Source organism: Fundulus heteroclitus, chromosome 12, assembly GCF_011125445.2.
Source record: "Fundulus heteroclitus isolate FHET01 chromosome 12, MU-UCD_Fhet_4.1, whole genome shotgun sequence".
In the NCBI taxonomy this organism is placed as follows: domain Eukaryota; kingdom Metazoa; phylum Chordata; class Actinopteri; order Cyprinodontiformes; family Fundulidae; genus Fundulus; species Fundulus heteroclitus.
In genome coordinates this window covers 5411289-5483377 of record NC_046372.1, presented here as the reverse complement: position 1 = coordinate 5483377, position 72089 = coordinate 5411289, and the positions used below count along the sequence as shown (strand labels likewise).

The 72089-nt window shown below is 38.6% G+C and overlaps 2 protein-coding genes across 4 annotated transcripts; one reads left to right on the top strand and one right to left on the bottom strand.

Annotated features, from left to right (window-relative positions):
- Positions 1-10802: 10802 nt before the first annotated feature.
- On the bottom strand, positions 10803-16455 carry LOC105939941 (glial cell line-derived neurotrophic factor). The gene is made up of 2 exons (XM_012882317.3): positions 15695-16455; positions 10803-12300 (listed from the first exon to the last, which is right to left on the bottom strand). The coding sequence occupies exons 1-2, from the start codon at positions 16119-16121 to the stop codon at positions 11744-11746; spliced, it is 984 nt and encodes a 327-aa protein (XP_012737771.3). The 5' UTR covers positions 16122-16455; the 3' UTR covers positions 10803-11743.
- An 11820-nt stretch (positions 16456-28275) lies between these two features.
- Positions 28276-65682, top strand: LOC105939951 (pikachurin). 3 transcript variants are annotated; one of them, XM_036143791.1, is made up of 25 exons: positions 28277-28840; positions 37383-37492; positions 38515-38601; positions 41128-41154; positions 41278-41395; positions 41506-41641; positions 47479-47645; positions 51003-51115; positions 51246-51493; positions 52074-52123; positions 53336-53436; positions 53521-53621; positions 54329-54473; positions 56832-57021; positions 57601-57726; positions 58129-58372; positions 58463-58574; positions 59142-59258; positions 59564-59744; positions 60240-60263; positions 60463-60541; positions 60646-60789; positions 61925-62008; positions 62108-62211; positions 62307-65682. In XM_036143791.1, the coding sequence occupies exons 1-25, from the start codon at positions 28735-28737 to the stop codon at positions 62456-62458; spliced, it is 3066 nt and encodes a 1021-aa protein (XP_035999684.1). In that variant the 5' UTR covers positions 28277-28734; the 3' UTR covers positions 62459-65682. The 3 variants fall into 3 exon arrangements, with proteins under 3 accessions (XP_021164178.2, XP_035999684.1, XP_035999683.1); XM_036143790.1 differs by having other exon boundaries at positions 52074-52261; XM_021308503.2 differs by lacking the exon at positions 60240-60263 and having other exon boundaries at positions 28276-28840; positions 52074-52261.
- Positions 65683-72089: the final 6407 nt, after the last annotated feature.

Below are 72089 nucleotides of genomic sequence, written 5' to 3'. Positions count from 1 at the left end.
TGAACTCAATCTAAAGGTCTTAATGTTTGAATTTAAATTAGTATTTTGGAAAAGGTGTTCCGTATTTGTGCTTTCGCTTTATGTAGCAGGGCTCTATGATTTTACAAGCATAGCATATACTGAACGCCTTCTGCTAGAGGTAAGGTGCTGATAATCCAGAAGTACTCCGCAGAATCCCCGTTTTAAAACGAAAAGTCTGTTCCTTTACTCTATGTTTTAATTAATGTTTAATTGTCAGTTCCCTTATACCCAGAATTACTTGGAAAGACTGACTGATTACCTTATAAGTATTTCAGTTCAGGTGGCATAATGTTAGTATTAATGTTGACACACTAAACATGTATTAATTATCAGAGTGAAAACACCCATCACCACGACAAGAGCTTCAACCAAAAATTTAAACTGCTCTCACACTGTCCTTTATCGTGCCACGCATGTTGTGTATTATTACAGTTCTTGCTAGGGGCTAAATGTGAAGAAATGAAGCATATTTTCCAGGACATCAATTCCTGTTACGTCTAGGAAGTATGCGTCGTTTTTTTTTTTGTTGGACCCCTTTTTTGTTTACAGCATATGCAGGTGTAGGAGGTGAAGGTTGTAAATTTAATAGTGTTCCGCTTTGTCAGGATAGGGCAAGTTGCTATGTCACAATCTCAGGATGTTTTGGTTTTGAATCTCTTTTGTGTAGTTATAAATTTCTTTGCTATATATATATATATATATATATATATATATATATATATATATATATATATATATATATATATATATATATATATATATAATGCTTATTTCCTTATGATTAATTTTGTTCATCCTAAATTTCTTGGCATCAAGTTAGTCTAGTGCAATATTCTAATCTTAAATTAGAATCTTAAATTTTTATTAGCTGGATGTGAAATAAATCAAACATAAATCACCCCCCCCCCCCCATCCTCACCACTTTCTACAGCAGCTGTCAGTCTTCTACAGAGGAACAATAAAGACCATATCGACCAGCTGCATCGCTGGCTGGTCTGGAGCCTGCAATTCCTCAGACTGGAAATGTGTAGAGAGAGTGGTGAGGACAGCGGGGAGACTCAACGGGACTGCATTTCCGTCTGTTCATGACACTGCTCATAGATGCTGCATGGCCAGGGCTCAGCCAACCGTAAAAGACCCTTCCCACCACCATCATGGACCTCTGGCAAAAGGTTCAGCAGAACAACCAGATTCCACAACAGCTTCATTCCACATGTCATAAGACTACTAAACTCCCAATAATCTCCCTCCCATACATACACAACAAGTCACTATAAATGGACACGATGAACTCTATTGCAATCAGTCTGCAATATCATATGGTCCAGTCATTGCTGCAATCCATCCTGCTGGTACATTAACTTGCGCTATTCTTATTGTCTTACACATAACTTTTCTATATATGTAAAAGTGTTTTTTATATATTTTTTGGATATACGCTCTTTCTCTTTTGTCCTCTGTTTTTTACTTGGAGCCTTGCAACAAAATTTCACTCAAGTGTACATTGTGTATGTGCAGTTGAATGACAATAAAGTGTGTCTATGTATATGCCTATGTCTACAGCTAACAGAAATAAAGTGTAATGCCAGAACAAACGGAGAAGCCGATATCTGAGCCAGACATTGTTGCGTATTTGAAAGGTTTATTCATAGGACAAAGCAAGCACTGGTGCAGGCAAGGCGCTGACGGCTATGGGCAGGGGCACACAGGCAACTGTGGGCAGATGTTCTGTGGTGACTCTGGGCAGGAGTGGTAGCTGACAGATTCCAAGGGCGAGACAAAAATCGTAGTTGTATTGTGTTTAGAAAGTTTCCTTATCAGCTCAGGAACCCAACTTGAGCTCCCTTTTTCTATCATTTACAGCAATGTGTGTTCAGTAGCTGACATAAAATCGAGTTGGACAGTGGACATTGTATGTACACACATGGTCTAACTATCTGAGTTGCATTTAGCTCAGTTCAGTCCTGATTAGAGAACCTCTGGCCAACCTCTGCACTGTGCAATTACCACCTTTTTGTAATATATGGAAAAAGATATACAAAACATGTATGGAAAAGATATCTTAGCATATGATTTACTTATATAGAACATAAATAGTTTTCTCATTTCTTGTAAAATTCAGTGTATAATATTGTATGAAATAAATGCAAAAGTGGCCACATTCAAGAGTAAATCATATAGGCCTTATATGCTGTGCAATATATGAAACATAAACTGGAGATGATTGAATTCATTGTTTTTTTTTCTATTTCTTTTCCATATGGAAAAGAAGGAACCTTTAAGAAAAATCTTAAGATTTTTGGATTAAAACCAAATAATAAAAATCAAACAAACTAAGGATTTAAGCCAACGTCTCATCCGTGCATATGTGCGTATACATTTAAATTAGTACGTAAGCTTGTTTCAATAAACACACAACATGATGCAGCACAGGTGTGAGGTAGTGGCACAGGGTTGGAAAGCATTTTCTCAAGTTTCACATGAATATTTTAACCATCTGACACCTCTCACTGGACAACACGCAGCCGATACTTTTCATTCACGGCAACAAAGTGGGTCAAAATATTATCTCCCCCCTATCCTGTAACTTCAGAATGAATGATCCAATCACATCAGAAAAAAACTCCAACAATCTAACGTTGCTTTAGCTGTTAAAAACCCACATGGCCTTTTTCTTTTGATCTTTCTCGGTTGTATTTCACCGCTACGACTTTACTTTCTGTACAGCAAAATTTAAAATCCGTGCAAAATTCAAAACATTCTTTGGGGAATGTTTTTTTGCTCAATGGACCAGATGCTAAAAGACGGTGCCGACTGTTCCTCGTGGTCTTTCACGTACCACAGCCAAAACCCATGTATTCTCCATCTCAAGCGTGTGTGAGAGGGAGAAGTGGGGGGGCTACTGATAAGTGGGGGATCTGCAGCTGATGGTCCAGACTGGAGGTTTGGCGATAGTACCAGTTGATGATCAGTGCTGCAGTGCTCTGTTTTGTGTTGCAGAGACAGCGCCGCAGTGTTTTTTTTTTTTTTCACAGCAGTGAACTCTGTCAAGGGGCCAAACCTCTGTTTTCAGGATCAAAATCCTTTTATGATGTTTTTGATCGGAAAACAACTTTCAAACAGCTTGGATTGCAAGACGACATCGGATCTTTGAGCTCTTTTGTGCGTTCCACAAACAGATAAGATTATCGTTGCCTTGTAATGTCATCAAATGGCTCAGCTGGGTTCCTTCTAGATGATTTTCCTTTCACCCTCTGTGACTTATGCAGAAATCACGTAGCTTGAGTCACACTGGCAGACACTGTGCTTCAGCAGAGCCTCACAGAGCCTCTTATGAACAGGCATGTTATATGACATTTGGTTATCATCAATGACTTAACTCAACCAATACATGGAAACTCAGGCATACAGACAATTTTCTTTCTCTTGTAAAAAAGCTTCTCAAGAAATCTGAGTACCAGTGCTGCTTTTGAATATCATCAACATGGAATTACTTTTCATCACTAAACAAAGTGTGCCACAATTTAACTTCTTCTATTCTTGCTTTTTTAGTCACTTATAAAGGTTTGAGACATTTTTATGACCTGAATAACATATTTTTTGTTTTTGAAGGGGGGGGGGGGGGGGAAGCTATTCAAATCAACCAGGCACATGTGAAAAAGCTGTGGGGGCATTTCTGGCCTACTCTTCTTTGCAGGATTGTTTTATTCAGCTACAGTCGAAGGTTTTCAAGCCACAGGTCAAAGTCTGGAATTAATTCGGCTTTGACCAAACCACTTCAAAGTCTTTAATTAATTAATTTATTTTTTCTGTATTTGACCCTTTCAGAGGTGGACTTGCTTATGTGCTTTGGATCATTGTCTTGCTGCAGAACCCAACTGCAATTGGGCCTAAGGTCCCAAATTGATGGCTGGACATCTTCCTTCAGGATCTTTTGAACCAGCAAAGCAACCCCAGACCATCACACTACCACCACCATGTTTGGCTATTATTACTTCATATTCATCAGGACGTGAACCTTATAAATGTTCCACTTTTGTCTCATCAGTGAACATAACATTTCTCTTCACAACCACTATTGAGCATTTTCCCCAAGAATAAACCTCACATACACAAGCGCACGATCATAAACACCTACAGGTGCTTGGATCCGGTTACTTACATACTCACCAATTTTTATCTTCAGCTACCACTTTATACATTTCATATTGATTAAATACTGTATATAATTTAGTGATCGTATCAAGGTGTTGCTGTATTGTTTCTGTAGTTCTATATCAGTTGGTTGTGCTGTTCTTTTTTTTACATCTTTCTTTGCAGGTAATGAAGCAGACTGATGAAGTTTTGTCAATCTCTCTCTTCTGTCTCCTCTTTCTTTCACCTTTTCTCCTTTTTTTTCTTCTGATTTTCTCTCTTCTAACTTTTCAATGTAGTGTCCACATGACATTAATTATTCCCTACATAAGTCATAATAAAACTATTTACATATATAAATCAAGCAGAGCACTATGGCGAAAGCGATAATGCTCCACTTGTGAGAATAAAATCTGTTGGGCTCTTTCTGGCATTAAGACAACAATTGTTATTGCCACATTGCCAGACAGGACACTATTTAAAAAAAAAAGAAGAAAAAAAGAAGATTTATGATTGAACAAATGTAGTGATTACTTTTTAACATAGCGCCAGGTTGGTCTGGATTGTTTATTTTCCTTAGGCTCTTCCAGCACTGTACATTCAATTTCATTCGATAAATATTCACCCATCTTTCTCAAACAATCAATTTATAGATGAAGAAACCAAATAGAGAACTGAGGCAGCTAGTAATGAAGACTGAAAGGTTTTATTTCCTAAACCAAGGGGGATACAGAGAGTAGATAACGGTGAGGCACATTCTAACTCGGCTAAAGCAACAAAACTTGACAAATATGAACTTGTAAAGAGCAGCCAAGACAGCTGAGGAAGATGACAGATGGTGAAAGAGTAAACAGGCCAAGAGACAGATGACAAAGGAGGTAATGAGTCCATGTGAGACAGGTGTGCTGATTAGTAACCATGATCAGGTGAGATAGGAAAGGAGAACAACACATCCATCCATCCGTTTTTTCTATACCTGCTTATTCCTTGCAGGTGTTGCCTATCTCCAGTAAATAAGGAGAAAGGCAGTCCATCAATACCAACACAGGGACACACAGGACATACACACTCTCACCTGAGGGCAATTTAGATTGGCCGTTCAACTGAACATGCATGCTTTTCTTTTTTTTTTACTGTAGGTGGATGATGGAGTAGCTCACAAAAACAAACACAAACCAAGTCATGCACAGGTGGAGTGTCCAAAACAAAAACAAAAAAACTACCTGCCTGATTCAAGCTTCGAGCCCCTAGGTCATAACAGATTTCCACAAAAAAAAAGGAATGTAACAAATTTGAAAAAAAATAAATAAATAAATACATTGAAATAACTAATTTACAAACCAACAGCTTCTGCAGCGCGCCATTTTCCGCATTCATGAATCTAATTTCACCAAACCAAAAAACAAAGCTAATCAAATAATACCGAGAACACGGTGGTAACTTTGACAAAACTCAATGTCGGGTGAATTTTGAGCAAGACAAAAACAAAACAAACATATCGTTCACATGAAGCTGAGGGGTGTATTTCGTAACATTTACCTCGGGTCTGCAAAATTTGCTCAGCGAGGACCTAATTGCTGTGACTACCAATTAACAGTTCTCTATCAAACGAAACAGCTGATTAGTCGATGCCTCGTTTGTTGTTTTACCACGGGCTTGTGAGCCTAAAAACAAACACCAAGCAGTTTAAACTGTACGGGAGACTTAGTGCTTGTCTCCAAAGTTTTCCATATATCAACAACGTGTCAACTAATCCAGTTCCCTCGGTATTTAGCACCTGTCTGGAACACCACCCCTTCACAGTCCAACAGAGAAACTCTATCCGTTCATTACAAGCTCGTCTGTCGCCAGGAACAAAGCAACAGACGACTCATCTGAAACCGACACTACGCTTTGACTGCTGCTCGGCTCTTGTGGTTTCCTCCGTTGTCTGGAGCAATAGGTGACAGTATTGTGATTTATCCTTTCTGTCCTGGGCCCGGTAACAGTTGACACTTGGGATTGGGTTTTACGCTGCTCATTGGCTGTGAGTTTGTCGTTGACACTCTAGCCTCTCTTTCTCTTCAGCCCCTTCGCATGGAAGATGTCAGAAAAACAGCCTGTAAGCAGCTAGAGATTTTGTAACACCAGTGCGTCCTCGTCATGGCCTCCGACAGCAGGGTACCTCAAGGCTGTATACTTAGCTCTATTTTATAGACCTGTTTCTGATTTTCATCCTGAATCAGAAATGCAATGTCAGTCCAAAGGGAAATTACATGTTTTAAGGAACTACGGAAGGAGACTCTAATTGGAGGCACTGTGTTGTTAAATTGATGTTGTTAAGAGGACTCTCAGGGTGTCCTGTATGTTTTTTCTATTTTCATAAAAATCTTTCTTTGTAGGAACAGCTATAGAGGGATCAGAAAACAACAGACCTATGAAAAAAAGGCAACACCTCGCAACACACAGACCGCTCTGCACCTTCTTGTAGACAGCATCACCGTTGTGTACCCAGTCAACTCATTTGTCCAGAGGATTACAAAGCATTTGTACTTCTTGTTTAATTGTGTTAATTTTAAATACACAAGACTTCGGCTCGAGATAGGCACCGGCCTCAATATAAAATCTGGTGTTGGGCCCGAATTAAATCCCTGATAGCTTCTTTCAAGAACTGCTCTTCATAAAAATAATGTCTGCTTAAACTGAGATGTCGAGGGGGAAAAACACACACACACAAAAAGTTAATTGAGTCCAGCTAGTATCATCTAAAACAGTGTTTTTTTTTTTCCTGTTCCTCGTGTCCAACTGTCCTACATAGTCTCAATACGTCTCTGCTTCACGCCTGAATCAAAAGATTGCTTTACCTTCTAAGCAGCCATCAGGGGGCTGCAGAAGCCTCTTCATCACCAATTTATTTAAGAAAGACGTGTGGAGCCTGGGCAAAAGCCTAAAACATGAAGGACGTTGTGTCACGAAGACCAATACTGAAAACCACTGATCTAAAGAACATAATAGATACATCCTCTGTTATCATTTCAGCAGGAAGAAATCGTAATTTATGCATCCTTGAAAAATCTCACTTTTGTTTTTCTGCTTCAGCCAAGACTCTGTTTCTCATTTACAGGTGGCTCAAAACCCCCCTGCTGCCAGACTCTGCACCAAAACCCCATTTTACTCTTATATCACTGGTCTGCTCGCTTCTCGTCTTGTCTGCAAAGCCATAAACAATCAGACTCCCACGTCCTACTCCTTCTACTCCTTCGAAACCCTTAAGCTCTTCTGATCAAGACCTCCTTGTTGTTCCTCGCTCCAAACCGAAAACATCAGGATGTTGTGAATTGGCTGCTTTAGCTCTGGATGCACAGGCCTCCTGAGTGTTTTAAATCAGACATAAAAATCCACTTCTTTTCAAAGTGCGTCTTACTCATCTCATTCAGGTTTTTTCCTCCCCCCCTAGGTTTAAATCTGGGGTGAGAGTGTTGGCCAAGTGGTTAGGGAGCCAAGTGTTTGTGTCTTGGACAGACAGCAAAAATTGCCGGTTTGAAACTCAATCTGACAGTCCGGTTCCCCCTGAGCAAGACCCTTGACCACAGATTTCTCCCTGTGCACCTCCCAGTGTGGCAGCACTGCTCCCTAAGGGACGGCTTAATCACAGAGGCAAATTTCTTCCCTGTATAAAGGGAAATATGTATTTTATTATTTATTTTCAAGCTAAGGTTGTTTTACTCAATTTTCAACATATTTTCAGAAAAGTATGATATTAAGGGATATTTACTCAGGAATTTGTGGCTGTAGTAATTTTTTTAAATCTTTTAAACTCTTGTTTTTGTTGCACTTCTTGTGTATTTTAGCGTCTGTCAATTTCTAACCAAAGATCAAAGAAGCATACTTACTATTCACTTTTGCAGTACAGTCTAAAAATGATAAAAGGATATCACAGGGGGATGGCGTGCGGATATCTGCAGCGTTCGTTCCCCACAACTGAATGTGCACAATGCTATGATTTGATTCATCAAACCCTGATATGCTGTGGTGAATAAATTCAAAAATGCATTTGGTGTTATTTAAACACAAAACACGTCAATGAGAAGTCTAATCCCTCGTTTTTGATGTGCTGTAATAAAAGCAGGTTTTCTTTATGTCCTGCTTGCCCTTTATTTCATGCAGCACAACTCTTGCGTGTATTCTCTTTCTGTATGAACAATAAGAGCAGAAAAAAGAAAAAGAAATCAGCTCTTTCACTTGAACATCATAAGCACTCATTGGTTTAGATAGGGGGTAACTTGGTTTAAGCTTTTTCTGACATAGTCACAGATATTACAGACTGGTATCTTTTCAAAGATTTAAGCTACACATTTTTCCCCATTACAATCTATGATCCAATATTACTACAGCATGTTTAAATTTCATAGATCAAAGTGTCTTGACATTACGAGTTTAAATTTTTACAAAGCTGGTGGAGCAGAATCCCAACCATACCTGAAATCCTGAATGCATCCGTGCTCTGACCGTACTGCTTCGTTTTTGGGTAAGTTCGGCCAAAACGTACGGGACAGAATAGATGCTGCGATTAAACAGATGGAAGATTACTTGTTGGGCTGAGCTGTTCAGTGAGGCTGCGGTGACTCAAAGCTATAAAGGGGAAACGTGAGAGAGCAGAAGCAGATCAAATATCGACCACACTCGTTATTGAAGTGAGACACAGCTTCTGCTCCTGAGTTCTCCAGTTCCAGCATCTTTGTCTTCATTGTCGTCTCTTGATGTTTTTCCACCTTTTAATCACACTGCCTCTAAATATTCCCTCCTTTCTCTCTTAACATCTGCTCCAAACCTCTCGGTTCTCTTTATGCTGTAAGATCTTCCGGCACTTAAAGTCATCGTCTTGCCTGCTTTATGTTCATTTAGTGGAAGTGCTAAGCTATAGATCATATTCTCTTTGTGAAGTACTACTTCCTGTCATCCCATCTGAAAAAAATTAAGTCTTCTCTTTTCTCGTGATTTTTTTTCTTCTCCTACGTCATCAGGACACAGGCTGACAGCAGCATTGCTTGTTTTTGATTATTCTAAAGGCTTTATTGTAAATCGAGTTCCAATTTTTTTTTTTAGTTTATGAGAAAATGTATAGACATTTTCTTTCCTGAGGATAAAGTTATTTGAGAAATATTTTACAAGAACCATGTGTTGTTATCAATGTTCACTTATCACAAACATCTAATCATGTCAAGGACTTATGAGTTACACTTAATATGTTGGAATAAAAATACCAATCAAAACAAAAAATTTCAGGTAGAGGTTAAAAGAACAGAAAATGAACTGCAGTTCTGTTTTTTTTGCAAGGATTTATAATCATTTTATTCTTTTTACACACCGGTCCTTTAATCACAAGAAGAAAAATATTTATTGATGGTTTTAGTCACCCGGCTCTAAAACAAACTGGAAAATCGGCATAAGCCAATTTGTCTAATACTGTAAATATAATAAAAATGCCATCTACAAAGGACTAAATGATATTTCGTTGTTTTGTTTGTTTTATTAGTTCTTTATTTGGCATTTAAGACAAAACTGGTCATTTAGTGTCATGTATTACCTGCCATCATGGTGTTGGCAAGCAAGGTGAACAAAGAGGCAGCCAAACCACAGAAACACGGAAACGTTCATGTTTGTAATCAGGGATGTAAAGCTTAGTCTACCTGCTGAGAAGATGTTGATTTTCTCCCCTTTTCAGTCTTCGTCATTTGGAAATGGGGTCTTAGACATACTTATTGCAGTGAGAACCATGATAAATCTGTTTTTGAAAACTTAGCCGTTAAGCCATAGGTCAATTTTGTTATTGTTCTTTCAACCGCTGGGTTAAATCCAGTCATCTTTCATGTTTATTTTCACACCTATCAAATGAAAAACCCAACCTGCAATGTGATGACTTTTATTCTGTGGGAAAACAAATGGCAGCAAAAAGCCTGCTCTGCTGTACCACCGCAAACTTATGTTTGGAGTTTGTTATAAACACTGCTGGGACTTTTACTGGAACCGCATGTGCTGCGGTTGGACAAAAAGTTTTTTATTTTTTAAACAAATACTGAAGCTGAGCTTGACAGAAAACAAAGGAAAGAATATGTAAAACAGCATCTCTACCACCCTGGAGGAAAGTGCATGTGAACCAGGGCATTTCAGAGGAGAATACCACAGTCTCTAAAAGCAAATCATCCTTCAGCAGGACAGCCAGATAAGAGATTATCAGAATGGACCATATTTTTTGTTTTGCTGCTCAAACAAAACATTTTAAGGCTTTCTACACATCTTTACATGGGATGCCAGTGGGGAGTTATAACTTGTTTTTAAGCCAACAACACTTCAGACAGCAGATTAATCAGTTATTGTTTGGTTTCAATGTTTCCTAAATGTTCTAATTAACATTGTCACTGTTTTTGTAAGTTATTTAGGATGACGTTAACCTCTGGGGGAACTCTGCATAGCAAGCAGTTAGTCAACACTGGAATGTCACAATTGATAAAAAGACTCATTTATCATTTATTCAGGCTGCTCTTATACAAGCATCAGACAGATTAAACTTAACATTACGCAGAAGACATGTGAAACATCTGAGATATTAGCGATGCATTTAGTTTATGGCAAGGGCATCCAAAGAGTTCATGAAGAGAAAGACCACAAACATGCAACAGCTTTTATTCAAAAGCAGACTTGGGAGGACCCATTTGCTAAACTTGGGTGAAAAAGCAAACTTGTCCAAAGGAAGAGTGGCCCACGTCCTGTTCCAGTTGCTAGATACAATTTTCTTTGAAGACAATTAACCCCAACGATTGCATGTCTTTCTTTTAAAAATATCTCTTTTATTAATCTACAATTTAGGGATTCCTGTTTAACAGAAATGAGACTTTGTTTTATTTAAACATTGTGTAGTACTTTAATGTTGAACATGTAAAAGTAAAGATCACATTTTATGTTCTTTTTGACTTGACGAGTCAGCGTTCTATTTAACTACAACTGAACGACTGATACGCAAATGGTGCAAAGGGAAAAACCGCATCCTTACTTGACTTTGCAGGAAGTCTACAAAGAACCTTAAACATCCCCTCCTAATGCCTAAACTCTCATCGTAATCGGTTTGATGTAAACAATTATCAGATCCTGACATAGCCCTTCACGGCAATAAATAACATTTATTCCTTTATAAAAGTGTAATAAATATCAATAAGTTAAAACATTGTGATCTTCATAAGTTAAATATCATACGCGACTAACATATTCCAGAGGGAAGAGTCTTTATTGCAAGAGAGCTCTTTCTTTCAGGATCGATATCAAGAATCAAGAGTCTTTATTGTCATTATGTAACCATAATGACATTTTGTGAATGTTTGTAGTTTGAAAACTGTAAAGAGAAATGATGCATGTTGCTGGAGATGAGGCGTAAAAAAAAGAAGTGAATCATGAAAAAGGAACACTTGAATACCGCCACCTGTTGAATTTCATTCACAATCCCTCCGTGAAGTACAGCTTTCACATAAAAATGTAAGGACAAAAGAAAAACAACAACAAAAAAAACAATTCAACATCTTATTTCAAATGAAACATATTCAGTCGGCAGATCCTTCTAAACACAGCCACATTTTCTGGCAGAGTGTTTCCTCACGGTGTGGTAAATGAGGTTGTCGTCCAGAAACGAGAGGTCGTCGTCAAACGCGATTGGACGACAGCAAGCCTGCAGGGGCGTCTCTTTGGCGGGGAGCTTCCTTTTGTTGACCAGGTTAAAGAGGATTTTGTCATAGTTGGTTTCGGACTTTCTGCAGGGTCCTGAGCAGTATCTGAAAATCATTTCCTCGCTGGATTTGTAGCCCAGGCCCAGGTCCGTGACGTTCAGCTGAATCTGTCTCAGCACGCAGCCCTGTCCCCGTCCAACGCCACCTCTTCTTCCGCTCTTCCTGCTCATTTCTCCTTTATTTTCCCTTCTCCTCTCTTTGCTCCTCCTCAGCTTTGCTCCCTTCCTCCTCTCCCTTCTGTGCCGAGTTCTGCTGCTCCAGTTTTCGCTGAGGTGGGAGGAGAAGGAGGTAGATGGAGGCTCTGCAGAGGAGGAGCGACGCACTCTTCTGATCACTACTTTGATAAAGTCCATAACATTTCTGTCACTTTGGATGAGCTCCTCAATCGTGTCTGAAACACATTAATAAAAAAAATTTCAGTATCGCAAAAACATGCCTGATGTCAGTCAGATGTCTTTCCTGGCTGGTTATTAAAACTATATGTTGTACCGATATGTAGTTTCTTTTATTCCCATCAATCCTACTCAAACTAATTAATATTTACTTTACAAATGAAGTCCATTTATAATTATCAATAAGACAGTTGATAATGTGCTATAATTAAGATATATCAGCCATTTATGGTCATCATAAGAGAGCAGTTGTGTAATTTATTTAGAAATTGATTTTATAAGGTTTTTGCAGGAGGATAAGGGAACTTGGATCCTTTAACAAAAAGGTAAACAATCTTACAGGCTAATGCTACAAGCTAACGCTACGACAATGATGTTTGAGGGCATAGGACAGAACGCAAATTCACATTTACTTCAGGAGTCTATGGCTAAAGCGTTGACAGATCAACAGTTTTCATCTTAAGTCCCATTTACTTGTGGACTTTATCAATAAACCACACTTGGTTCCATCCCCTTTTAGTCTATTTGTTAAACTGATAGATACATATTTGTTTAATTTTTTTTCACATTTTATTGCACTAAAATTTAGAATGGAGGATGGAGACACTGTCATGGTGCAGAGGACTGCAGTAAGTACATTTTGTATAAATGTATTTTTTACACATTTGTTAAAACTGTCACTACATCCTGACAGTGAACTATGAGACAGATAATCTGTGAAAAAAAATCAAGCTCTTCTGGCTTCTCCCAGTGGTCCTACTGCCATTTGCAGAATTACACCACTCCCGGTCAGAAGCAACCAATCAGAGCCAGCGGTAATGTCCGGTTGTGATTGGTCAGTCACCCTTGTTCAGTCACACTGAACGCTGTGCAGATCCGGTCGCGGCGCGGCAAGGAACCCAAATAATTACAAATCAATAAGTCAACTCACATGAGTTGCGGGTCTGGTTACCAAAGCCATGCGGCGCTGCAAAAATATTCTGCAAAAAGTGAAGTTTGACCAGATCAACTGGATCAAGGTTCTGAATTTCACAGAATTTCACAAGCTAAACAGGAAATGTCCGGCGCTATACTATATAAAGTTCAGGTGAATTTCAGAATAAAATCCTCACACCAACTTAGGTAGCTTGACAGGGTGTAAACAAAACGGCGATACAGAAACACGAGGAAACAAAGGGGCTTTGAGGGGATGAAATGGGATATTTAAGCGCACAGATAACGAGTTTTGCCTTAAAAAAATTAAAACCATGGCCGTTATTTAATAATTTATAAGGGATAGCAACAGAAAGGACCACATGAGCTGCTGTTCTCGCCACTGATGTTTCCGCAACCGGAGACCAGCTGACCTAGGTGCAGTGTGAGTCGGGGTTTGTGGAAAACCGGTGCTGGATCAGGACCGCAACCCACAACGCATTCAATGTGAGCAAGGCGTTAGTCCATGCTTTTCTAAAAATTCCCTACTGCAGCTTTAAATTGTCATGTCTCACTGTTGTTGTTGTTGTTTTTTTTTCAAGTATTCCAATAATTTTAGCTTTCAGCAACTGTAATTTTTCTTATGGCTTGGTTTCACATTTTAAAGTAGGTTCTAGGGTTCATAGCTGAGTTTACGTTGATCTGTTTTTCTTTATTCATTTGATCTTCTGCTTCTTTTAGTCCTCTCAGTTGCTTCGGGCCTCCTTCAGTGGTTGTCAGCTCCTCCTGTTACTCCCTCCTCCACTCCGTGCTGGCTAGTCTCCAGGGATTCCCTCCTGTTATCATCCCATAGCTCCGAGTTTCTTTGGAGTTTTGTCTGATGATTTTGGTGCCTTCGGCTGTTAGTTTTGGACTACTCCTAAAGTAATTACTTGGTTTCACACCATCCCACCTGCATTTTAAGCCCTTCAACACATCTTATCATAACAGATGAGTAAGAGCCTTGCTAAAGAAGCAGGTAAACTCAATATTATCTGATGGACAGCTGGGGTGACCTCAAGAATGTTTCTGGTTCCAATCTGTACAGGGCCTTTCTTTATGCACTTCACATGTTTCCCTGTGCATGCCAGGGTTTTCTCTGGGGACTCCAGCTTCCTCATACAATCCAAAACATTCACGTTAGGCGAACTGGTGATTCTAGATAGATTTTTGGACGTGAGTGTTTGTGGAGATGGTTATGTGTCTCTCTGTAGACCCGTCGATGGATTTAGGAGCTGTCTACAGTGTATCCTGTCAGCGATAGTTGGGAGAGACTGAGAAACATACAACAACTGTGTATTTTAGGTTTTAAATTGGACCTAAATAGCAGATGAAAACACAGTTAACATTGAAAACATAATTAAGCTTAAACGGCTCCTCTGAATGCCTGCTGCATATGCCATTCAATAGATTCAACAAACATTTAATACTGTGTGATGTAAAACTCTTGTTTTAGTTTCACAGAAGTTGGTGAGACTTCTCACCTTCAGTGGGCTTTGAGTAATTTCCCTCTGGGATTATTAAAGTATGTCTGATTCTGATTCTGGCTTTATGTTTAACCTTAGTCAGTGATGAGAGCACACGTTAAAGTGATTACTTCAGTCTGCATGTTTCGGTCAAAAATATACATATTTAAATTATCTTCAAAAAGTGGACAGATTTTTGGTCATTTCATTAAAGCCTGGAAAAAAAGTTACTAAGTATTTCCACTTAAACATTTAAAAACACAAATTTAAACAGAACTGCAAAGGAGGGAGACATAAAAAAGTTTGGACTTGATCCAGGATCACTTCCCTGTCAGCAAGCCTTTTAACCTACTGACCTATTGGAATATGCTCCACAGTCCACTATAGAGGATGTTTTGCTTTAGTAGAGGTCAACACTTCCCTCATGTCAGCTAATTGATCATATCCATTAATTTATTTATTAAACAGATATGTTAAAATACATTTTGAACTGCATTCACTGTGCATTAAGCTTAATTAAGAATAGAAAAAAGTGGTTCTTTTTGTAATATCTCACGTTGAACAAATAGCCAGAAGCCTCTTCTATTTCTAACCCTGGACATATTTTAAAAAGTTCAACAAGATACTGTTTTGTGAAACGATTACTGTAATAAATGGATGCATATAAGCATAAAGAAACCAGGTTGGGAGACTGGCTCCTCATTGCTGGAATATGACTGGAATTAAATTTAGTCACCAAATCCATTTTGAAGAAAACTTCAAAAAAAGTGGGAATGGTTGTGTTTTTAAAGTTACAATAAAGTGCGTTTCAGTAAAATGTTTCTCAAGTAACTTCTTTCACAAAACATTAAACGCAAACAAAAACGTGATTTATGGTTTAAGACAATCAGAAACGTGATAGTCGAAATGCATATTTTTCAATCGAGTTTTTTTTTTTTTTTTAATAAAGCATTTTTGCATAACTATAAGCGCTTACATTTCCCGCCTGTATCCCGTCTGCCAGCTGTCTCCGCAGGGGTTATGTCCGGGGAGATGACGGACAGGCGGATCTGAACCGGCGGGACCTCCAGGGGACTCTCCGGCGCTCCCTCTCTCCTCTCCGCGGGCGCAGGCTGCTGCTGTCGGCTCCGGAGCAGCGAGCTGGACCCCACTGCACTGAGCAGAATCAAACAAGTGGTCAGGCTATCCCATAACTTCATGGTCCACTTCAGTCCGACAGAGGGACATGGCGCGACACGCAGTCCGAGACGTGTCGTTTGACGGAAACCAACGAAAACGGATGCAGCAGAGGAGGCGCACGCAGCGTCCAGAACTCCAGGACCCCTCAGGATCTCTCTGCAACATGGATCAGGAAGACGACCCGCTGCTTGGGCTCGTTTGCAGCCTCTCGCACAGGTTGTCATTGAGCAGGCGGATCTTCTTCAGAGAGCAGCCCAGCTGACTCGAGTCCAACCCATCGAGCATCCGTCCGTCCAGCCCGGACTGGCCGCGAACAGCGCGGCTGGGTCGACGTGGAGAGATGCTGACGTCTAGCGGTCCTTCGCCCGCTTTGCTTCCGTCCCCTCCCCAGGCGGACTGCCCAGGGAGGGGCTGGCGCGCAGATCCAAGGCTCGCCCTGGGACCCAGAGCTGCTCCTGGTAGTGGAAGTTATGTTTTTGGGAAAGTTTTGTAGATGGCCGGAAGGGAAAGCGTGGTGGTTTTTTCACGCTTTCACCCGTCCAGGTTCTGGCGCCTGTGCTGAAACGTGTTTCTAAAGTGGCCGCTAGAAGCTGAAGGGGCCGATTAGTTTTAGTGCTGCAGCGTGTTGTGATTCACGCTGTCTCTAGATGACACACCTGGATACAGTAAACACCTTTACAAACACACACCAGGTATAAAAGTGTTTTTTAAAATGTCTTTTCAAAACTCCGAGACTTCTTATTTAATGTTTTAGCTTTATAGATAACTAATAATTGATGAATTTTTTCCTTTTTATTTTAAGTAAATCTCCTTAATGCACTCAGTATGGAAGGCCATTGCTGTCACTGCAATGTGGAAAAAAAGTGATTTCATGCACAATATGTCAAATCACAATCATCATAGCAACATCCATGTGTGCAATATTCATGTCGGCTGTGCACCGGCTGAATGGACCGCAGAATTTATTAGGCTTTCATATTTTAAGAGCTGTGCGTTACACCTCTGCTTTCTGATGTATACTATTGAATTAAGTAACCGTGATCAGAAAGCTTCGGGAGAGTGGTGGAGAGATTGTAATGATGGCTAAAAAGAATGCAATATTAATTAACACAGAATATTTTTATATACATATTATTATTTGTTTATGAATAGATATAGTATCTCTTAATAATGAGTAGTTATGTGAATATGGATAACGTTTCAAACGTTTAAGATGAAATGCACTAAACACCATGACGGAAAAAAGGGATTCGTATTTCATAATTATATGCGACATTTCAATTAATCTTTAGTAGTCTGAATGGGATTCTATAGAATAAAATAAAAGAGAAAAATCAGAACAAAACCAAATCGTTTTTCCTTAACTTTCACTACATCTCTTTGAAGAAAATAAGGAAATAAAAGTCAGTGACAGTTTAATGAAACTTAAAAAATAAGAAAAAACTGTTGCTTATTTATCCATGTTAATAATATTCGTCAGATTTTTCCCCATTCATTTAAAAAACAAAGCAAACTACATTTAGCTCTATGGCTACAACATTTTAGACCTATTCAGGTAATATGATTATCTGTGCTGAAAGTAAAGGGAATAACATCTGTGTAAAGGATTCAGGTTATTGCATCAATGTAATTCAAGTAATTAAAATGCATGCATGCATTCTTGCACTTTAATTAAGTCTAGACAGAATTCATCAGGGGATTTTTTTTAAAGAGAAATAAATATGGATGTGTTTCACAGGTGCAATATGTTTCCATCTTTGTGTCTCTGCAACCTTGTTTATGTAATGTTTTTATGGATCAAATTTAGCACATAAAAAATACACACCTTTTCATATTCTGCAGTTTAAATTAGGACTGTCAAGCCAGCAAATATTTACGCACAAAGCTACTATGAAATACACTGTGTCCACATGTGCACACATCCTTGCAAATATTGCAGATAACCGAGTGCACAGATCTGAAATGAACCCTTAAATCATTTTGTTTCAGGGTAGAAAATGTTTTAGTGAGGCCAAAATAGTTCCTGGAACACTCTGAACATACAAGAAGAAAAAAAAAATGAGACTCTTAAAATGCTGAATGTTTCAACCATGCACAAGAACTGCTACCTCACCCTCTAATTACTCTGAAGTGGCTTCCCTTTCCACACATTTGTCAACTTCCCTGGATGGAAATATCTCTTCCTCAAGCTGTTAAACACTCGTGAAGCAGGAAATCCACCAAGCAGATGTCCGTTTCCTTTCTTGTGAAACATATGGCTTTCCTTGCCACAGAGGTGCCGTACAGTTGATCAGATATTCTGGGACCCAGTTTCTCATGTAAGAGGTCATTTCATTTGAAGGTAATTTTATTCATGGTGGACAATTTGGGAATGTAGGCCTGGAACAACCTGCAGTTCAGAGAAGCTTAATGCAAGGAAAGATGAAGCATAACCTCTGTTCAGGAGCTTGTTTCGTTAATTCAAAACTTGAATTGATTGAAGATCTGACAAAAAAGTAAATTTATCCAAATATTTGTCAATCTGACTAATATCTCTTTAAAATCATCTAAAAATCTGGTGTTGTTGTTGTAGTTTTGAATATTTTCAAGAAACTAACATTAAGTGGAGCAAATGTCTTCTGACTCCATTCAATTTCCAAGAACACAAAACTGATGTGTGCACCATAGCAAAAACACGGTCGTTAACCCACCAAACATCCACGTGTTGCTGAACAGATTCACGCTTGCACTGTGATGGTGAAATTCTCAACATATGGACCAGAAGTCAGAGCAGTTTCAGACTCTGAGCCTCTCACGCTGCTGTAGACTCCTGGTTTCCTTACAGACAGATTCACAAGCACAGATCCATCTATGTATTTACCTAGAAATTAATAAGGAGGAACTGATCCCCAGCCTCTAATAAAAAAAAATACATTAAATAAGCTTTACTTTGGAGCAGAACTTGACAGGCAGTCATTTCAAAACCAAATTGTCCTAAATTGTATATTAAATGGATTTGCAGATATCAATTCAACTTGCTCTTTAAACAGAAGTTGACTGAAAACCATCAAGATCACAAAACATTCAACATAGATATCAGAGGAGAACCTTCTCATAACTTTGACTCTCGGATGAGCTCATGGGGACTTTCTAATTTCAGCTGAAGAATTTAAAAACAGCCTCCTCTGTTACAATGAACATAATTCCTCACAGCATAGATCACATCCGACCTAGAGGTAACAGCAAGAAAATTACATCTTGAGTGGGGTTGGCTCTAAAATTAGAGATGGTATATTTTTATCTTTAGTAGGTCTGTTGTCTTTAATAATTGGGATATATCAAAATAATGACAGATGAGATTAGAAATCCAATCCATGATTGACCAAAAGCAAAAGCAACCGGTTCCCATGACCAGCATAGGTTATGAATGGATTGAAAAAGCACATATTTTGACCCATTGCAACGTTTAGAGAGTAATCAACACCATGTGCTGACGCTGCTGCTTTGGCCTGAGGGTGAGCGCGATCAGACTGCAGGAGCTGTGAGAGTGAATGCCGTCCGCTTCCTTAGACCGCAGGGAGTTAACTGGTGTTAAAGGAAGGTCATAATAGATGTACCATTTTCAGAATTAACTATTTAATCTTAGATTATCCTCCAGGTAGAGCGGGCCTGAATCCCTGCGACAGCAAGTTATGATACCAAAAAAAGAAGAAGAAAAATGGCAGAGGAGTAGTTTTCTACTGAAATTAGGAACAGTTTAAGATATTTAGATATTTTTAGATATTTATTATTTTCTGAAATTAAAATTAACTTTTACATTGTTTAAGACTAATCTTTGTGTCATTTGTGACATTGTTAGTGCCACTGCTTATCTCTGCCTTTATCATTAAAGACACTGATAGTGACCATGGCAGACAGTTTGGAATGCAACATGATTATTCTTGCAGGGAAAAAAACGATTTCAGTTTCAGCTAATGTAAAATAGACTTGTTTGATACTTAAGTGCAAATACTGAGCCTTGTCCATGTCTGTTTGACAGTAGATAGTTTGTTTTTCAGTCTGTCCAGGTCTGTTCTTCCTGTTTGTTGGTATTTGTCCAGGAGAGGGAACCATTGAGCTCCATTTTCCCCAAGATCCCACACTGCATTTTTCCACTTCTGAACTCACAGGTTTTCCAACTAATTCTTTCCAATTTTACACTTATTGGCAGTTTAATTTAGGGAATTCATGTTATTACATTTGCAATAACTTACTTTTAATTAGGTGACACTTGAATTTACTTCAGAACTGAGACAACCAATAGGGAATGTAAACGTGAGAGAACCTACAGCTGAATTAAATCTATTTTATGAATTCAGTGTCACCACAGAAGTCCTCACTTCAACAATAGAAAATGTCGAGACTGATTAATGTTGTCATTTAAGAATGAAGAATCAATAAGCTTTATTGTCATTATGCATAGTCTTTAGCAGCTAATGGACTCATTTTCAAGTCAGCAAATCAGACAACAGACTGCAATACTGTGCAATTAATTTAGTTACAGAATTGTGCAATTTGCATGGATGTCTAAACAGACAGTCTCCAAGAGATTGAGTGGGAACTGTTGTCCAGATGCTCCACCACCTCCCCATGTATGCAGAAAGGAGCCTGTTAAGTCTTCCTGGACCTCCTGTGGGCCAATATGACCTCCTTGGACCTGCTGGTGTTCAGGATGGGGTTATTCTTGGAGCACCGCTTAGTAAAATTGTGGACCCCTTCTCTGTAGTGAGTCTCATCATTGCCGCAAATGAGACCCACCACAGTGTGTCGTCTGCAAACTTCACCAGCATGTTTGTGGGGCGGACAACAGAACAGTCGTGGGTGAAGAGGGTGAAGAGAGAAGGGCTGAGGACACGACCCTGCGGTGTGCCGGTGTTGAGGATCAGTGGGGTGGATGTACGTTCTTCAGTCCTGACCGTCTGGGGCCTGTTGGTGAGGAGGTCACTGATCCAGAGCAGAGTGATGGAGATAATCCCAGGTTATGGAGCTTCAGAACCAACATGTCTGAAACCATGGTGAGAAAGGCTGAGCTAAAGATAGCATCGTAACAAAGGTGTTGGGATGCTGCAGATGAGTCCGAGCTGCGCGAAGTGGCAGCGAGACAGCATTCCCTGTGGAATGATATTCCCCGTACGCAAACTGCAGGCAGTCCAGGCCAGCAGGGATGGCCTCCTTGATGTATTTCAGGAAGATCTTTTCAAAACACTTAATGATGACAGGGGTCAGAGAAACAGGACGGCAGTCATTGAAACAGGTGATGTTTTTTTTTTTTTTTTTGGAAAAGGCACGATGAGGGATGATTTCAGGCAGGTGGGAACCATGGAGAGCTGCAGTGAGAGGTTGAAGATGTCCAGAAAGACCCCTGCTGGCCGGTCAGCACATGTTTTTAGCTTTTGACCTGACAGTCACCTAACACCACGTCTGGACCTGCAGCCTCGCTGGTGATGACCTTCTTTAGAATGTTAAAATTACGTTCTATCATTTGAAATCCACTCTAAACATGACTTTCAAAATGCATTTTATTTTCACAGTATATTGTTTGACTTGTTACACTGTGATGTCAGGAGAATGAATATCATTTCATACTTCATGCCGTATTGTGAACTATTATCTTCACAAGTAACAAGATCAGCTAAATCTTAAGAAATAAAGAAGGAAAACCTATTGTTTAGATTTTTTTTACCTATTGTGAAACTATAACACTTTTTAGTGGAGCAATATGCCTGTTCAACATTTAGTTTTGAGACTAACATTTATTATTGACATATCATGTTTAATTTTTTAATGCTCAATACATAAAATTATAAATTTCATGAGCCGATGTCTAAAACTGCATACTATGGCCACACTACATTACTTGTAGGCCTGAAATTAAGATAATGTAACACTTTTATCTTGCCCTAATAGTTTGTGTATCGTGTAAGTAATTCTACATTTTTGACGGGTTATTTTTAGAGCTGTCAGTGCTTTGTATTATGTGACAGTTTTCCCCAAAGATGAAGGCCATTACTGAAAAGAGAATGAAAGGCAACATTTTATTGAATGTAGTCAACGCTTCAATCAGCCGCAGCCCTCGGGGGAAACATCAGGAAGACAGGCATTTTGTGCAATCTGAAAACAGTTCAGTTTGATTTGCTTCAACCCAGCCATTTTTCACGGCGACATTTATTGTGCTTTTTAACTGTTTTGATGTGCCTGACTGCTGGCCTCATGAGCTGTGCACCTCTTAGTGGGTTAGCATGTTCATTTACCTTTTTATAAACTAAATTCATAAAAAGGCTTCTGTCAGCTGTTGTTTACTTATCTCTGTGTTATGTAGCAGTTACAGTGCCAAAAGTAAAAGTGAAGGGATTTCCATCCAGCTGTTATATACACTCTCCCATTTATTTGGAAAAAATGTCTTGGTATAATGCAGAAGAAAAATGCAAGAAATAAAATACAATTTTAAAGAATGCACGAAACCCTTTGCAATTAATTATATTCAATAAGACACATCTAAAGGATTTTTTTTTTTTTAAATTTAAAACAAAAAGAGAACACAAATGATTCAATCAAGGTAAAACTTCTTAAACTGAATGCAAATGAAAAAAGATAGGCCTTCAAACAGATTCAAAATTGTTCTCAATGTTGAGTAATATATCCTTGAATCACTATATTCAACAGATATAAACAGGCAAGGTGATGTCTTTATTTTATAAGTTATGGCAATCTAAGAGCAACTGGTTCATTAAAATGAGCTTCTTTCTGCAGTGGAGTAGTGCTAAGGTTATTCTTTAAACATTGAGCCAATCCTATTTAAAACCTCATTATCTGCTAACGAAATCTTTCCTGTAACAGAAGAATCCACAACGCTGAGGAATATAAGTTTTAAGACACTTGGAACCAGGGGTGGGTAGTAAGTAGTTATATTTACTCAGTCAACATTTACTTGAGCAACGTTTAGTAGTTTGAGGCTTTGAAAAAGGAAATTTTGTCTTTTTGCAGAACTAATTTTGGAATGATGTTACATATTTTTGCTCATATTTTTGCCTGTCTGTCTGATAACATCATTTTCACAAACCAAATACTAAAAATAGTCTTTATTTGTCATTACAACAGAAATTCCAATGCAATTTGTCCTCTGCATTCAACTCGATCCCTTGTGGAGCATGGGGCTGCCTCTGTGCAGCTCTCAGGGAGCATTCTGGGGCTAAGCATCTTGCTTAGAGACCCAGAGTGGGGGTCTGTGGGATTCAAACCAGGGAACTTGTGCCCTTTCCAGGATGCAAGCACCCAGCTCTAATCACTAGGCTACCGCTCAGATGTTATAATCAAACAGTTACAAACTGTTAAGTAGCCAATTGGTTTTTACTCTTATTTGAGTAATTTTTGGATGACTACCTTTTACTTCTAATTAAGTTGGAATATCTTGAAGTAGTGCAACTCTTGCTTGAGAAGAATTTTTGGGTACTTTACCCACCTCTGCCTGGGACATAGTCCGAGATAAGTTATGTATCCAACGACACATGAAGATACTATACGAGCAAAAAAAAATTATGAATACCTGAAAGTGGGTGACTGGTGTAAAATTTGAAGTTCAAAAGTTTTGAAAAAAAGGAACAATATGCCTTCATGAATGGTTGCTTTTTTCATTTAACTTACTCTTCTAAATTTGGCAAAAGTACACACTTCATGAAGGAATATTTAAAAAGATTTCACATTCTCCTCATTTATTGGGTTAAGTAATCACATAATTTAATATGCTTCTTTTTAATGAAGGTGGAATATTTGGAATATTCCTCTCAGAAAATAAAGTTGAACTGGGAGACCAAGAGAATAAAATTTGTAAACGTGATGACAAAACAGGCCTAATTTCTGTGTATGTTTTCCTCTAAACGTAATCAAATATAATGAGAAATAAAGAAAAATAATATCAGAAATGTAACATTCCAGTTTAAAAATCTGCCCAGATTTCCTCCAGCTGTGTTTTCATAGTCTATTCTGCCACAAAGGTAAAGAATGACTGACAATTAACTTCAATCTGTTTAAAATGTCATCTGCCATTAGGTGCTTTGTTGATTATTCATGAAACGTTTGTCTCCTTTCAAGCTTCCTGAAAGAAATAAGGTGTGTCTCAAACTTTTATCAAGTGTTATAGCCTACCTGGTTGAAACCTTCCAACTATACAGCAGAGATAAGCATGTTAAAAAAGACAAAGAGACACTGCTACCCTTTGACCGTTTTAATAATTATTCAGAGCTAATGTTAGTTCTGTTTTAAAGTTATTTTTTTTTGCACTAACAGCCTTTTTTTGAACAGCAATCTGATAGGAAAGAGGATGAAAAAAATGGGCAAAACAATGCAGCAAATGGAACGAGACCATTAATCGAACCAATTGGGCCGAGGACTACGGCCTCTGCACTGCTCTACCAACTGAGCCACCCAGTGCCCCATGTTGCTTCTTTTGCCGTCTGTAGTCAGGTCATCCCTTCACAGCGAAGGTTGTAGAAGGCTAGAATAAAACTTCAAGCTGATATCCATCGTTTTGTCTACTCACATTTTAGATATTTGAGGAATACGCTGCATCTGTAACGAACATTAAACACTTTCAAATAAACAACTACTCTAATGGTGGCAGAATGTAAATAGTGAGGCTTAATAAGGCTTAATAGGCTTCAATGCTTAATAAGTAAGGTCATCTCAATAAATTTGAGTACCATGGAAATTTTAAATAATCTAATCTGTTGCAGTCAGTCAGTTCAAAATGTAAATTATTATTTATTACATATGGAGGGACATTTTTTGTTACATTTAAATCCCAAATTTGGGGAAATCATTACATATTACCAATTGTTATTACAGCTATGTTAGCCTACTGAAAATCATTTTCCATATACTTTGCATCATATGCACTTGATATTTGATCTGAGTTTGAAAATCAAATTTTTTTAGATGACTCACTGTGTTGATATATAATCCTTTTGCTAACACTCCTGTATATTCTGTATAATATAATATTCTGCATATAGCTACCATATTTATATTTATACACAACATTTTACAGTCATCTACTATTACTTTTTACTGATACTTACTTATAAATAATACTTATATCCTGTATAGCATTTCTACGTGGCGTTCAGGAAGCCCAGGTTTCTTTAATTGCAGCATTCAGTTCTTCAGCAATCTTGCCAGAGGCAAATGGCGTTCCCCAAAGTACGACGTCGCAGAGCTCTCCGAGTGAACGTATTATTACGTTCACTTAATCAATTAAGGCGATCTTACTAGAGCTGAGAGAGCACAGTCATCTTTCGTTTTTTAACCCGAACACGCTACACGCTGGACTCAGAGCTAGGTTCTCCTGAGAACAACAGGCCAAAGCGAAAGCGCGGCAGATGGGGAGAAACAGACCGAAGGCTCCAGCGCTTGGTTAGCAATGCAAGGCTAACCCTCCTGATCATAGTGCTTGCAAACATTCTTGACAGAAAGACCACAGGTGGTGAGGAGACGGTTGTCCGCTGAGCTTCGTTGTCAGCACATGATCCTCGCAGGGCTGCTGCCTCAGCCCCAAACTCTTCACCCTGTACACAAATAACTATGTCTCAACTCAGGACAACACCATCATCATCAAATATGCAGACGACACCACCATCCTGGGGCTCATCAAGGGGGGAGACGAGTCGGTATACAGGACTGTGGTAAACAACATCCTTGTCTATGGAGAGGAGAATGACCTCATCCTCAACACAGACAAGACAAAGGAATCAACTCTGGACTTCAGGAAGAATCTTCCCCCTCTACAGCCACTTTTCATCACAGGGACTGGAGTGGAGAGAGCTGACAGCTACAGATTCCTGGGACTGCAGGTTACATCCTACCTGAGCTGGACTCTGAACACCACAGCCACAATGAAAAAAGCCCAGCGAAAGCTTTACTTCATCAGGCTGCTCAGGAAAGCCGGGCTGAACTATCGCCCTCTCACCCAGGCCAACAGAGGACTGATGGAGATCCTCCTCACTGCGGGCGTCACTGTCTGGCACGGGTACACCACCCAGGCAGAGAGGAAGGCTCTGCAAAAAGTCATAAAGACAGCAGAGAGGATTACAGGGACAGAACTCCCTACCATTATGTACGTGCAGCGCTGTTGGAGAAGAGCAGAAGGAATCATCAGAGACTCTCTCCACCCAGCTCTCTCTCCGCTCAGACACACACGCTGCTCGTACAACCTGAGACACAGCAGAGTGGACAGTATCACCACACATACAACTCGCTTTTTTTCAATAGCTTCTTCCCCGCCTCAGTCAGACTGATGGCTAAACAATAGCTGCTGAATAACAATACATGTACAATACTACCTCATTGTACCTGTGCAATATGTGAATATGCAAATTTGTGACACCCACCCACCCGCGACCTTGTCTATTTATTAATATTTATAATATTTATTAGTCTGCACACCACCACCTTCTGTATAGCACATCCACATTTTGAATAATGTAATGTTTTTATAATGTTACTTCATAATACCTTACCTGTTAATGTTATGTATTACATTGGTATATTTTTATTTTATTTTTTATTTATTTATTTTCATTTTATTTTATTTATGTCCCTGGACCTCAAACACCTTGGATTCTATATCTCTCCACTTTTTCTCCATACGCCATAATAAAAAGATGATTTTTAACACTGAGCAACAAATCAGGCCTTTTTTTAACCTTAGCTCAGGCAAAGTGCTACTGGTGTACACCTTAATCCAAGAAATTCAGCTGTTGTAGTCCATTTACTGGAGACATCTGCATGTCAAAAACTCCAGTCAAAGTTCATGTCTTGTTAATATCCCCAAGTTCTCAAATGGGTTTGGCTTCACAATCTTTTTAAACTCCATGTTTTCCTTCCACTCAACTTTACCATTCATATGGTTGAATTGCACACGCTGGGAAGACCAGCATCATTTGAAATGACCTTATGTGGTTTTTCCTCCTTGTGGAGGGGGTCAATGACTGGGTGCTGGATAATTGTCCAGATAGCCATCTCCCTCAGGATTGTGCTGACAAGAAGATTTCTGTAAAAAGGAATCAGTTTTGAGCACAATTGATTGTTATTCAAATTTTCCAAGAAACAGAATTTGGGGTTTTCATTAAGCCATTATTACCAGAATTAACAAAAAAATGATTGCCTGAATTACTCTGTGTGTTTGGGATTTTGTTTTCCATTTGTGCATCTATTATTAGCAAAGTTACCTGTATGTGTATTGGGGTGCAGCACTGTAACATGGCCAGCCAGATTGATAATGTGTAGCACTACCGTTCTACACATTATCAATCCCGAACTGTTCCTATCGAAACCCTTTGGGGAAAGGAGGGACATGCAGCAGAACTCTCTGAGCTGATTGGGCGAAGTGACAGATAGTGTCCACCTACCAAAGGTTGGTTTTAGTGAATCACGGTATCAAATTACAACGTAAGCAGCAGACATCTTGAAAAACCACAAGAAGGTTAGCTAGGCAAGGCCCTTCTTGCTGTTCTTGATGAATATCCTGGATTCTGACAAAACAGGTGTGATAGCAGCAGCTGCTCGCGCGTCCTACTGCACTGCCATGTTTGTCTCGGTTCGGCTGTGGGCTTGTCAGCTCTTGCTGTCGTTGCACCGGTATGTCCCGCCTTAAACCACAATACTGCAACGCGATTGGCCCGAACCATTTTTGGTTCGGACACCAACGGTTGAAGCCGGAGAGGTACAAGGTGGATTCTCGTGTGTTTGTAGAGAATTCATCTTGCAGGCAAGGTTAGCAGCATTGCCCTCTATGCAACGTATTTATTGCATGGGAGACGAGGACACCTTAACTTTGAATGCATCTAAATGATCTCACTTTTTAAATTAATTTATTGAAATAAATCCACTAGATTTCAATTTACAGAGATTGAATAATTGTGTTTAACATAAACTGGTTTTCAAAACTAAATTCCATTCAGAATATATATAGATTTTGTCTGGGGTTTCAAAACCTTAGTCAAAGTCAAAGCTAACTGTGTCAGTAACAATAGTAATTGTAAGGCAGGTTCATCTGGCCAATTATTATGCAGAGATAAAGTGGGTGCTGAATTCAATGACAAAAAAAGTTAAATTTGAGCTCATGGCCAAACTCTTTTTGAGAAAAAAAAAACACAAATTTATGTAGGATTTTATCCAAATATTCTTATAAAAGCACAAACACTAAATGTACAGCTCTTACTGTAGCCAAGTGAGCACAACACAAGCGCAGACACACATGCAGAGCATTAATATTCAGCCCGTTGTTTGAGCGTCTCCCCCCTGCTTCTGCGCCAAGACATGCTCTCCATCTGTGTCCAGTGTGCGGATTAGACGCTTATTATCCTCTTAGCTCTAAATGCCCCCACGTTCCTCGCACTTGGTTTCGAGGCTCATCTGCTGTCTAAGAGGCGAACCGGGGCGTAACGCGACAGCGATCTTCACGCGTAAAAACGACCGTGGCCACCATTCATCGGCGTTTGTGATGACGAATTAATGGCTGAATTGTCGGGACAGCCCTCTCCGTCGACTATCAGAGCGCCTGTCAGGGGCACGGGCGTCGGGCTGTTTGTCCGTTGATGACCCACCCCACTGATCTTTTGCAGACTGTAATCTTATCAGTGTCAAACCGTAGCTGTCCTTTCCCCCTCGCCACAACTCCCGTGCGTCTTCGCAAATTTGGATAAAAGAAGAGCTTTCTTCTGAGGCAACTCCTACACCAGCAAAAGCATCCAGTTGTACAAAAAAAAAAAAAGTTAAATGCGCTGTTGGATGTGTCCTAAAATGTGGATTTGACCAAGGGAAGTTATGGATCTTACATGTAAAGAGAGGAGTCTTCTATACTTACTTTTCTTTGCTATCTGCTCTGCCAGCGTTTGTTTTGGTGCCCGACGATCAAATGCGCGGAGATCTGGTGAGTTCAGCCTATAAATTCAGCTTCCACAAACTATAGTAGGACTGGGAATATGATATATAACCCTAATAATCAGAACTGTGAAATGAACTTGAAATATGCATGGAAACGTGTGGATAATGGGTAAGCATGCACATCTTTCTTTGTGCCAGTGGCTAAGCGTTTTCAAAATCTTTTGTTGTCTTTTATTTGTGGAAATAAAGAAAACTTAAGGTCCAATAAAAAAAATGCATATAATAAAGAAAACATACATGACTAATTTTAAAATAATTTGATGTTTATACAGAGACATAAAAAGACATTTTTTTTTAAACAAAGCTCTCCTCTGTTCCTGATTATTTTGGTTAAATAATCGCAGTTATGTTAATGCAGATTTTAAAACTAATATTCACACCTAATATGATGAACTGAAGATACATTTTGGTTCAACATTTTGGTTTGGACAGTTTCAGACTGGTAAACATGCTTTGTTCTGGTTTTGTGCTTCAGCTTTTTAAATTAAAAACTGAACAATAAAAGTAAATTTGAAAAAAGAATAATGCTGTGCACAAAGAAAAACTGGGAATCTTGAGGGGACAAAATGAAGTAAACGATAGGAAATATGTCTACTTTGTTAGCAATCAAGAGTGGATTTCATCAGTGGACCATCAGACTGTTACAGACAATTTGTCAACTGTAAAAACAAAAATTACAAACTACTACTTGGCAGAAATGCACAAAAATATATTGCCGAATAAGGATTTTTTTGCAACAATGACAACTGTCCTGATCAAAAATGTCGGCAAAATAAGTGTTTTACCCAAAGAACACTGTCAAAGATAGTGCTTTAGAAGGATTTCATTATTATGGTTTCATTATCCAGGAGAACAATAATCCTAATTGTAAATCCAAAAAGATCAAAGGGGTGAAGAGGTGAAATGTTATTAGTTGATCAACTAGAAGCACTCAGTCTAACTACAATCCAATTGCATTTTATACTTGATGAAGATCAGACTCACAATAAGAAAACACATCCACAATAAGAGCTGAAAGCTGTTTCAGTAAACACCTGGAGCAGCATCATTTGTGGGTTTCACTGCAGTGGCAGATTATGTGTGAATGGTTCTCTGGGAGAGTCCCTTCACCTGCGACCCCCAACCCCTGCTACACTATGAAAACACAATTTATCCAAATTCCCTGGTTGGGCAGAGCTAAAAGTTACACTGAAAGGGTTAGAGGAGAAGTCACATGACGACTTGTGCCTGAAACAGTGCTTGATCTTCCTATTGTCAGCAGCAAACAGGGGGCGCCTACTCAATACGGGGTTGCCAACTCCATATCGACTGCACCTGCTTGAAAGCACACACACACACACACACACACACACACTCACGAAGACACACAAACACACATACACACATCCAATGCCCTGGGCAACTGCCCATAATGTCATTGTGAAAAACTCCCACCAGTTCACTGCTACGTTAAACCCAATTATGAACATGGGGATTTCTACATTTCTAGATTTCCATTGCACATATTTCTACATAAATATAAACTGTTCCCACGAAACTATCAAATTTCCCCACTTAGGGACAATGGGCGTTACTATTCTATTCTATTCTATTCTATTCTATTCTATTCTATTCTATTCTATTCTAACACACATGGATGGGTTAGAGCATCTATAATTCAACTCCTGTTTTACTGAGAATATTGCCAGAAACATGTAGATAATTTCTAACTTATGTTATTGCCCATGAAGAGAAAACAAAATACCATCTGATGTGTTTTGCAGAAAATATAAAAAAAAAATCTGTCAAAAATGGATGAATGGTTAATGTGTGGCTTTGTTCTATCTAAAAAACAGTTTTCACGCCCACCATTGTGCGCTTTTGAGACGAAATCCTTAGATTCCAACTTAATCAGACCCTCATCTGTTCTTGTCTTTCTTTGTTTCTTTGTCCCACTTCCTTTCCTTTACTCTCCATCACTTCCCCTTTCCCTCGCTGTCCTTCTCTCTGACCGCTGAATTTTTTTTTTCTTTCCAGCCCTCACACTCTGAGACCCTCAGGCCAATGGGGGTTGACTTTTACATCTCTCTGTCTGCATAGTGCCCCCATCACAGCTTAGACTGTCAAACATGCACAGGACTGATGTAGCTCTGCATTTTTGAATGCCAGTGACATTTGTATTGTTTTTTTTTTTTTTTTCATTTGCTTGTGGTTTTGGTCGGTCTGAGATCTTGTTTTCACAGAGGGTATAGGGCTCAGTGTCCACATGCATCACATCAGCTTTTAAACAAAAAAGCTGGTGGTTTCAGAGGGGGGTTAAAATTGAATGGTCCTTTTTTAATTCCTTGACAGCTTCATTCTCCCATTTGAATAGACAGTTAAATAATTGATGGAATAATTCAGAAGCGTAGCTTTTTTACTCTTATTGTTATGCATATCCAGCATTATGAAGTTGTTATGAGAACCATGCATTTTAATGAACCTTCCACGACCACTTCTCGCACTTGAACTTTTGTTTGGTGAAACACAATTAAAAAGTAATCAAGAGGAGAAACGGTTACTGTTCTTTAAAACAGCATTTTGTTTTTGTGTTTTTGTCCCTTCGAGCTCTCTCTCTCTGTGTTCTTTAGAGAAAAATATCTGCTGGCAGCGCAGTGGTCTTTTTTTTTTTTTTAAAAGACAAAAAAGCTTGGAAGAAAACCTTTTCAATATAACTGTAAAGGAGGAGACATTGAAGCAAAGGGAGCGGTATTGTTCATTTATGCTGTACTTGTGTTTTCAAGTATAATATTACTGTTGTATAAATGCAAAATTTTACATAGCATTACTGAAACAAGCTGCTTCTGTTTGTATTCTCAATCTGAATAAAATTCTGATTTGTTAGTTCATGTCAGAATCAAAAATAACTTGTAAAACTGAATGGAACAATCACTCTATATAGAACCTGGAAATTTAGACAGTCTAATTCTCACTAAAATCAGCTTGAGGACAGGGAATAAATAATATGGGGTTATGATATTGAAAAACAAATGCTTAAATGAAGCATTAGTCCGCACACAGTAGTTGAATCCACATAGTTACAGGCACCTTACATCTTTTTTTCCCCTACTGATTGAAAGTAAATCAGACTAAACCTTTCCTGGGTTAGGTCAATTAGGATTATCTGTCCATTCATCATGTCCAGGGAGGAGATGGGCTCTGTTTTCCAGAGATAATGTGTTTTATTTATTTTTCCAGCAGAAAATACACATAAGCCCCGAAACAAAAGCAAAAGACTTTGTCAAGATGCTTATTGAAACTTGTGGGGAAAGTGATGTTGTCCACAGGGAAACAATTCCTCTACCAACATCTAGGCAACTTTGCAACAACATCATCAACAACAATAAAGCCATTAAAAAGCCAGATTGACATATCTCTATTTTTGGAGACGTGTTATGTGGTCTCATCAAACTTAAATTGAGGTATTTGTGTTTGGCCATTCTGATCACAGTGAGTTTTTGGGGAAAAGGGGGAAACCGAAGAACAAGCACGTAGCAACACGTAGCATGCTGGCGGCAGCCACATGTTGTGGGGGTGTTTTGTTGCAGGAGGGATTGCTGCGCTTCACAAATTGATGGCCATTATTGACGCAATATATCTCACATCACAGGCAGGAAGTTAAAGCCCAGTCACAAATGGGTCTACCACACAAACAATGGACGCAGTTCTTTTAAATTTGAGGGATGATGTTCTTCAACATCATTGATTTTTATAGGGCTGCATTTGTGTAGCATAATGCCAAACTTTGAATCAATATATTTTAGCTTAAAACTGTTACCATGTGTTATTGACATACTCCTGGGTTTTAATTATTAAGTGGAGGTGTTCAAAAAAACGTTCAAACTTCAATAATGGAGAATCATAACTTTCAAATTTGCAATTTAAATATCTAATATAAAAGTCATTACTTTTATCTGTGTGCTACATCAAAATTATATTTTTTTTTTTTTGGGGGGGGGGGTAATGATTAATTACCCCTATTTGATTTCAGTGTGACAACCGTCACTTCTCGGGAACACTCAGTGAGGAAAAGCGACACCATTTCAGAATTTCAGGCACAGAATTATGGCTGCTACAGATAAGGTTGACAGGATGAGAGGTTATGGAAATATTCGTTCAACTGTCTCTATCATGTCTGAAGTGGACAGCGGCCTCAAAGGATTTAGAAGGGCACTTGGCAAACACAGACCAGCGGTGATTCTGAGATTATCTTCTTGATAAGACAAGAGGGCATGTCTCAAGCCTTGGAAAGTATCAGTAGATGTAAGATGTGTTGATTTAGAGAAAAAAACAAAAAAAAACACCATCTGTGAAGTTAAATCTAACCTTACTAATTGAAGCTGTCTACTCTTTACTCATCTGGTATTGACCTTTATTTTGTCAGTCAATATTTGGGGAATCAGAGAAATGTAATGATGTCCAGGTGAAAATAACACTTCTTGTCATATTTAATACACAGTTTAACTTGATAAGCAGATTCACACAGCTGTACAGGGATGCCTTTTCAAACAGAGTCTTTTTTTTCTTTAGTGAATTCATTTTTCATCTTTTAAAGAGGTTGAACGGGTCATCTGAAGTTTTGCTACATCCCGACTGAACTCTTTATACGTCGGTGTTAGTCAGGGATGCCCCACGCGACTGCAGATGATCCAGAAAGCTGCAGCTTGTCGGACATGAGCTAAAAAGCGTAAACATGTTTTCGTTGTACTCGCTTCTCTTCACTGGTTCCCTGTTCACTTTAGAATTGACTTTAAAATGTTGTCGTTGACCTGTAAGGGCACCGAAATTACAGGCTCCAGGGTATCTGTCTTACCTCCAGCAGCCTTAAGAGCCCTCCAGATCCCTTAGATCTAATGATCACTTGCTTTTAGCTGTTCCAAGGTTCAGGCTGGTCCACAGAGGTAATCAGACCTTTGGAGTTTTAGCCCCACAAACAAACTACCCCTTTGCACCAGATAGGATAGGCTCCAGCTGTCAATGTTTTAAGTCACAACTAAAAACTCCCTTACTTTTAAAATGTATTTTATCGTCTCTAAAAGGGACATATGTATTTAAGTTCTTCCTTTTTACATTCAAATCATCATCAGTCGTGGTCCATATAAAGTGAAGCTGCAATTCTTTGGTCTGTATTTACCCCCATTTGGGTGCGGTCTCTAAAAGAGGCACTTCACCCCCCCCCCCCCTCCAGTTCCGTTATCACCAGATTTAATATTATTAATTTCTATTAAATCTGGAAAACACGATACTGTCATGTTTTGAGTTAAGCATCTGACCCTCATGCATGAAATCACTAGGAGGCAATGAAAGTTTATTGTAATAGAATCTGTGAATGCCTGATCCGGGAAGGGTTCCTTTAAAGCGGAGCGAGGAATCGCTGTGAGAAGAGGAATTGGTTATTGGAGCAAATACTTGAATCGATTTTGAATAAAGATGGCAGCAGGTAATTCTTACTAGTCCTGGAGATGAAATTGGAGCAAGGAGAGGTTCTCAGAGTCCGTGTCGAGGGTCTGTTTGGCGAAACATCCGACAGATGTTTGATTGTGAGAGGGCGGGATGTTTACGCTGGAGGGAGAGAGGACAACGCACAAACATAACATACATAGATCCCTGACAGATCTGACGTGGAATAAATAAAGTGTGGGTATCTTTTTTTTACTTTGATTCACAGCAAACATAGATAAGAAATAGTTTTTGGAAACTAGAGAACTGGAAAAAGAAAAAAAAAAACAGCAGTAGCTTCTGGCTGACATCTGCTGTTTTGGCATTGAAACAACTTAGTTTTACCTTCTTAATGACTTTACCTCCTCTCTACATTTTAATGTGTTTTACTCTACATTAAACAAGAAGTGTCAACAAATATGAATATGAACTAAAAACTAAGTTGTATCGGCTGATAACCATAGCAACTTGTCTGTTTCTAGCTCCACTTGCAGCTAAAATCCTTTTGTCCAGGTCATGGGTCTGCTGCAAAACCCATATTATGATGCCATGGTGCAAAGTGAGATAAAACCTGAAGCATAAACAGAGGTGTTGAGAACTGCTGCCATCAATCAACCAGTTCAGCTGTTACCATGGAGACAGAGAACAGGCTGGTGGACAGGCTTTACTGACCAAGGATTCACACTGATTTGACAAACAAGTACCCCTTACTGCTTAGGTGTTAAGCTGTTTCACCGATCCTGCTCCCCTCCCAAATGTGTGTGTGTAATGAAATATATATATCTATATATATATCTATATCTATCTATATCTATATATATATATATATATATATATATTAGGGCTGGGCAACGATTAAAATATTTAATCGCGATTAATCGCACTGATTAATCGCGATTAATCGCATTGTATTTACAAACTCCAAGAATGAATTCAAAAGTAGTGTAAAGAGCACTTTTATTTTAATGTTCTGCTGCCATATGAACAAAAGTGTTGTAACATTTGTAGCACTTATCAGTAACACATATTTAGTGTAAAGCTCAACTTAAACATGTAAAACAAAAAATAGCAATAATAATAAATTAAAGCTTATTGCCACTGACAGGGAATTCTCTTTATGGGGAAAAAATCTACCAAAAACAGGCAATTTCTGAGGTAACAGCAGGGAGCAGCATTACCATTTTATGTTCAATACCAAAGTTTAACTTGTCAGTGGTTCCAACTAACTTGTTTCTGTCATATTCCATGCTGGAAGAACTTTAAACTGAAATGCTTGCTAACTCGATATGCTTGCGTTTATTTGACGTTGACACGCGGTTTTTTGTTGTTGCTTTCTCGCGCGCATATAGTGAATGGCAGGGGGAAAACAGGCAAAAATACATGGATACTTTGAAACGAGAAGCGACTTCACCGACAGCGTCGATGCAGACCCCCCCCCGCTCCGCTCCGCACAAAACTTGTTCCGGCCGCCAACTCACCGCCTCGCCTCGCCTAAGCTCGCTCGCGGTACCTGCGGGAAACACCGCCTTCCGCATGTCAGCTGTGTTTTTTTCCGGCCAGCACCTTTCTTCCTCTTTGAATCTGAGGCTGGGCTGACAGCGAGGTTATTGGCGCATTATCGCCAGCTACTGTTCTGATTCAAACCCCTACACCGCAGCAACAGACCTTCACAAAATAAAAGCATGTGACCAACATGCGTTAACGCGCGTTAAAGAAAATATCGCCGTTAATAGTCTAATGAGTTAACGCGAAATTAACGCGTTAACTTGCCCAGCCCTAATATATATATATATATATATATATATATATATATATATATATATATATATATATATATATATATATATATATATAATATATATATATATATATATATATCTATCTATCTATCTATCTATCTATCTATCTATCTATATATATATATATATATATATATATATATATATCATCTCTCTCTCTCTCTCTCTCTCTCTCTCTCTCTATATATATATATATATATGTATATATATATATATATATATATATATATATATATATATATATATATATATATATATATATATATATATATGTATATGTGTGTGTGTGTGTATATATGTCTAGTTATATATATGTGTGTGTGTGTGTGTGTGTGGGATGAAAAATAAATCCCTTGATACTATGAAAGGAAACAACAGCTCACAGCAACTGAATATATCAGATTGTATTTTGAATATTAAACTTAGTTTATGTTTTGTCCATGTTTATTATAGAGTTTCCCACTCAGAATTAGAGATCTGTGCCAATTCAGGCGACCTTTGGGTCACAACACTGAGGAGACATGGATGACTGGGTGTCAGCCTATCAACTTCTAGAGAATGCCTTGGGAACTAATCAGGAACTAATAGGTAGTTAACCATTACTTCTTTAGCTTAAATTCCCTGAATAATTAACAATATTTACCAAGCTTCTACAACCACCAAGCACCTATGTTAAAAGCAGGACATAAACTTTCTATAACTTTCTGAAGCTCATTATCCATATTTATAACTGATTATGACTCTGGATTTGTAAGACGTTGATAGAATAATTCAGGCAGAGAATTTAACACTAAAAATAAATGATATTTTTCGGCGTCAAAAAGGCAGAATGTCAAGATAGTTGTCTTAGGTCTCAGTTCAGTCTTCTTTAATGGTTATGGTTTCTCATGTGGTTCTATTTTTTCTTCCACAAATAGATTTTTTATATCCACAGTTAAAAGGGTATATCAATGAAAATACTGTTAAGCTTATGTTTGAAGGAGTTTATCTTTCATTTACGGGAATAATTCTATTATTTACCCATTATACCTAATGTCTGTAAGCTATGAGTGCTGTAACCAAAGTCAGATTCTTTGATTGTGCACACAGTCATGGCCAATAAAGCAGATTTTCATCTGAAAACACATAAATAAGTGAAATTATGTCCTGGTTAGTCATAAGATATCCACAACAGTTCTTTGAAGCCATGTCCTAGCAACCCATGTACTTCCCCGGCTGTCCCTTGTTGTTTCCTCACTGATTATATTCTATGTCTATGTTTGTATAAACCAGATCGTCTAAGTCCTCCATTAGACATCCAGCTGGAGACAGTCAATTGTAGCGCCTTCAGTGTGCGATGGAAGATGCCCCGCAGACATGTCAGCACAATCACTGGATACAAGGTAAGTGAAAACAGGTTCTACGTAAACATTTAATGCAATTATTTAATAGTCTACATTTCAAGTCATGAATGTGTGCTGTGCTCATTCAAAAAAAAATTCTCACAGTTTTTATCTACCCGCTGGCCTTTGGTGGACATGTTTTTTTTTTTTTTCATTCTGAAAGTAAATGGTAAATGAATGTCCTTCTTCTAAGTAGAACATCTTAAAGAAAACAAGCCAAAAAAGCAGGAACACTTTTTGAATCCTCACAAAGGTTTTCAAGATGGAAAATAAATCAAATTTCCACAGTTTTTTTTTTTCTTGAGTGGCTGCTCATTTCTTTCTGCATGGCCGACACACTCTTCTCTCCGCTTCTAAAGTGCCCATCAAACCCAATGTCCAGGAAGATGGCCATGAGGAAAAAGGACACGTTATTTTTAACTTTTACCGGTTTGAAGGGAACTCGTTCAATGCCAAATGTATATGGTTCTTTTTCAGGTGCAATCTTGCTCTGAAAGATGTCGCTAAAAAAACGTCAAACTACAGATACACTATACACAAAAACAAATAAAGGGGATTCTTTTTAAAATTCTTTTTTGTCTTTCTCGCAAAGACTTACTGTGCATATTTTTTATTAGTTACAAAGTGACTGTTGAGAGCACATGCAGTGTGTTTGCACGGTTTCTTTCATTTTTAAAATTCACCTTTTCAGCACTGGTCATGGTTTCGGGGTTCTCTTCAAACCTTACATAACACACCAGAAGTTTCATCCTTCCTTCCTCGAATCAACCATTAAGAAATTGTGGATCAGTAACTGTGTAGGCTCTGCCTTTGGCCATATGTCTGCACTAAGAGGATTAGCCAGGACACTAGCTTCCCTCGAACGTACAGGGAAAAAAAATCTGTTCTCTTGCTTTGTAAGTTCAATAAAAGTCTTGTTTCTTCTTAGTACGTCCTTCTCGTTGGACATGTATAATTTGTCACTGTCCTAATAATGCAAAAACTAAACGATATTAATGGATTTTTGTGTGTGGGTTGCTTAGGTCTTTTACACAGAGATAAAGAATGGCCGCCCAGTTAGTACAACATCCATCATGGAGGTGCCTCTAAGTTTGGACATGCTAACCACTGTAAGTATACGCATGGAGGTCTTTGTTGTCTGTCATCAAAGAGGCTGGAGTTTAGCTCTTAGACTGGAACGCTGTACCCCACCGCTACATTTTGAACGGTCAATCTGGACAAGGAGCAATGCTGGAAAGACAGGGGTGATAAATAAATGCATATTTTCTGAATATGATTAGAGAAGTGTTTGTATAGATTTGAGTACTCGTTTTTATTATTAACGTCTTTAGTGTGTTACTTAAAAGTATAATTGAAATAGCCACTGATAAGGTACACATGCTGAAGGAACAGGACTTAAAACTGGGTTTTTTTTGTGTCAGGGGTAGCAGAGTTTATAATGACAATAAAATGTAGTTGCTGGTATCACTGGTCATTCTGTTATACAAAAAATAAAATAAAGAAATAGCGTATTTCTCTGAACAAGCGAGTAGTCTTGACCAGTTGAAAAGGACATGCTGGATCTTGCGAAAACATTCATACCTCTTAAACATTTTTTGCATTTTATCACATTACCGCAAAAAGCTGCAGTGTATTTTTATAGTGATTTTATGTGATAGACAAGCAAAAAGTAGTGTGTAACTGTGAAGTGAAAGGAAAATGATGCATGGTTATAAAAACAAGTTTAAAAGGAGAAATCTGAAAAGTGCATGGCTTATTTGGGTCAAAGTATAAACTAATGTGTAAGTATTTGAACATCTCAGAGCACTGTCTAATCCAACGTATAGGAAACTGAAAAAAGTACAACTGCAAACCTACCATATTATGATCAACCTAAATGATCAGGATGAGCAAGGAGGGAATTAATGGGAGAAGCATTTAAGAAGTCAGTGATAACCTCTAGATAAACAGTTCAGGAGTTAAAATCTGTGGAGAGGAAAACATTTAGTTTTACACTTTTTATATCTGATCTTTATGAATGTAAAGATCAGACTCCATGCATTATGTGCAACATCTATGTCATGAAACACTGTAGGGGTGGTGTTAAATACAAGGCAATGGTTCTAAATACAGGGCAAGCTCCAAGAGAAAGGTTGTAAAAGACTTTAGACTAGGGTGGGACCCTAAATATACAGCCAGAACTACAATGGAATGGTTTGAATCTCTTCAAAAAGTTGCTCTAAACACACACTTCTTATCCTGTCTGATGAACCCTGAGCTGATTTGTTACATACCATGTGGGGGACAGAGCAAATGTATAAAATATGGTACTCTGGAGAAATGACACTGCACATCACCCTGAACGCAACATTCCCATAGGGGAACTTGGCGACACCAGCGTCCTGCTTTAAGAAAGCATTTCTTCAGCCGGGACAAGGGAGAGTTGACTTAAAATGGATAGAGCTAAGTACAGAGCAATCCTGAAGGAAAACCTTTTAAAGATTTCAAAAGACTTGAAACTGGGGCAGAGGTTCACCTTTTAGCAGGACAACTAAAAAAAAAACACCCAAACCTTAAAATGGTTTAGATCAAAGCATGTTTTTGTGTTAAAATGGCCCGGACCAAATCCAACCAAGAATCTGTGGCAAGACTTCATAACAGATGTTCACAAGAGCTCTTCATTCAATCTGACTGAGCTTGAACAAATGTGTAAGGAAGAACAGCCACACTTTTCAGATGTGCAAGGCAAGCACATACAGGCCCCCAACAGAGCTGTACCTGCATTTGAAAGTCATTCCAAGAAGGATTGGTTTACAAGGGCTTGATATGTATGAATGCCACACTTTTCTGATTTCTATTTTCTATGAAAAATCAGATAACCATGTGTGCCGTTCATTCCACATCACAATTATGGGTTACCTTGTGTTGGTCCATCAAATAAAACAATTAATACAATAATATAGAGTGCTGAAATAAGTAGCTTTGGTGATGGCATTTGGAAGTTATCCATGATATATATGTTTATGAGAGGAATGACAATTATAAGGATTTGTCTTTATAAAGAGGTGGATATTGTTTTAGTGAGTATTCTAACTGCTCAGTATCTCAGCACTGAGTTTGGACCCAAGAAATGGGTTTGAACAATACAAGATTGTAGAGTTTAGTAAGTCTAACTGTGCAAAGGTTAAGAGGTTGGGAGAAGTTCAGAAAAATAGATAAATGTTGATTTGTCTTTTAAGACTTTCATTGTGAATTTATTATTTCAACTGATGTTGCGTGTTTTGTGCTTTTTTGTGCGGTGTTGCAGCACTGCCCTTGTCTCACATAAATTTCTCCTTTGGGACACTAATATAGGAATTTTGACATTGACCTTCATTGTTCTTTATCAAGATAAGTACTGTTATGTGACTGTAATACAATACTAGTAATATATAAGAAAAATAAATTGCAAGATGAGATTGTTAATAGGATTGTAAATAACTTTTATCTCACCAAGGTAAAATCCTAAGAAAAGTCTTATTTTTTCCTAAAATGATGTCACTAAGAGCTACTTTGAGGATTCTTTGGGAACTGAGCTCTATCTTTTTGTGTCATATAATTATGCCATCGTACATTCTGATATGAAAAATTATTTTACAATCTGCACTTTCTTATAGGGGCAATTTGATGGACAAGCCAGCTTTGTAAGTAACATTTAGCCCATTTGTACCCGTTTTCCCCCAACCTTTTTATCTTAACACTCCTCTAACTCAACTTCCCTGTCTTTCAGTAATTTAACTGATCGTTTTCCTAAATGTGCTTTGTAGGACGTAGATATTGGCAACCTAAAGGTGAACTCTAAGTACAGAGTCAGTGTCGGAGCATATGGTTGGGCCGGGGAGGGTAGACCCAGCATGCCCAGAGACATCAGTACTGCTTCACATGGTAAGAATATGTGAGTGGAAGACACTGGTCTCATAATATACATTAATATGTTCAAGCAGAGCACTTTAAATCAAGAATAAACTAAATTCTGTTTATTTTTCTGCTAATAGAAATGTGCATGCCTCCTTCACCCCCAACCCAGCCGGTCGTCATAGCCGTATCGGACACAGAGTTGGCTTTATCGTGGCAGGAAGGAGAAAGTCAGGGGAGCTCTCCTGTTCTTCACTTCTTGGTGGCTTACATCAGGTTGGTCAAAACTCATTCAACATTTGTGAAGTGGGAAAAAGCAGTTGAAAAAAATTCAGACAAATTAATTACATTTTTGCTCACAGACAAGAAGAAGTCCTTTTCTTCAGTAAACTAGGTTGACCAGAATGGGCACTTACCTATATGTATGGACAAAAGACAGAGAAAGCCTTGACATAAATGAACATAACATTCCTGAATGAATAGCTTTTCCACCGGTGAGGTTTTATAAAAAAAAAAAAAAAAAAGAAAGGAAAAAAAAAGGGGAGGCTGAATTTTCACTTAATTTTCTCCTATTATGTGCAACCATGTCTGATGATAAAAGTGGAATATTCAGAGAGCCACCTTGTAAAAATCTGCTCCATACATTAGATTTATAAACAAAACTATTTGCTGTCAGGCACAAGAATTTTGAAAAAAACTATTTGAAATGTTAGGTGACTGGCAGCTTTATACTCAAACCCCATTTCACATCAATATATTCCACTAATTAAATTATTCTATATGTTAATTATAATTTATCAATAAAAAATAAGAATTTATGCCCTGATGCATCTCAATGATCCAGGTAGAAAAATGAAAAATGCTGAGTAGGTCCGGTGGACAGGTTTGATAACAGTTTATCTAAATAGCTTGAAAAACATTCCTATTCACTTAACAGCCGAGATAAATGAGGCCTTAAAATGATCGGTTTCATGGCTGAAACAGCTAAACAGCCAGCAGTTTAGCACAGCAGAAAGACTGAGGGTAGAGCCAAAAGCTGTTATAGTTTACTTATAACAGCTTTATGGCATGAAGTTTTATGAAATGCATCATCAGATGCAGAACACAAGAATACTTCTTTTAGATGAGCATTGGAATTGTCCTGTAAATCTGCATATTTTGAATCACAGGTGTCAAATTGACAATCGCAATTAATTGCTTGGATTCAATATTTAAAAAAAAATATTTAGGAAGAGATTATATTTCAAATTTTGCATATCAGGCCTGTTAAATTTTAACTGTACTCAATGCCAACAGCTGTCAACTAAAGCGCGCAAGCAGTGGTGGGGAAATTGTAACAAAGGAAAGGAGAGAACAGTTAATTGGTTGAATTCAATATTTTCATTGCAATATTTAGTTCTAATTCTGTTGCAGTCAAATATTCTCCAGACTTCACGCAGCCCTGTTCCTCTGATTTCGTCGGGAACTTGTACATGGCAGCAAATGAGTGCAACAAATCCACACCACCCATGTATTTATTGTAGGCTACCACCATGTGAGGCCTCAACCCTGCATATGATTTGGTGACTTTGTTCCAGCGTTGAATCGTGGTAACTGGTTCTGGTCCAGCAAAGGATGACACAAAGGTGACTGTCCTGTTGTTGTACCATCTCACAGCAAAGGTGCTGTGGTCTGCCTCCACCCTGAGATCAGAGCTTCCTCTCTCCCCCCTTTCTTCAAACTCTTCTCATCTTCGGGGACTACTAATGGGACAGAGGTGAAGAATTAGACAGTGTAGATTTTGTAGTTCTGACCTTTTGAAAGTGATGAGGCAAGCATCTTTATAACATCACCCAAGTTCATGTCTGGCTTGTCTTCCATCAATGCTGCATTGGTACCCATTAAAGTCACAGAGGATGCCAGAGGACCCAGTTGTCACTCACAATGTGAAGCCCCATGTATGGACTTTGTCTTACATATATTGCTTTAAGCTGCTAACTGTGTCCTTGAATGGAACTATCATCAACTGAGTTGTGCTCATTCCCCGGACCACTTACATCCGCACAGTCAAGATTATCTACACTTGTCCCCACGCCCATACAGTAACCATCCTGTACAACCAGTGTCTTGGTTATGATATGTGAGCAAACAAAGCTCAGAGAAAAAGCTGTATATGTATCTTAACAGATGAAGTACAGCCAAAATTTCAAACACTGTTACTGGAAGGACTTGAAATACCACAAAAATAAATCATATTTTCATTCAGAATTTATAAATTGCAATTAATCAAATGCAATATATTTATAGTAGCAAAATTGTGTTTAATAAATGTACACATTTACCATCCAACGACATTGCAAGGCTTATGAATACAACTTAATGACTATGTAAATACGGTCTTACAAGAAAAATAAACTTTTATAGGTTTGTTTTTGGTATAGCTAAAAGTGATGTTGTACAGGATTAAAGAGCAGATGGGGCTCATGTTTTAGTAAAGTAAGTAAAATATTCAGTATATATATGTATATATATATATATATATATATATATATATATATATATATATATATATATATATATATATGTGTGTGTGTGTATATATTAATTTTCCTAGAATATGATGTTACCACAAACATCTTATATAATTTGCGTCTGAAAAAGGGTAAAAATGGATGAAAAGTACATCTATTAATCTAGCTATGACAAACTTTAATTAATCCCTGTAAAATAAAAGAGTTTGCTTTCTCAGATACAAAACACGACACACCAGTTCCCTAAACCTAGAAACTGGTTTTACCACTTTTGGTTGCCCATAATAGGAGTTTGTGATAACTGGCTATGAGTCTTTTAAAGGGGACAAATTATGCAAAATCCTTTTTTAAGCCCCTAAATATATTTTGTTTTGTACGTGGAGTCTCTAGGAATGCTGAAAATTTGAATGAAGCTGGTCAAAGAGCTGCATAGATATCCTAATATTCTTTTAGAGCACAACTGAATGATTTAAATGTGAATAGGAAGATATGAAAAGCATTATATGTCCCCTTTAACAACATCAGCATAGTTGGCTGGATTTAAATTAAATTCTATATTTCTAAATAAAAATCCAAAACTCCTGTCGGGTAATTTAAAATTACGCTAAAACTAAATTCTGAGGATATTTAACCAGCAATAACAGTTTATTTTATGTCGGCCCACTGCCTGCAGGGGAACATCTCGGGATCCCCCAGAATGAGCTGGAGGATGTCTGAAATTCCCTCTCGGACCTGTTGCCCCCGCTACCCAATCATGGACTAGCGGAAAGATAACGGATGGATGAGGATATATTTAACATTTTGCCACCACTAAGCTCAACCTTCAGCTCATGGTTCATCTAAATGTGCTTCCTCCCAAATAAGGCTGTTGCCTACACTGGTACTCTCATTTGGTCTTGGTCCCTGCAGTGGAAACGGCATAGAGAGAAAAACAAATTTAGAAAACGCTCCAGGTTTCTGACAAGGAAACACCTGTGATGGAGAAAGACAGTTAAACCATTAGAGGACATTCCTAATGAGGCGGTGCTCCTATACCAACCATCAAGCTCCCTGAATATGAAGTTCAGATATTACATTACGTTCTCTTCCTCTGTCAGCGTTTGTGCTCTCACCCTGAGTTCCTTCACCTCATATAAACCTCACAACTGTTGTTATCCTTTAGCTTTTCCTGCACACACAATAAAGCCGTGATTGTGCAGCCTGTCCTTCAGACCACTGGTTTGTAAACAATCTGTTAGTGGTGGAGGGAGGTCTATTAGAACAATGACTCACCACAGAGATGTCTGACATTGGCGACGGCCATCCCAAAGCCTCGTCCTTTGGCTCAAACAGACAGTGGCTCCTGGTTAGACAATTTGCCCATGCTGTAAAATTTATTACTTAGCCTTACTGTTGGCAAATTAAGCTTTATGAGTCTTTATGCAATACAAAGCTAAGATAAGCTGATCACCTCTTAGCCCCTTTATCCACTGTAAGAATCTTTTAATCCAAATCTTGGACAAGAAGACATAAATAAGTGCATTTTACGAAATGACCTTTGCTTACTTTAAATGTTTTTCTTTAATCATCTTAATAGTACAAACACACATGATATGTTACTAACAAACCTCTGGTGAAAGCGGCATTGCATTTATACGTCTTCCATATTGAGATTTATTCAAAGTGAAAACAAAATCCGAAAGCATAAATCAGCAAGGAAATTCAGTGGGTGGTCTCTAAAAGTTTAAAATATGTGCAACAGTGCTTACCCGTAAACAATTTGGAGGCTATTTATTTAATTACTTATAAGTGCATCTTAATGGCTGCGGAAAACGATAGTAGTCTGGCATGGGCATCAAACACATAACTCAGAACATACGGCTCTCTTTTGTATGCATCTTTGCTGGTCTGTTCAGTGTAACCACTTGTGTTTTGACACCAGGGTCAGTTGGGACATGAGAAAGAATGAATTTCATTCTCTTCCCATTAGTGTTCAGACACACACACACACACGCACACACACACACACACACACACACACACACACACACACACACACACACACACACACACACACACACACACACACACACACACGTGTGCGCGCCTGTGCGACAAAGAGCCACACACGTCTAGACTCCGTCTGCAGTGAAACTGAGGTCACAGTTGAGTAGCTTGGTTCCCTTTGATGATTCCCCAAACCTTATGTGGAAAGTATTTAATCAATTTGCTTTTTTTTAAGTAAAATAATACAGGTGAAAAAAAAAAAACATGCACTGTGGAAGTATTAAACAGGCTGTTAAACTGCAGGGCTGACGTTTGCAATGCTGAGCCTGTTGCCTTTGATTGAGTGATTGCAAAGAAACAGAGAGAGAAAAAGAGAGCGTCTTTTTCTGTGGCTGCCAGACATGAATATGTGTCTCTGTCTGGTTTTGCATGTGCTGGTATTCACTCAGAAGGGCCATCTCAGATGCAAATCATTTCGTCAGAAGAGGCCCTACTGAAGAGACGCCTTAAATGTTTTGTTATGGCTGAAGATAAAGAGACAACAAAAGGCTCATTAATTAATTAATAATTAGTTTTTTTACTCATTTGTTTATATATTTGTTTATTTATGTATGCATATAATTTCCTGCTAACTTTTCTACCATCCTTACTTGAAACAAATCAGCTCATTGGTCACTGCAATTTTTTTCCTCCACCGTAATGAAATTAAACTATAATAACTATTATCTTTTTGAGGGGCCAGGGTTTTTTTCTTGTTATTTTTGTTTGAACCGATAAAATAACAACAATTTCTCTTTTTGATCATTTGTTTCTGATCAAATCTCTCTAAACAATGTGCCCTGAGAAACTGTTTTCTTGTATTTCCATTCTATTAATATTGTAATAAGATATAATTGGTTAAAGGAGAAATAAGGCCGGTCGTGCATACACTCGTATTTGCACGTGTGTGCGGGTATAGGTGCATGTGAACTGCTGCCTCTCAGGGCTTAGCCCCTCCCTGCCCATAAAATGCCACCGTCAGAGAAGCGTAGCGTGGGATCAACATGGCGGAGAGTACGCCCAGCAGATCGAAAAGTTCCCTCGCTAACAGCATCATAAAGTTATGAGTAAATTACTTCACAGCTAGACATGTTCCTCTGAAAGGTGATGCTGTTTTTCTGTATATTTATCCTTTGCTAATATGTGCATACAAGGCTACGAGTGAGAAAGGGAGGAGAAATGGGGGGCCGGGTTGCAGCTAGAGTGGAGGTAGAAAGAGGAATGGCTTGTCACACATCTTGTTTTGGTGTACAGACAGTGCTCAACAGCCCACCTAGAGGCGTAATATCGCTTTTTGCTCCTTTAAATCAACTTTCTGAGTGCTCAGAATAAAATTTCCAAATATAATTGAAACATTTCTTGGCTTTTGGAAAATTAGATGAAGCTTTTATGAGTGATTACAGCTCATATAATTACAAGTCTGCAGCAGAACCTGTTAATCATTCTTCTTTTTTTCTTTCTTTCTAAAAAGAAGAAGAAAAAGGAAAATTAATTGTCAATGTCGAAACAGTATAATATGTCCTCGTTCTGTTTTTTCCCCTATGTCTCCATGTGTAACACTCTTAATCTCTTATGCAGGCCAGAAATGGACACGGAGTGGACTTATATACGTGAGCCCATTGAGACCAACTCCATGGTTTTAAAAGGCTTGCTGCCAGAAACCGAGTACCAGTTTGTTGTCAGAGCGGTCAACATGCACGGCGTGAGCCCACCCAGCCACATCAACAGCCCCGTGCGAACTCTTGGTAAGGCCGGATGTTGATCTCTGTCACTTCATCAGCAGAAATATGTCATTCTCAACAAGCCACGTCATCAGTGCATTTTAACAATAGGTTGAAACTATTCACTTCGTGTACAGAAATGCAGCGATTGTGTTTGCTTTTGAACCATCAAAGTCACTATTGAAGCTGTTGGGGTTTGCAGTGGTTGTGAGCTGTGTCTAAAATGTGCTCTTTGTGGTCACATGGGCAGTTTTTACTCAATTAACTCAAGTGAAATGACCCCTAAATATACATTCTTTGCTACAAAACATGTTTCATTTATTATTAGGTAAGCAGTTTTTTTCTAAGACAAAAAAAAAATTCCCTTTGATGAAATTAAGCAGTTTATGGGTAATTCCATTAGAATGTAATATAATCACAAATCATAATCTATTGAACTTGTCCACTCCTCTTTCTCCTTTGTTCAGTTAAAAGGTTTCCTACTTTGTTTTCATCCCTAGAGAAAGGAACACAATAATTACGGACCATATGCTTGATAGTGGCTCTTGAACTCCAGCTGAAGCTCAACACCTCATGAAAATCCCCCAAAATGAGCGTTGCTTCACAGTGCTCTCAAGACTGTTGCTATCCCTCTTGCTTATTTGTCTTCTTCTTACACACTTTTTCCTTTCCCTCAATTTACCGTTAGCTTGGAAAGCGGTCAACGAGCTCTTATCTTTACTACCCTCCTTGGGGTGGGTGGCTGTGACTAAGTGCTAGACAACTGTTAAATTGATAACAAGACATGTTTTTTTTATCTTTGTATCGGTCTTATGATTGTATTGGTCTTTTCCAATTTAGAACTTGAGAAACACAACCTGTGACTTTAGCTACGTGTGGACAAGGCCTTAGATAGCATTATGTGAAAAGAAGGTTTTTGTCAGGTTGTTGAGTTCGTGGAAAGAGTCGATTGGCAGACAAGTGGCCAAGAGCCGCATGTTGAGGTGGATGGTGGTTTATTAATAACGACAAAGCAAAAACTTAAAGGCAGGCAGCTAAAACAGGATGCAGGAACATGGCAAGGAGAACAGGGGTAGCATAATGGAGATCCTGACAAAGAGTGAAGGTGGGCTGACTGAATAAATGGGGAGGAGAACAAACGGTAAGGCAGGTGAAGCGATTAATGCAGGTGAAGTAAATGGTAGTAGTAATTAAGCTGGGGGAGACAGAAGGGCTGGGACAGAAGGAAAGCAGAACCTAACAAAACCATGATGAATGAACAGATGTGGCAAAAATAAACCCACAGCTAAACTAAAGACAGGCAGGAAACTAGGGATGTAACTGAAACAAGGAAACACTTCTAAATCATAATGAAAACTAATTACAGGAGCAAGATTCTACAGATGATAAAAAATATTAAAGTGAGAAAACACTAACAGGACTGCCGGATCCACAGGCACCTAAAACTAAGTAATCAAACCCCCGAGGAATCCTGACAGCTTTGTGGAAATATTGAAGTTTCATATCAAGACATCAACCAGGAATTTTTATGGAGCAGTTAAGGCTATGTGTATTTTTTTTATTGTGCAACTAAATCTCTGGAGTCAAGTGTACGTAACATCCTGATTCTCTGATAAATTGAAATTAGTTTTTTATTAACCTCTTATCAAAAGTAATGGTGAAAACAAAGTGTTTTTTTGTAATTATGTAATAAATCCCCATATTGTTTAAGTTTCATTTCTTATTGCGTTCTTAAAATGAATTCCCATTTTCTATGATATACTAAGTTATTGTGATGCACCTGTAACATCATCCATTATACTGTCACAGCTAAACTGCGTTAGTGTGCTATCGAACGCTTCGGACTAGATTGAGAGCTTAAAATCCTTTTAAGGCCAAATTGGGACAAAGGTCGTGTTGAAGATGAAAGTTACACGAAAAGAGACTAAATGAGCCATTTAGAGAATCACAGAGAAACACACTGACAGAGGCTGAGCAATACAGAAGCATTGTTTCTCAGCGGGGGATAAAAGCGGGTTATGTCCCTGTCTCATCAGACAGGATTAAACGCTAGATGCCAGACCCCTTCACCGCCGTCCACGCTAATGGAAATGTGCACACATGCACACAGTGGGCCACTGCTTGAGGGAACAGCAGGGGTGGGACTGAGTGACTGACTTTACTTGGCGCTCTTTATGCGAACTTGTCCGTGTTTTGGCCAGAAAAACGGTGCTTTTGACTGAGGGTTATGCAACAGCGTAACTGTTACACAACCATGTGCCGCACTTGCTTTTTCATGTTTTAATGTAATTTGGCCAATTAGCGGTTCAATCCTTGCCTCCGTTCCCACTTAAAGGCTGATTTGCGTGATGCGATAAAAAAAAAAAAAAAAAACATTTCCATTAAAATGTACACTATACTTAATTACAGTGAATACTGAAAGTTGTTTACTGTTCAGCATTAATTGATTAATACACTGATAATTGAGAAAGATGTAGAGTGATGTAGAGTGAGAGCTGCGTGGAGGCAGCTGGGTATTATATTAGAGAAATGAAGGTTTCCCAGAAGTAAATGCACAAAAAGAAATATATAGGGTTGAACAAGCTTACTTAAATTCCTATTTGTTTCTTTTGTAGTGTTGAGTGCAGAAAGGCATATTTTAAACAAGTTCAGGATTCTTGGTAATACACATAATATTAGACAGAGTTTCAAAGTAGTCAGACAGTCTCTCTCTTTTAAAGAGTGGCTGTTTTTTTCTCTCTCTGTAATTTCCACTACAATTGTTTTATTTGATCAGTAATTAACAGTTTTATTTAATTCACTCTTTATTTCACTGCAATTTGTACAGAATAGCAAGATCCTTGTTATGCAAAGAAGAAGACATTATTTGGGTGCTTGTTACAAATACACATTTTGTTCTTTTTTCAATTGTCTCTCCTTAAATATGATAAATGTTTCACAAAAAAAAAAGTATTTCATCTGAACATCTCGTTGATGAAAGTTTGCCCTTCATTAATCCAAATTTCTAATTTTTTGTCCCCAGGATATTTGATTCATGATGAAAAGATAGACGTGTGTTTTAGGCTCTGGATGTGATGTTTACAGCCTAGTGTTTTCAAGGGGAAACTTTTCAGTCCATGGTGAATGAAAATCACTGTCATGTATGATTAAAATGGACTCCACTTCTTGTAAATCTAAAAAACAAAAACAAATTCATGACAGTCTTTTAGCTTCTATAACTTATACTTGTGTCGTTGTTGCTGGATCGTGCTATTTGTCTAATACGAGACTATTAAACATGCTTTTTGGCTGTGTCAGTGCGTTGTTTTGATGCTTTTTAATCATTTATCTCTTAGATATAATGCTGTAAACATTATTTCATATGCCTCACGTTTGTGACAGGTCCATTAGATGTGGGCAGTGGGGATCTGACGCCTTACAACACAGATTCCAGATTAAAAGATGAAGATGGATTTGATGTCGATGACTCAGATTATGATGTCTTTATCGAAGAGGTAGTTCTTACATGTTAAAAGTTTAAATCCAGTTTTTTGTTTTTCTTGGATGCTTGGAAAAGGATGCCTGACTCAAACTGCCAGGTTTAAAGTCTTCTTATACCTGCTTGTTAACCTGTTTATGCCACAGTTGAAGCCATTTCCGGGCATCGGTGAGAACAAAGGGAAGTCCCAACTCCGTTCACACCCTGGCCCGCCATCTGGTCAAAATGTTGTTTACCGCATGGACAGCGAAGTCCCTCCAAATGTCACCGATCAACCAGTTACCATGAGCGCCTCGCCTATATTCCCAGACTTCACAGATCTGGTTTTCACAGTCGCCTCAGAGCCCAGCAGTACTGCCGACACCCCAACTACTGCTCCACAGACCACTGCCAAGTAAGATGGATTCATATCGACTACATTACTTGATCAACTTGTCTGTTGTAGTTTGTCATCAATCGCATGGAAATGAGGTGAGGCTTGTATTTTCAACAACACATTTATAATTACAAGTTAAATTAATAGATATTACATAATATTTTGGACAATTATTAAAAAAGGACACCTTATACAGGGATGCTTTTTTAGACATTAATATTTTAGTGTACACAGTCCATATTGTTGCATGTGTTTTTAACATGGATTTTGAACGGCACCGCTCAGTTTTTGCTACAGAAATGCCGTGAGTTTTAACACGGAGGGTTTATATAGAAATTATTCTATTATTTTCTATTGATGGACTAGAATGCATTTTTGTTTTCGTTGTTGCTTTTTATTGATGCTCTTTTTATCTCTTTTTTCCTATATTTATTATATTAATATACTTAATTATTTGATTTATATGGAGACTGGAACAGGAAAACGTCTTGCCAGTTTAAGTTGTCAGTAGGCAGAATACCCTAAATGTGGGATATAAAGCAACTTTCTTTAGAAGATTTAAGTGACCATACTTTCTCATGTTTTTCTTTCACATCAGCCCACCGTTGCCCACCACCACTTCCATTCCTGCCATCTCGCCCTGGCAAGGTGAGATACCCCGCGTGTACGACCTGACTTGCGGTGATACTGTGTGTCCGCCTGACAGTTTCTGCCTCACCGATTATGAGAGCGGAGGTTCACGGTGCCACTGTAACCTCGGACGTAGAGGCGACACTTGCTCTGAGGGTAAGACGCGGATTGGTGAAACACCTGCTTTGCCCTGTTTTTACTTTCTATGTGAGAAAAAAAACGATGGAAACCAGATAGTTGCATTCAGTGTGTAAAAAGTAGTAAAACGTGTTTTTCCTCATAGTAATTACATCAAACCAGGCTAAAATGTTTCCTGTCTTAGGTCAGGAGAAAAAATTATTTCTATTTGCTCTCAAGGGTGGCAGGATCATGTTGCGGGTGTTTTGCACCAGGGGGACTGCTCCTGAAAATAGATGGCATCATGAACGTTAAAAGAACGTTATGTGGACGTATTGAACAACCTTTCAAGACACCAGCCAGGACGTTAGAGCTTTTGCACAAATTGATCCTCCAAATTGGCAATGAATATAATTATGCCATCAAATTAGTTACAAAGTGGCTTAAGGACAACAAAGTCAATATGTTCGAGTGGTAATCACAACCCTCTCATCTCGGTACTTTAGAAAATGTTGTGGGCATCCAGGAAACCGGACAGCAGTTCTGTCAGGAGGACCGGGCTAAAATGGCAGCAAAATCTCATGAGAAGCTTTTTCAAGGATCCAAAAAATTTTTTTTGACTCAAGTCATGCAATTTAAAGGGCAGGTCTACCAAATAATGTTAGTCTTTGACAAAGACTCCTGGATAGGTGCCGAAACATTTTCAGAGAAAGCTGAGCGCATTTAAGCCTCTTGCGATGACCCGCGTAACCGAGAATTTGCACAGGCATCTACCAAATAATGAGGAAATGCATGTAAATGCATGAATTTGGGGAAATATAAACAAATATTATCTGTCTTATTATGCTGGCATTCAGCAAATAGAAACAAAGATGGTATTTCTAAAAGAAGATAAAACAGGAAAGGTTTGGCCTCATGTGCATTACGTTTAAATATCTGATATCACCTTTTTAAATCTTGCTTTCATACTTAAATGAGGAGACCACCCCCCTTAAAAACCAAAACAAATAACTGGTGTTTGTACCATCCTGCACTATGCTTCTAATCATTTGGAGCTGCTTTGCTTTGATCTTCCATCTGTTTCTACTCATCTTGTGTTTTGTTCTTCTTCAGCGGTGACAGTGAACTTTCCCAGGTTCTATGGCTTCTCTCACATCACATTTGAACCCCTGAAGAATTCATACCAGACCTTTCAGATCACTTTAGAGTTTAAGGCAAGACATTTAGTTGTTTTCACGCCATTTCTTTTCTCTCCCCGACAAGAATTGAGCTTGAAATGTGTTGTTTCTCTGGCACAGGCAGAATCTAAGGATGGCTTATTGCTTTACTGTGGGGAGAATGAACATGGCCGTGGAGACTTTACCTCTTTAGCTTTGGTTCGAGGCAAACTTCACTACAGGTGAATAGGGACTCCGTCTTTTCATATGTCCAATGTGAAACTGTACACCAATTGTGTTGCTGCTGTTTTGTTTTCTTGTCTGTAGCATCCAGTATCCAGTTTATTCCAACTCATGCAACAGTGCTATGCTTCCAAACAGTAATACAAATACAAATCTACTCTGTCAATGCAAAATTTTTCAAAACAAAACAAAACAAATGGTCATTTATTGTTAAAACACAGCTATGAGCTAGTGATACAACATGTAGTTAGTGCCTGTCTCCAAGCTCACACAAAAGGTAGATAATACTACAACACAATTCATACATTTCAGTCACGTAATATTTAAATATTTATATGATTGTACCGTTGTGCATTTACCCAGCCGTTATTATGACATCATGGCGAAAAGGGAGGAGGCTAAATGTATGGCGCTAAAACAGTGACAGCTTGCAAAGAGATTTGGCATTGTAAAATTAGATATTTTTCAAGGCCAAATCTCTTTTTCAATGTAATTGCAAGAGTTTTGTGAAATGTTTGATTTTACAGTGCCAAATCTGTTTTCAATGTCGCTGCAAGCTGTCACTGTTTTAGCTCCATACAATTGCACATGCACAACCATGAACATAAACCTAAAGTAAATATTTCTGACCGTTCAGCTGGTAAAGAGAAACAAAAAAATACGTGTACGCTGTATCCTCACGAATATTATTTTTCTGTCCCTTCAGGTTCAACTGTGGCACTGGAGCTGCACAGATAATCAGTGAGAGTCGTGTTGTTCTTGGTCAGTGGCACATTGTTACTATATTCAGAGATGGCATGAGTGGTTGGCTCCGCATGGACAATGACAATCCCATATCTGGGCGCTCACAGGTAACCGAAGGCCGTAGAAGTTACACGATGGAAATGGTTTTACAGTGCCTTCCAAAAGTATTCACACCACTTGACTTCTTCTCAAATGTTACCAAGTTACAATCGCAAACGTCAATGTGCTTAAAAGGGATTCTCCGTGTTCCATGACTTGCCTGACACTGAGGACCCCTGGCTGGGAGTGGGTGGGAGGCGTGGGGGTGGGGGGGGGGGGGGGGCCCCACTGTCTGTCAGCAGTGAGGCAATTTCTTCCACACCTGCTCCCATTTTAATCACACTCTAGCTCCTCATGCACTCAGCACTGATGGCCCAGAGGGGATGGTCTTCTTACACCCCTGTGACCTGGAGGCTGCCTCCTGGGCTGGGCTGGCCCTCTGCTAGGCATGTGGGGCCCTGTATTCTGCAACTGTTTCGCACTTGGGTGACCTGGGCCTGGTTGGGTTGGTAGAATGTTGCCCCTTATTCCTGGGGGGTCTCTGCTCCATAGCTGGAATCTGCTCTGGGTGAATGCCTAGTGTCCCTGTGGTGGGGTGCCTGGCCTCTGGGCTCTGTGGAGCTGCTGGTTTCCCTGGTCTTGGGTTCCCCTTTGCTCGCTTCTGATCCCTGGAGGGGTGATGCCGGTAGCCCTCTGCATCCATCACTGAACACAGTTTATGTGAGACCTACAGTACATTTTGTATGTTCATACACACACGTATGCACTCATAATACAGAAGCTGTGTTTTTTTTGTAGCAGTTGGTTGTTTGGTTTTGCCATTTTTGTCGATATGTTTTCTTTGTGTCTCTGTCCTTATCTATTTCTCTCCCTCTGTCGTGTTTGGCATCAGTTTGTGCATAATACCTTAACAGCAACAATATAGACAGTCAAGGGTTGGGTGTCAAGCGATGTAAAGCAGATATGTTTGGCATAACTACAGCAGCCACAACACTGCTTGCTATGAAGCTTGACATAACAAGAAAATAAATAAATAAATAAATAAATAAATAAATGGAATTTTGTGTGATAGATCAACACAAAGCATTACATAATTGGGAAGTAGATTGAAAAGGACACCAAGTTTTTTTAATTTAAAAAAACTTTTACAAAAGTAAATTTGAAAAATGAGGTGTGGATTTATGTTCTCACCACACTTTGTTGTTATTAGCTGTTGGTCTTTGAGGGGTTCTCTCTACCTGCTTTGCACATATAGAGACTGAAGTTTCTGCCCATTCTTCTTTGTGAAATTGTTCAATCTATTCATGCCATTTTGTGTACCTTCTTGACACATGTAGGATGGTAGCGGTGCTTGTGTCTATTACCGGTCATTGACAGAGCAACACAGAGAACCAATGGACAGACAACCATGCAATAACAAAGCCCCGGACTGCTTAGAAACACTCTTTAATCTACTATTCATGTTTTTGAATATAGGAGGTCCAAAAGAACCTAGAAGAGAACATGGCAACTCAATGCAGAAAGGCCCTGATCACTGTTTAAACCCATCTATTTGCTGCGGTGGAAAATTGTTAACAAAGTTCTCAGACTTATGTTTAGATTTTGACTAGGCTATTCTAACACGTAGTTATGCTTTGATCTAAAACTATATATTTTATCTCTGGTGTCTATATTTTGGGTCTGTGTCCAGCTGGAAGGTAAACTTCCCTCCTGGTCTCAAGTCTTTTGCAGCCGCAAGAGTCACCGCACGCCTTTTGGTTGTTAATGCTCTCCATGCCATGCTTGTCAGTTGTAGCTGTGCCATACTCCTTTCCATTTTCAGATAGTGAGCTAAACAGTGCTGTGGGAGATCATTCAAAGCTCGAGACAGTTTTTTTTAAACCAAACCCTGCTTAAAACATCTTCACAACCTTTGGCTTTCTTGATGCTGTAATTGTTCTTTTACAGAACAACCACCTTTATACAGAGATTCAATTACTCACAGTTGGTCCCTATAAATTAATTAGCTCAATTCTGAGAGCAACTTGTTGTGCTTGATTTCAATTAAACTTTGTATGCATGACAGAGTTTTTAGTTTTATTTGCAAAAGCGTTTTGAAAATCAACCCTTATTTTCCTTGGACTTCTTAATTGCACTGCTTTGTGTTTGACTTTCACCTAAAATCCCCATAAAATTTTCTTAAAGATGCAAAATGAGAAAATGTTTGAAGGGAATAAATACTATTGCGAGGCACTGTATGCCATGTGTTACTGGAAGCAACACACTGATGAGGCCCATTTTGGCTGTCAGATGTAAAAGCAACATATTAGTAGTTTATTGCCAAAAAGTATTGGATTCTCAGAAATTAGTTTGCCTTCAAAATTACTGTGTTTTTACTGTCACAGAAGACAAGGCACATTTTGTTCTTTTCAATCTTGTTCTTTCAGGGTCAATACACCAAGATTACTTTTCGCTCGCCATTGTATGTGGGTGGATCTCCTAGTGCTTACTGGCTGGTCAGGGCAACGGGCACAAACCGTGGCTTTGTAGGCTGCATTCAGAGTCTGACCGTCAACAACAAGGCTACAGACATCAGGCCATGGCCTCTGGGCAAAGCTCTCAGCGGAGCTGATATAGGTGAGGGATACATGGCTTTCACGTGATCTTTCTTTCTGCTTCATATACAGTGTGGTTCATGTATTTTTCTCTTTTTTTAAAAATAGCTCAGCAGGTATCTGTGAACGAAACACCAGCAAGGACATGTATAAATAGAAGACTCTATTAATACATCCATTAGAAGACACTAATAGAAGTTAGTGATGGCGTTCATTAAAGCAAAAGAAAACAAGAGAAAATGCATAACGATGGAAAAAAGACGTTAGATACAAACAAATATTGTTTTGGAGCTGACAGCACAGAATAGATTGTTTAGCAAACTTTGATGTACACAGAACTTCATACATTTTGTATCTTAACTGTATTCTGATTTTATAATTTTTCAAATAATCATTAATGTGATATATAATAGCAAAATATCATATAAAACAATGATAATAGAACATAATTAATAAAGAAGATAAATAAGCCTTGTATTTCCAGTAACAAGTAAAAACTGAAACAGTTTATTTTTCTTGTTAAATGCATAGATGCATGTTATGTCCAGTGATGTGAGGCGGGTGCGACGATGAAGTTATTGAATCTGTTCTTCTTCACCAGGGGAGTGCAGCGACAGTGTGTGCGACATGGTGAGCTGTGCCAATGGTGGCGCTTGCTTTGCAAACCGGGCTGATGGCTACATTTGCCTGTGTCCACTTGGCTTCAAGGGAGCCCTTTGTGAAGAGAGTGAGTTAACAGCATTGACCTTTCCATAAGGAACACTCAGGTATTATTTACGCTTGATTGTAAAAAAAAAAAAAAAAGAAAAAAAAATGAAGAAAAAAAACAAAACAAAAAAGGCTGTCATGTTGAGTTTTTTTTGTGGTAATTACTCCACATTTTGGGGGCAAATTGAGGAAAATTGCCTGAGATGATGATTATTAGTTCTAACATGATTGTGAGGAGATTGATTGCATGTTAGAGCGACGTTCCGACAATTCAACTTTCCACTTTTGTCCGCCCAGCACGTTTCTCCCGCCGGATTGTCTCCATCCTTTCACCAAACCTCGCACTTACTTATGTTTCTTTCCAGTCCTTCCCCTTTGTTCTTAGCTGTTATTTTCTCATGTCCTTTGTTCGATCCCACAGGTTTCGTTCTGTCCTCACCCCTCTTCAATGAAACCGTGTTTTCATACGCCGTCATCCGGTGGCCTCAGTCCCCACAGAGTTACTTCTCCTTCATGGAGTTTGAGGTGACGTTCTGGCCATCACTGCCCGACGGGGTGCTGCTGTACAGCGATGACGCAGGCAGCAGAGACTTTCTTGCCATCAACATGGTGGACAGATACGTAGAGTTCAGATTTGACTGTGGCTCTGGAGAGGCTGTGATAAGGTAACATAAAGATGACCTCTTATCTCCTAGTCTGTTTCTTTCTGCTACTTATTTCTAACGGTATTAAGCGCGTGGCGATCTGTGGTGCAGGAGTGAGGAGCAGATCAGCCTGGAATCCTGGCACGAGTTAAGAGTATCTCGCACTGCTAAAAGTGGGATCCTGCAAGTGGACAACCAAAGGCCGGTGGAGGGAATTGCTGAGGTACCTGTCAAACACATCACGCAAGCGGAAAAGTACGCATCGGGAACATAAACATGGTTTTGTGAACTTGAGCGTCTAATTCAATTAAAGGAACATGATTTAAAGTTGTGTCTTTGAATGTTTGACATTTCTGACACCATTTACGATCATTAGTCCTCTGTTTCCTGAAGCAATAGGAAGAGAAATAGTCCTCACTTTTTGTTGTTTTATTGAATTCTTTGGATTGCAAAGGCAAAAACTCACAGCTAAATATAACTTCATAATGTTCATCTTTAACAACAGTAAAGAGGTTTTTGCAGAGTTCTTTTGAGATCCACATGCAAACTGTTTGCATGTAATATTCCTTTTGCCTTCTCTAACATTTTGTGCATTCACATGGAAAGATTAGATCGTTTTGTAAAATAGTTGCATTAAGGGATATTTATTTTAAACCCATTTCAGGAGCAAAACAACAGTCATGTGTTAATGTAGGCTTATGCATTTGTAAATAATAGATAAATACCCACATCTAATTCTTAATATTACCGAAGAAATAATTCACAACTCTCTGGTATATGTCCATTTCAGGGAGCTTTCACGCAAATCAACTGCAGTTCACCGCTCTATGTTGGAGGAGTGCCAGAATATGAAAAAACCAAGAGGACGGCGGGAGTGATAAAGCCCTTTACTGGCATCATTCAGAAGGTGAGGGCTTCTGTAGTTTAGCTTGTATCAGCAATTAAATATGAGACGTGAAATATTAGCATTCCTGCATTGCGGCCTATCAGCATTGGATAACGCCATTAGTTTTCCGCGGGATAGTTTTAATTATTCAAACTTTAGAAACAATACTCTCACAAAGAACTGAAAATAGTGACAATTGGGAGTATGGCTTCCAGCGATGAAGCTGGATGGAAGTATAAGGCTCTGTCACAGTTTACAACAGTGAATGGTATAAAATATGCCTGTGATGTCCTGTTTTCATCTTCTTCCTCTTTAAACATCCTCAGCTGATTCTCAATGACCGCACCATGCCGATCGCTGTTGGCTCTGCTGGGGGTGTGAACATTGCAAACTCAGCACACCCCTGTGTGGAAAGTCCCTGTGCCAACGGAGGGACCTGCAGGCCGAAGTGGGACGACTACGAGTGTGACTGCCCTCTAGGGTATGATGGAAGGCACTGCCAGAAAGGTTAGTGGGAGGAAAGAAAAAAATATTTAATCCATGAATGAGACGCTTCCATTTCCCTGTTGTTGCATGGATGTTTTTAATCGATACACACAGCCATGGGTTATTTAAAGGTCGCCAGATGATGAGGCACGGACTGGCTCAAATAATATCTAGGTCTTTTGAAATGTCAGCAGGAGAAGGACGTTAGAGTTTGACTTGTGATGAGAGAACATCAGTCTTTACATATAAAGCAAATTACTGAAAAAAAAAATTGTACGTTCAAGTTAGTTTCACGATGCTTTTAACAATTATAAACAAATAAAACACACAAAAATACATACAAATATAGGCAAAATGCAGAACAAGAAAGCAAAAATACTTTCCTGTCAAAGCTTTTTGAATTTCCTGTTCTGTGGGATTAATTATGTTTAGCCTAGATCATTTATTTAATGATAATGGACATCTCATTTGCTCAAATCTGTCTGTGCCTTCTTTCTTAATGCTTTCATCAAACAGAGTGTGGGAATTACTGTTTGAACAGTAAGTTGTCTTATATAAATTCAAAAACCAGACATAATCTATGAATATATTTATTTTGAATATACATTTTTCATTATATTAGTTTCCACCCACATACAGAGTAGCATTTAGTCATCTAGGTTAGGTGGTCATTGGATGCATGCAGATAGAGCCACCTTGTGTTCATATGAAATCACTGCAACATTCCTCTCTTCCCAAGCTGTGACTGAAGCCATAGAAATCCCCCAGTTTATTGGCAGAAGTTACCTGACTTATGACAACAGAGATATCCTTAAAAGGTTGGTATTTACCATGTTCCAAAGCTGACTCTTCACACTTTAAAATTCTAAACTGCTCAAAATGTATAAATAATAGATGTGAATTTTCTTTTCTCTCATTTCAGAGTGTCTGGGTCAAGGACAAACCTTTTCATGCATTTTAAGAGCACAGCCAAGGATGGCTTGTTGCTCTGGCGAGGAGACAGTCCAATGAGACCCAACAGTGACTTTCTCTCCATGGGGCTTCAGGATGGGGCTCTCATCTTCAGGTGTTTCTTCCAATGTTTATATAAAATGGGATAAATTATACTAAAAAAGGTCCAAGTTGGCCTTCAAGAAGAATTCTGACACACCTTGAACTTTTGTCACATGACAACCACAAACTTCAACATAGGTTATGGGGATTTTATGTGAGAGACCAACACAAACTACTTGTGAAGTGGAAGTAAAATAGTTGTTAGTTTAAAAAAAAATACTAATAAAAATCAGACGAGTATGACATGCATTTGCATTCTGCCTCCCTGACTTGAAACTTTGTAAAACCACCGTTTGATGAAATTAGAGTTGCGAGTCTTTTGGTTTGGGTCTCTACCAGCTATATGTTAACAGTAGAGACTGAAATATTTGCTTCTTCTTTGCAAAAAAAGGTCAAGCATGATCAAATTGGCTTGATATCATCTGTGTGCATGAATTTTTACTAGAGCTGCTCTATCGTGGCTGCTATCACAATATCTCTGTCTGCAGTAATGCAAATGCAAACGACTGCTTAAAGTAACAGGCACTCGCTCTCTGCATGCCACTAATATATTAAATCTGTTGGAGAGACTTTCATTGTTCATGAAGCCCACATCTAATGTTAAATTTAGTGGATTAAATGCTAAGGCTAAATGACATTGTGATGATGGAGAAGGAAGTAAAGAGTCAGGAAAATGAAAAAATGACTAAATAAATGACTTCTGAAGTGAGAGCCAGTTGCAGGAAATTTCACACAGGAGTATCAGAGATAAAAGGACTGAAAACAAATGTTCATCAGATTGCTTTTGAAAGAAAGTTGTAACATCAATGGATCAAATTCCTTACAATTCCCCAGTATGTACTTTTTTTTTTTTTTTGCTTCATCATCTGATAATCCCATTCAAATATGTTGACGTTTGTAAATTTACAGTAGCAAAATGTGGAAAAATTCAAGGGGCGTTAATACGCACGTCAGAGCATGGAAAAAGGCAGACTTCAACAGAAGAGAACTGTTTGACTCCCAAAGATCAAGAAGTGTTAGAAAGGAAAGCCGGTGACAATTAACTGCCTTTTGGAGAAAAAAAGTGTCAAGGAGGAAAGCCTAAAAATGGCATTAGTACTCAACTGCGTCCACTGCTACTAAATCCCTTGTATGCCTTTCTATTATAGTTATAACTTGGGCAGTGGTGTGGCTAACATTGTTGTCAACGGGACATTTAATGATGGAAAGTGGCACAGAGTGAAGGCTGTTAGGTAAGATGAAATATCCATTAGGAAGTCCAGTGCATTTGGCGTGCACTGAGGTATCGTACACTATGTTTAACTTTAAGATTTTTCCTCCATGTACATCAGGGATGGCCAATCAGGGAAGCTGACGGTTGATGATTATGGAGCAAAGACCGGCAGGTCACCTGGCAAGATGAGACAACTCAATATAAATGGGCCTTTATATGTCGGTAAGTGGTTTATGTCCTGTCAATGTCTCTATGTTTTTCATTTCTGAATTTCAATCTACTTTTATTTGCTGTATCTTTGTGTTCCTTAACCCAAGGTGGCATGAAAGAGATCGCCCTTCACACAAACAGGCAGTACCTGGGAGGATTGGTGGGTTGCGTGTCCCATTTTACTCTCTCCACTGACTATCACTTAGCTTTGGTGGAGGACGCAGCTGATGGCAAGAACATCAACACCTGCTCCAACTAAAGGATTCCCCCCCCCCCCCACCCCATAAGGGTCAATTTTCAACCTGTTTTTCAACTGGGTCTGTCACCCTGAATCTGACCTGCCAGAACCAAAGCAGTAGAAACTAATGTGTTTTGTTTTTTTACTACTATCATTTTAAAATGCATTAAAGGGTGTGTTGAAGGCACCCTGAACAGAAGAACAGTGTTGTTACATGAATGTTTCTACGATCTCTCTGGCCTGCACAGTTATGAAGTTTATTGTAATCTGTTATAAATTTCTGGTGTAAACAGTTCTGATCTGAGGTTGCAGGAAAAGCTGACTTCAGAGGCACCATTGTTTGATCTGAAGTCATGTTGCATTCATAGGATGTCATGTTCTTTGCAGAAATTAGATAAATAAGAAAATAAACAAAGAAAAAAAATGTATGGGACAATTCCAACCATATATGTACTTTTTTTTTTACTGCAACCAAATCCATCTTTGATTGCTGGAAGAACCAAATGATTTAAAGAAACAAAATACACCGTGAACTTGAGAAGCTAGCAGACATAACCTTCTTTAGAAATATTTTTGGTTTTGGCTCTTCAGGATTATCGTTGTCTTTTGCGTGATGTTGGTTCATTTGTTTTTTTTGTCCTTAGTTCAATACATTTTTTAAAAGTGTTTTATCAGGTTAGAATCTTTCAGGTTAGAGTATTTAGTTTTACACAGTAAAGGGCTCAGCTGCCCCCCTCCCTCCCCCCATTCAGCTTATTTATCCTTCATTTGGATCTTTCAGCTTCAGTCACATGAAATCTTGATCTTGACACGGGGTTTATACTGGTGGTAATGTCAGACGGCATTGGCGTCGCCTGACAAAAACCACATTTAATGTGTGTTCCAGTCTTTAATGTGTTTCCCATGTTCTGACACTAGTAAAAACAAAAAAAACATCTTATTTAGTCAATGCATCCGTACAAGATTCAAAAAAACTTTTTTTTACCCTGTAAAACTACATTTAGCTTTACAATATGAATTAAGGCTCCTTTCACTCTAGTTTAAGACCACACCGTGACATTTAAAATCAGCCAGGACATGGATGATTCTGCAGACTCAGGGGTGCATCAAGAACTAACTATTTTTACCATGGTCAAAATGTCTGCGGTGATTTCATAGTGGCAGAGCACGGATGTCGGTCAGTGCATACAGCAGCCTGAAAGGGACAAAGGAAGCTCACCCATGACCTGTTGGCTGACGTGCACCTGCGTCGATCGGTCATCAGAGAATTTAAAGAAACGGCCACGTTGGCCACATGCCGAGGCAACAACCTGACCACACTCATACCCAGCTGCACTGCTTTCTGGGTAATTTTACATGCAACTGGAGGCATAGTTACATTGCACGTTGCGTCCCGTTGCAAACCAAATGACTTCCCCAGTCAGATAAACTGAACAAGCTAAAATCTCCATCCCAATAAACACAGGTCTAAGATCAGGCCACTTGTTTCTAGACAACGGTATGGTCAGAATAGAACTGCCAGCTGTGGAGAAGTCCTCCCACCTTTATGAAATACTAGAGTTTTCCCGGTTGCAGATCAAAGGCAAAGTGTACTTGTCATGTTGTCAGAGAGAAGTGCGGGATCATAGGCTTTATTATAACATTTCTAGTTTGAATTTTGTGCACATGATTTCCTCGAGGTACTATCGCATTTCATTCATGAAACTAATGAGCTGAGAAAAGCACTCATGGCATTTACTCCTTCACGGCAATTCTGAAACTGCAGAAACGTCTTATGTGTAAAGGTGAATAGTGCTGTGATACCTATGATGGTAGCACTGTGATATGATGGCTGGGAAAGCAGAAGTGGAAAACCTGTTTGTTGGGTAAGAAGAGCACAGTAGCACCAGGACTGTCTTCACGATGGAATTAAGTTTTCAAGATTCGGGGCAGTTCAGCCACGTTTGAACGGTCATGGTTCATGAGGAGAATGTGGTGTGGTCTATTCGCAGAGTGAAGGGGGCCTGAGCTAATCGACCGGCTTGCGTATAAGGCATTCTGAACCATGTTTTGTTTGGTTTATAGCAGTGCTAGATTATACAACATCTTTTGTTGCGGTTCATGAACAATCTGTTTCACTTGCAGTTCGTCGTGTTCCAAATTGATGATTGTGACGCAGAATAATCAAATGAGACCTTAACTGAAGATGAGCGATGCAAAATACCAGCGCTCAAGGGCAGGAGTCTCGCATGTTTCAGATGTTACCCCGGTCCGGCACCTGAATCAATACTTCATTACTAGTTCTCTAGAGAACTTGGTTTCATACTGAGGAGGTAATTAACCTTTGGAATCAGCCGGGTCGCAGCAGGCACACAACTGAAACATGCACAACAGCAGCCATCAGGACTGTAAGTTTACACCACTGCTGTAGAGTAACTTAATGTACCTTGTTTTTCCTTTCTTCTTTAATGTACCTTACTACAAGCTGTCACTGCATTTTACAAACTCGACCATGCAATACTGTAGATACGACAGGTAGTTCTGGGTGGATTTTCCAGTGAGAGCTACCAACCAGTTTGATGTTCAATAATTTATTTTAAAACATCAAGATGAAAAGATAAAACGATTGCGGCCCTTCCGATGTGCAAAGTACTTCAAGAAAAGTACTTCTCAAGAAATGTATCATGTCCCTGTGGAATGTGAGTGTATGAGGAATACAGGTTTTGCATTAAGCCCCGTGAATGAAGTAGCATGTCTTTTAAATACTGTAAGTGACCTTAGACTGTAGCAAAATGTTGGTGAACGTGTAATGTCTCTGTTAGCTCAAGCTTTAGCTTTGGATTTATATTTGCTGCCAACCTTTGAAAGCATTTCTGCATATTTTGTGCTCTGTTTAGGTTTGAGCTTTTTTTTTTTTTTTAAGAACTACGGATCTGAAAACGTTTGCAACCGTGCAAAGTAAATGAATAGCCATGCCTTAACCCCCACTTCAAATAAAACGATCTTGTTACATGTTCTTGGACACTTTATCCAAATCCTCACATTTGTTACATGGTTAGCACTGCTTGCAGGCTTGTCAAAAAGTGTATTCTTTGAGGAGTTTTTTTCCCTCTTTTAATTTTCAGTTGACAAAAAGCACAATTTGTAAGGGACAATCTTATGTCTGCTTCAAAAAAGAAATACACCAATTGTGGTAAATATTTGTATTTGGTGAATGTGTTAAAAACTACACTGCGGATTAAATAACTTATCTACCATTTGTCAAAGATGTTGCATGGACATTTCATTTATTGTTCCTATTTATTGTCAAAGTTTCTCCAAATCTCACTTCGATTTACATCTTTGTAAATGAATCTAATTATATAAAATGTTGTGTTGATTGTGCCTTCATTTACAGTGATATGATATTTTGATTTGTATAGTCGTGGCTGAAAGTTTTAAGACTGACAGAAATCTTGTTTTTCCCAAACTTTTTTCCATCAGATTTTTGTTTTGGGGTGGCAGTTTGCATTTATTCTTAGTAACAATGAAGAGCCATAAAATAAAATGGAATTAATGGCAAAGTACATGAAAGAAAAAACAATTTACTCAGAAAAAGCCCTTATTTGCACTTTATTTTAGCTTGGACACACAATGACCTGCTAGCATCATGCTAACGAACCTCAGAAGAAAGGATTAATGAGGACAGGGCAGCTGATATCATGATATCGCTCTGTGATTCTGAGTGAATTGGACGAGCCGAATGGTTACTTTAAAAAAAAATGAGCGATGCTTGAAATCCTTCTTCTTTTGTAAACCATGGTTACCACAAAGTAAACACAGACTATCATCTCTGTTTTGTGTTATAAGGGCTTCAGGCAAGGATACTACTCTGGCCAAGATCGGAGCCAAATCAACCTGGTCTAGGGTCAAGAGAGCCAAAAAAGAGACCATTTCGTTCCAAGAAAAAAATGCTGCAGGAAATGGATTGGACTGCAGAGGACTGGGGTTAGGATATTTTCTCCAATAAAGCTCATTCAGAGTGTTTGGCAGGTCCAGAAAAAGAGACAATCCAAAAGAAAAAGAATGTGAGCCATGCAACCCCTCCTGCGTCATGTTGACAGTGAACCATCCTGATACGATCCATGTGTGGTGTAGCCTGTCGTTCAAGAGAGCTGGCTTGCTCAGAATCTTTCCTAAAATCCTGCCATGAATGAACAATGAGATCAAACATCTTCCAAGAGCAACGTTTCCCAAGAACCCAGCAGCAATTCAATGTTGCTCTGTGGGTTTTTCATGCTTGAGGGAAGACCATGTCACAAGGAAAGACTGATAAGCAGATCAGAGATCAAAACATACATTTTTGACTAATGGCCAGAAAAACTCCCCAGTACTAAACCCAGTTGAGAACCTGTGGTCATTCTATACAAGTGAGAATTTAAATAAATAAATAAATAAATAAATATCATGTCAACCTGCTAACAGTGATAAATTAAGAAAGAGTTACCATAGGTCAGGAACACTCCTGAGGAAATTGGAAAAGAGGAAAGGCTGACACTTTAAGTATTGAGACTTTGAATAAACTTGATGTATTTAGAAACAACAGTTTTTCTAAACATATAGGAAGTCTATTACTGAGCATCAGTACATTGTAGACACATTCCACAACACAATTTAACAACACTAAAGCTGTGAACAAATTTGTAGAAAATATATTTGTTAATCACAATTTTAATTATTTGGCCATAACTGTATGTTGAAATTAGGGCCTGGTTTGTGTCGCTGAACATAACAAGTGGCCCCTTCAAACTTATTAGGACAGCTGCTAAGACACACATGGCAGTAATAATAATAATAAAGATCTGACTTGATACAGTTCTCAGACTTATGAATGTTTAAAATGTTACTGATACTGGGACTGAGTACATTAATAATAAACAGAGTGAAATACAAGTTAAAATCTAATTTAAGAGTAACTTTTATGCAATATTAGAAATGATTTCCGCTGCCTCTTTTATAATACATCCGTAGCCATCTCAGGGGTTACAGAGGAGTGAAATGTCAGAAAGGTAAAAAAGAAAACTTTAAACCAGCTGATCTGAATCAAAGAAAATGGATTTTGTTCCAAAAATGTATTATAAGTCTTTCTATTACAAGCAAAATGCAGTGCTTGATAGAAAAGTGGTCTCCTAAAAGAAATGTTATTGTATTTTCCAACTATGTTGGTAATGCTCTTTCTATGGGTCATTTCAGTCCCAAAAAGCTACTAGGTTTGATATTTCCTTTTAACCTTTTCTGAATGGTTGACATTTCTGTTTTTTTAATTCTCTGTGGCTAAAACATTTCTCTGTTGATCTGCAAAAAGGATTTCTTGATGTATTTTAATGTAAGGTAATAACTAACCCACATTTTACCTAAAATTCAGATTGCTGAAACTAATGAACTATTTCTCAGCTTCTCTTTATTCAAGACTGTTTGATTAGATGACATCTTAAATTTAAAGTAATTGTTGTCAATATTTTCTTTAAAATCATTTGCAAACAATGCATTTCTGCTTTCAGAGTAGACTATTACAGTATTTCATAATCGTTGCTGTAAAATATATTCCTAAAAGTCCCCAAAGATTTCACACAAACAGTTGAAGTGGGACCAATATTTTGGACTTTCTTTCAGACCAGGCTATTTAGCCATGGTCACCCACATCATATCACAGTTTAAGGTTAAAGGTCACATTACAGGATTTTCCCAGATGTGCCAAAATCAATACCAAAGAACAGAAGTAATGGGTTAAGGTTTGATTTCATTGACCCATGTAATACTGTGTGTTCCCATTTCATTAATGCAGTTATTAAAACCGTTATATAACCCAAACTCTCAGTGATTAATTTGGAGGTCAGTATTGACTGCAACACAGAAGCAGTTTATTTTATCATGAACATTAGGACATCATGCTGGTCTAATATAGAACACATTTGGGAGGTTTGAACGTGAATTTCACTTACAGCTGAAGTCAAATATTTACATACACTGAGTAACAGGCAATTTTCTCTTGCTGTCCGATATTAAAACAGACAAAACTTTCTCTTTTGGTCAGCTGGGATTGCCAAAATTATTTCTATTTGCTGAATGCAAGAATTACGAGAGACGTTTTTCATGAATTTGTTTTAAGTCAAAGGTTTACATACATTCCCCTGCTGGGAAAGCCCAGATGATGATGTCATTGCTTTATAAGGTTGTAATAGGCTGATTCAAAACACCTGAGATAAAATGGAGGCACACCTGTGGATGTATTTTTTTAACACTATTGTGGCAGTAGTAGGGAGGGGTGCCAACAGAGAGGGGGAATAGCCCTCGCCATGGGCCGGGATGTCCATGGCGAGGGCTAAAGCCTCTGTATATAGGTGGCTCACACTACCCCAGCCTCACAGGCATGCCCCTGTGGATGTATTTTAAGTCAACATTTCAAACACACTGTTTCCCTGTGTGACATCAGGGAAAAAAATCTAAAGAAATCAGGCATGATATGAGGAAGAGAACTAGAGAGCCTCCAAAACTTTGGTCCTTTCTTGGGTACAAACTCCAGATGCCTGAAGGTGCCCCCATTGGAACGTCCTGCCATCATACCCTTCAGGGAGAAGACGGATTCCATGTCTGATAAACATTTTTTTTTTATGAAGAGTGTGGGTACTGGTAGCAGAGCAAAGGCAAACGATATTGCTAAGATGCTTATGCCATTGTCCAGTGAAACAAGTCCTGTAGAAGAATGGGCTAGAGGCCACTCAGTGTGGAAGAAGCCATCGCTCCAAAAACAACAAAGACAAACGGATTCTGATTTGCCAATGCGCAAAGCAACAAGGACCCTCATTTTTGGAGGAATCCTGTAGGCTGATGAAACCTTGGCCACAATAACTGTAATAAAATTTGAAGGAAAAATGGACAAAGTTTTAAGCCTGAGAAAACCATTTCAACTGTGGGGAGCAATTTTTTTTGAAGTGGCATGAGGGTTTTGAAGAAATAATGAACAACTACAAAGATTACTTCTTAGCGTCTTGGTTCTGTTATTAGCACATATAAATGTTTCTTTCATTCGTCATATTTGTCTTAGTACACTGACAAGTAAGGCAGCGTTTTCTTGTGTTTTCAGAATGACTCGTTCCTTTTTTCTGTACTCCTTAAAAATTAAGTTTTAAAATGCAAGACATTTTTGAAAGCTGTGAAACAATCCTAAAAAGAGAGCGCCTTAACACATAATCACAGGACTATTTCTGTGCATGGAAAATTAATTTGTCTGTTTGCCGCCCCAGAAATGGTTCTGTAATCAAATGGAGCAAAACACAATCTCATAACATAAGAATGAGAAAGCAAAAATATTAACCAATACATATTTCTCTTCATATTAAGGTTTGGTTTACAGAATCCTTAGTATTGCATTTCTTAAACAGGAGAGATCCATCCATCCATCTATCCATGCTCATCCATGTAGGGTTACCGGGACTGGTGCCTATCTTTGGGTCATTGAATGAGAGGTGGGGGGGGGGGGGGCATACAGAGGCATACAGGGGAAACAATGAGGTCTCTACACAATCTTTCCTTGTGAATTAAGAGAGACTATTTAACATAATATGCATATTGTTGGACTGTGGTTGGATCGGAGAATCCCAGAGAGAACTGGCCGAGAATAAATGTTAAATGAGGTTTTTATATAAAACGTAAAAAATAATTACTTCATGAGCATTAGTGTTTCTTAAGTGGGAACAATATTTAGAAATTGTAAAACAGTCAACTCTAATCAAAAATACTGAAATAAATTTGTGAGGAATATATGAAATATTTCTGGATAGTAAGAACTTTCTGCTTAGCTGCTCATTCATGAGAGGTTAATAGACAGAGTTTGACCTTTATTAGTTCTTGGAACGTGGATAAATGGATTTTTGGTACAGCACAGCCTCAAACCAAGTTGTCATGTGATAGCCCACACAAGCGTGGGTATTTATATAAATGTGTGTGTCTGAAACTGATTTTACACTATTTAAATGATCTCTTTCCAAAACTCACAGTAGTTGTCAGCTGACAATTGCAAAAATAGTGATAAGAGCTCAATTATTTTTTTAATAATAGCATTTATGTTTAATAAGACATTAATTAGAAAATTGTTTGTATAAGGACATGAATGAGACAGGGGTGAGGTGTGCTGGAGGTGTGAGTTCAAGATGGATGTAGGAGCCGCAAGGTTACATGGAACAGAAATAAGGAAGGTGGAGGATTTTAAGTACTTAGGTTCAGCAGTACAGACCAACGCTGAGTGTGGAAAAAAGGTGAAGAAATGTGCCCAAACAGGTTGAAACGGGTGGAAAAAGTGTCAGATGTGTTGTCCGATAAAAGAGTATTCACGAGAATGAAAGGAAACATATTGAAGACGGTGGTGAGACCAGCGATGTATAGTTTTGTGACAGAGGTCCTCAAGAAGAGAAAGAGGGGAGACCTGGAGGTAGCAGAGATGAAGATGTCAAGATTCTCTTTGACAGTGATGACAATGAAAAGGATGAGGAATGAGTACATCAGAGCGACAGCTCATGTTACAGTTTTTTGGAGATAAAGCCAGAGAGGCCAGAATGAGATGTTTTGGACATGTATAGAGGATGTATTGTGAGAACATCGGTAGAAGGATTTTGAGGCCGGAACTGCCAGGCAGGAAGCCTGGAAGAAGACCACAGATGAGATTTATGGATGGAGTGTAAGAAGACGTGAAGGTGGTTGGTGAGAGAGAAGAAGATGCTGTTAGATAGAGACGATCACTATGATGGCCCCTAAAAAGGAAATACTGAGAGAAAAAGTAGACAAAAAAACACTAGCAGTGATGTAATTACATATCATGTCAATAGATGTCATTTTGCCAAAATACAACACGGTTATCAAATGGAAAAGGTCATTCAAAACAAACAATGTTTTGATACAAACATTGTAGTATATATAAAAAAAATCATTCAGGCATTTGAATGCTCAAATGTTTAATATCAAAATGGGTTAGTAAAGTATGATATTATTAAAGTTATACAAATGTTTCTTACTAGAGCATTCATTCCTGGCTTAAAATGCATTACTATTTGGCTAAAACTAATCTAAATCATTTACTTTCCAAACACCTATGTGTATGTGACACAAATCTATTTAAAAACACCTCCTTAAAAGGTATATTTTGGTCTTACATAGTTAAAGTTACCTGTGTGAAAGAGCTCCTTTGATCAGTAAGATCTTCTGCCTGGTTATTCCTTGGCACAAGTGATTTGTAATCAATGCAGGGCCAGGTTTGGTTCTTTGTTTGGATCACAATTTGGTGCCATACTGAGAATTTAGATAAAACAGTTGGGAAAATTTTATGTTATGACAAATGTCCTTTGTATGATATTTTGTTTACTCATAAAACTTGCTATTTTAGATCTCTGTTAACTGTTGTTAAATTACTACAAACCGTATGAGTATATCCAGCAGGATTCCTAGTCCTCTGTTTATGGAGTCCATGAATGGGTGAAGTCATGACAGTTTCTTTTAAAATACCATGCTACTGTGAATCTATGAGTTAAAACCCGAAGCAGAAAATACATTTTAGTTGTTTTTTTGTTCTTTCTTTTTTTGGCATCATCCTGAAAGCTGCTTAACAGACACTATAATACATTATAAATAAAAAAATCCTAGG

What these genes read in the sequence shown, in the direction of transcription:
- LOC105939951 (XM_036143790.1), top strand. Translation starts at nt 28,735, where the DNA reads ATGGATCTTACATGTAAAGAGAGGAGTCTTCTATACTTACTTTTCTTT. An exon ending in TCTGGAGAGGCTGTGATAAG is followed by an intron (nt 58,373 to 58,462) that starts GTAACATAAAGA and finishes TCTGTGGTGCAG; the next exon opens with GAGTGAGGAGCAGATCAGCC. An exon ending in TTACTGGCATCATTCAGAAG is followed by an intron (nt 59,259 to 59,563) that starts GTGAGGGCTTCT and finishes AAACATCCTCAG; the next exon opens with CTGATTCTCAATGACCGCAC.
- LOC105939941 (XM_012882317.3), bottom strand. Translation starts at nt 16,121, where the DNA reads ATGACAACCTGTGCGAGAGGCTGCAAACGAGCCCAAGCAGCGGGTCGT. An exon ending in ACGGGATACAGGCGGGAAAT is followed by an intron (nt 12,301 to 15,694) that starts GTAAGCGCTTAT and finishes AATGTGTTTCAG; the next exon opens with ACACGATTGAGGAGCTCATC.